We start from the raw sequence: 72089 nt of genomic DNA, 5'->3' as shown, positions 1-72089 counted from the left end.
TATTTCCTGCACGAGTACCCTGGCATCAAATGGTTCAAATGGCTCTGAGCACTACGGGACTTAACATCTGAGGTCATCAGTCTCCTAGAACTTAGAAGTAATTAAACCTAACTAACCTAAGGACATCACGCACATCCATGCCCGAGGCAGGATTCGAGAATGCGATGTAGCAGTCACGCGGTTCCAGACTGAAGCGCCTAGAACTGCTCGGCCACTACGGCTGGCTACCCTGACATCAATATGGGATATCACCACCATGCACACGTACACAGGCCACACAACAGGTTGGCATACACTGAATCAGGTGGTTGAGCAGCTGCTGAGGTGTAGCCTCCCATTCTTGCACCAGTGCCTAGGGTTTGAAGACATGCAGTGATACGTCGCCGAGAGCATCCCAGATGTGCTCGATGGGGTTTAGGTCTGGAGAACAGGCAGGCCGCTCCATTCGCCTGTTATCTTCCATTTCAAGGTACCCCTCCACGATGGCAGCTCGGTGGGGCCATGCATTATCATCCATCAGGAGGAAGGTGGGACCCACTGCACACCTGAAAAGGCGGACATACTGGTGCAAAATGATGTCCCGATACACTTGACATGTTACAGTTCCTCTGTCAAAGACATGCAGGGGTGTAAGTGCACCAATCATAATCCCACCCAACAACATCAAACCACGACCTCCATACAGGTTCCTTTCAAGGACATTAGGGGTTGGTATCTAATTCCTGGTTCACACCAGATGAAAACTCGGTGAGAATCACTGTTCAGACTATACCTGGACTCGTCCGTGAACATAACCTGGGACCACTGTTCCAATGACCATGTACTGTGTTCTTGACACCAGGCTTTACGGGCTCTCCTGTGATCATGAGTCAGTGGAATGCACCTTGCAGGTCTCCGGGCGAACAAACCATGTCTGTTCAGTCGTCTGTAGACACTGTGTCTGGAGACAACTGTTCCAGTGGCTGCAGTAAGGTCCCGAGCAAGGCTACCTGCAGTACTCCGTGGCCGTCTGTAGGCACTGATGGCGAGATATCTGTCTTCTTGTGGTGTTGTACACTGTGGACGTCACGTACTGTAGTGCCTGGACACGTTTCCTGTCTGCTGGAATGGTTGCCATAATCTTGAGATCACACTTTGTGGCACACGGAGGGCCCATGCTACGACCTGCTGTGTTTTACCAGCCTTCAGTCCCCCTAGTATTCTACCCCTCACAACCTGATCAATATGTGTTCTTTGAGCCATTTTCAATGCACAGTCACCATTAGCACGTCTGAAAAAGCCTGCACACTTACTCGCTGCACTGTACTCTGTCGTGCACCAACACACCTCTGCGTATGTGGACTACTGCCAGCGCCACAGTGCGAAGACTGCAGGTCTAAAGCACCACATGATCATACCCCAAGGTGATTTAAACACGCAAACTGTCCACCAGAGTGTTGTTTCACCATGTGTCAGCATTATCCTTAATTTATGAGCATGAGTGTAGAATAAGCAGTTCGAATGGAACTGCTCTCTGATTTACAGTTCCAATTTATTCTATTTCTTAGACATACTTTATTTATTTTAAATCAGGAAAAGTTAGTGAGCAACAAAAATGTTAACAGCCCTTCACACATTATCTTTCCTCATATTTGAAGGATTCTCTATTGAAACATTTTTGAGACTGCAAAATTGGTGGAACTTTTTTACACCTTTGGGCATAAATGGTAGAACTATGTCAAAGCTACAAAATAGCAGACTGCATGATCTACATAACTCACCAGAGACGTATCCTTTAGTACTCTTTAAAATTCTTTGATTCCAAGTTACACACTGAAATTTAATTTCACAACTGGTACATCATTTGCAGTACATGATTTTCAGCATCATTCAAAGATTTCTCAGATCTATTTTATTTCTTACTTTTACACAAATCATTTCTCAACTTATCTGACAATCTTTTTTTTTTCTGTACTTTATTTTCATGTTTTGTTCAGAAACCAAGAAATATAATATAAATATATATGGATTGGTGTTTTATTATTATTTTTACTATGGGTACATTGTTCAAGAGAAAGCGAATGTGGTGTCAACTGAGACTTTTAAAGTTTAATGTTGAACCAGGAATTTTAAAGAGTACTAGAGGATATCTGTCTACTGGATTTGTCTAAATTACCGTGATTGCTTTCAAGCAATTAAATATGTTTCAGAATGAATTTCCACTCTGTGCCAATGTGTGCACTGATTTGAAACTTCATGGCAGATTAAAACTATGTGCCAGACAGGGACTCCAAACTGCAACCTTTGCCTTTTGTGTGCAAGTGCTTTACTGACAAGAGTTTTCCAAGGACGATTCGTGACCTGTTCTCACAGCTTTACTTTTGCCAGTATATCTTTTACCTTTCCAAATATATCCTTTCTTCCAGGAGAGCTATTCCTGCAAGGTAAGAAACAGAACTTCTGTTAAGTTTGGAAAGCAGAAGATGAGGTACTGGCGGAAGTGACGCTGTGAGGACAGTTCACAAGTTGTGCTTGAATAGCTCGTTTGGTTGAGTACTTGCCCGCGAAAGAATAAGGTCCCAGGTTCAAGTCTGCCACAGTTTTAATCTGAAAGAAAATTTCTATTAATATTTTTTTTTTTGGAAAACTAGTCCTCACATTACACAATTTCCCCATCTGTCCATATTTCACTCTTTGTTTTGCTATGAAAATTTGGACAGAAACCAATTGTGTAATTCATAGGGAGTCTTGTTTTTGTTCTGCTCATACATTCGACCAAAGATTAAGTTGGCAACACCATGAGAAACAGTTAACAAACGTTTATTTAGAAACACACGTAATACATACTCTAGTTTTATGAAAAGGCATGGCACTGAAGAAAAAGTTTTGAACAGTGGTCTAACCTGACTCAGTGAACAATGAATAACTAAACTATCTGTAGTTTGGTCTGGACGACTGTCAGTGACAGATTCTAAGTTTGTGCTCAGTTAATAGAGAAATACTGGATCACTCTGCCTTGGGTGTCTGGTGATGACCCATTGGTAGTTGTAACTGGAACTGGGGCCACTTGAAACTTGTCAGTGGAAGAATGTTCATCTGCAAACTATTTCATGGATGATGGTAGTCCCAGGTATCAGCGCGCTCTATGGTGGCAGACATAACTGTAGGTGTAGGGATCAGACTGTTTTTAAGTTGTGACGGCATAATGTGGTTTCTGTTGTGCACGCCATCTATGTGTCAACTGATAACTGAGGCACCATGCTGGAGACTGCCTGGAATGTGATGCACTCTGTGGTTATTGCTGTACTGTAATACACACAATATGGCAGAATGGACAAAATCTTATCAGAGATACTACATACGTCAGTACTTTATGTCTTATTGTGTTTCCCCAAAATTAATTTGAATCATGACAGTATGACAGTCTAAATATGTAGTAAAAATAACTACCCAGTTTTTCTTGTATTTATGCACCTCAATCTGCCCAGCCAGATTCAACTTCTGATCACATCTTTCCCCAAAATACTTCCCTGTAATTGACATGGGAATACTCTTTCAGTGACTTTCAATACAGCATATACCTCTTTTCTACACTCCCAATTAAAAGAAATCCATGTCATCGATGAAAATTCTAACCATTTCGAGGCCTTTAACACAGAATGTTACTTTCCATCCTGATTTGTTAAAACGTTTCTTAATACTCACATATAAACTGTTCATACCTTAATCAGAATAACAAAATGACCGATAGTAGTATACAGAATAGCCACTGTAGCAATGACCAATCCGAGAACGTACTTGGTCATGTTCTCTGCTTTGTTCTCATACTCTTTTGCTACCTCAGTTGTGGAAGGTGTTAGTAGCTGAGAATGGATTTGTTGCAATTCATTTTCATCCAGTGCTTTATTATTCAGTGTATCATGTTTATTTTACACAACAGAATGTCTGAAGCCAGTAGCCACAGAGCAAAGACTGATAACACTATTACAATCCTGCCCGTTAAGGAGTGAGTGTGAATGTTTCCAGTAGGGAACCATACTGCATCTGGAGGGTAATGGCAAATCGAAAAGAATGTTTCCCACACCCTCAAGTGAAAATAATTATGTTTTTGATCCATATCTAGGTGAATGTATTTGCACTTCAATACATACCCACATACATGCGACAGTCAGATGTAAGTGTTCAGTCAAGACAGTCAATGGCATTTCATGCTCCTTCTGTTGAGCGACGCTACTTCCCTTTCGAGCAATTACCACATCTAATGTCTGCACACTTCTGTAGTGTCTCATTACCTTTTCAAACAGAATAAAATCGTTTTTTTCACCGTCATGTGTACGCCTTACTAAATAAACAGTCACAGGTCTTAAATTAAAATTTTAAAAATAGTACGTGTTATGTAGAATACAACATTTTTGGTAGTGCTTGCTATGCTGTATAAACCCATGTTCCCTCTTCTTCTTCTTCTTTCAAAAGGCTAAGCCTTGTTTCTGTAGCCACAGCCACCTCTCTTTTCTAGTCCTCTTCATTTCCCTGTGTGAAAACATCCTAGCTCACTCACCATCCTTTTTAAATAAGATGTTCTTGACTGATCCATTTTCTTCCCTACAATCTTGCCTTGAAAGATGTTTTGTAGAAGAATATCATGCCTAATAAAGTGTCCAATGAGATTTTCTTCGCATTCACCTATAACCTCCAGTAGTTCTTCCTTCTCTCCTATTTCGTGTATACATAGCTCACTTGTTTTCTTGTCAGTCCCACTAGTCCTTTTAATTCTCCTTCAGAACCACATTTACTCAGCTTTGAGGTAAGTTTTCTTGTGCCTTATGCTGATGTCCAGGTTTCGCATCAATATGTCAAGATGCAATACACAAAGCCCTTTACAAATCTTTTCTTAGTATGGAAGTTGATGTGCTTGTGCTATAGAAGGTTCTTACTGGGGTGGGGGTGGGGGGCACTTTTGGTGTGTTGTGTGGTCCAACCACCCCCCCTCCTCTTGACAGATATATTGGTTTCCTTCACAATGTTACGAAGTTAGTGGAATTTGGTTACTTTGAGTTGTTCACTGCCTAGTTTTACAGCTATCTTTCCACCACCTGTCTTGTCTCTAACAATGACTTTTGTCTTCTTGGTATTTATTTCTAGATTTATTACCTCTTGATTTAAGACCTTAACCATTTTATCTAGTTATTTCCCTGAGTCTGCCACTACTGTAATGTCACCGACAAATCTAATTAATTTTGATTCCAGTCATGTTTTCTTTCATTGTTGTTATGGTCTCCTTGACGGACATATTAAATAAGCAAGGTGACAGAGGGCACCTGTGTCTTACTACTCTTCTGATTTTTGCTTCTTTCTTGCTACCATTAACATCCAGTTCAGTACTTTGACTTTTGAATATACTCAAGATTAATCACCTGTCCTTCCTGTCAAGTCCTATTTTGTGCACGGCTTTAAATAACAACATTCAATCAACAATATCAAATGGTTTTTTCTTGGGCAATAAAAAATATATGTGTTTCTGTTTACTTCTAACCTTCTTTCCAAAATCTGACATAGTGCCAATATTGCTCCTTCATTCATTTCCCTGTTCTGAAGCCAAATTGGTTAAGCCAAACTGGTTAAGTTCCAACCTATTTACTTTATAATCCTATCTTTATAACTATGGACAGTAATATTTTTGATGCATGTGACAGAAGGGTTAGTATTCTATAATTTGTACAGTCCTTTGCATTATGCAATCAGATGAGATGAAACCCTCTTCATAACATGTAGATGTCACTGTAAATAACTACTTTCGATGTTGACACTACTGTTTTGTAGATGCTCTGCAGGGATATCACCTATACCCATTACTTTTTTAAATTTTAACCTATTTAGTACAAGGAAGAACAGCTTTTGTTATCGGCAGTCCCTCATTGCTTTCATCAATTATTTCTTCAATGCACTTATCTAAACTCCCAATTTCAGCAACACCTGTACAGGTCTTCAATATACTCTCCCCATTTGCACATCTTCTGCATCAAATGGAAGATGTACGTGACAGATGGAAAGAGTATACTGAAGATCTTTACAGTGGTGCTGAGACTAAAAGTTTGATTTATCTGTGTACACTTGTGTAAAAGTGGATATTTACTAATTGTAAAGTTTCCCTTGCTCCATGAATATTTAAATGTTAGTAACAAGTAGCTATCACCAATAGGCTTTTACTGAACTTTATTCAATTCAGATATGTATGGCTGAAATATAAATTATAACATAAACTACTCAAAGTTTTGCACCACCCTCATGACTTTTTTTTTAATGAGAAGCCTCTTTTTCAATTCTCTCTTGACCACAGGAAATCACTACATAGAAACACATGTGTAATGGAGGTGAAAGTGAATCTACATGCTTAATGTAGTTCAGTAGACTGCACTGTCTCTGCAACTGTGACTGGGACAATGCAGTTTATATACACTGTTCAGCCTGTCTAGATGATTCAAAAGATCATTTCAAATTCATTGTGAGTATATTATTAGCCAACAGCAAATAGGTTAGCATGGCAAGTTTCCCTCTAAATTGGCAAACACCCCGGCAACATCATTTAAATATTCAACCACTATTGTGAGATGCAAAACATTGAAGATTTACCTCACTGTGGTTGCCAATGATCAAAAGCACAAGCTGATGAACACTACCTACAAATTATTGCTTGCAGGTACCCCAATGAAAATGCAACCCAACTGTGCACTGCCTTTTGTACAGCAAATGGCAGAGCAGTGACGACTCAGAGGTTATAATCAGACATATGCCTCTACATGCATAATTACTTATGATTCTTATTAAAAAATTTCTGGGTTACATTACACATTTTTTGTTTCTAGTGTTTTTGGAAATGTTTATGGTGCTTATAATGCCAAATTTACTACCTCTTCATTTAATAAACATTATTTCTAGTGAGCACCTATACATTTCTTAGCAAAAGTTGAGTCAAGAATTCATGTTCTCTTGCAATATATTGCTAACATTATATAATCCAAACCTGGAACTTTAATAATCAAATTAATCAGCTACACGGTTTCTCACACATACTCACTATTTAAAAAAAAAAAAATCATGAAAGCCCAGCAGTAACCATGTTAATTTGACAAAATGTCACCACTTACATTCAAATACAATTTAAAATTGGGCACTCAAGCACAGCGTTCACATTTCACTTCTTTTTTCACAAAGGAAATCTTTTTTAATACCTTATTGCAAGATCAGATGTTCCAAAGTGATTTTTACAATCCAATCTTGCTGTAAACTACAGAAACTGCTAACATCTTTGTTACATATTTCTGTACCAATCAACGTGTTTTAGATTGCTGTTATTTAAACCAGACATTGTTCACTTTGTTCTGGTATATTAATGACATTTCTTCAAAGTAAACAACACACAAATTTTAGTTTGTATATGCAACCCATTTCTTCTGTGTACTTCCCAGTTCAGCAATGCAAGAATTCACTTTATAATTATTCTACCTAAAAATGCTACTTTTGCTCAAAGTATTCACGAATTGTGATTGTTTTCACACAGTCTGTATGCACAGCGATCCAGTTTTAATTCATTTCGCAAGAACTGTGGGCTTTCTTCATTCTGGCTCCAAATATTACAATCATAAATTAACCAATTTCTTCTGTTAGTGCGGAATCTTTTCCTATTTTCATCTAGTTGGTAAATATCTCTCCACATTCCTTTCAAACACCATGTTCGCCATATAATTGAATCTGCCTGCAGCTACTGACTGTCACAGTGTCTGGCAAACGTTTATTTTATACATGGGAGTTCTCGATTAAAATATTAATTCCTTCATCCATTTGCAAATGAAATAACTTACTGGCCCTCCGTTCCCCTTTCCTAAATAAAATAGTCTAATTAAGTTATTTTCATTACTTTGATAAATAAAATATTTATTTGCATTTCTTTTCTGTGTTCTGTCCACAATGGATTTGATCACTATGCTTGTTCTTCTATGGTTAAAGCTAAAGATACCATGTAAAATAATTTCAATGGAGACAGAGTACCTGACTCATACTGCAAAGGTTTGATAAAAGAAATGGCTGTGTATTTGATTAAAAAAGCTATCTTGCCACATGGGTAAAGCCATTACACTAGCTGCAGGGTAATAAACTATTTATTACACAGAAAATATGTATAAACTGAAATCACCTTATAGTACACATTTCCCATCTGCACAAGATCATTGTGAATTGTAGCACACACCAAGAGAATAAGCAAAATATTCTAGGTTACAGCAAATCTGTCGATAACCCATAGAACAGCAATCCAATATGTAGTGCAGTTGAAAGCCAGTAAAGAGCAAGGTCACAAAATTACAGTCCAAGTGAGGTGGAGACTAGCGTAGCAGTATTCGCACCATCTTGCAGTTGACAGATAAGGTTTTATCTTTAGCTTGACAGCTCTTACCAGCTGCCAGAGGATTTGGTGATAGTTGACATCACAGGGTATCGACTTCGCTGTCGGATGACAGAGGTACAGCAAAAACTATATACAACTTTACTCAGAAGGGCCCAAATCTCTTTACTGTGAAAGTTGTATCATAAAGCTTGGTATAAGTATGGATGTATGACAGAGGAAACAACATATTTACTTCTCCACTTCTCCTTGAAAGATGTGAGGAATAGACAATGAGGTGATATTTTTAGTCTACTTGCTGCTGAAACTCAATACAAAGTCAGAAAAGAAGATATGAAAATCACACAAGAAAACAATTAATAGTGCATCAACAAGGATTCAACATAAAACATCTCAACAATGAGTAGTCACCTGAGGATTTATTACACTGCTGATGGTAGATAATTCAGACAAGTTAGGTGTTCACATCATCGGCTTGAAACTCCACACAAAAAGTAATATTTTGACTTTGACATTTAACTGCTTCTTATTATCTCAAAATTTTCTTCCAATAAACCAGCCATTCACAAAACAGCAAAAACAACTACATAAAGAGCATTTCATAAAGTGAAGAAAACCTGTCTGATACTCAATTTCCATGGTTTCTACAGAAATGTGGCACCTTTGGTATTTCACATATGTTTGAATCTGGACTTGCAGATTGTATTAACACATTTTCTTACCACACCCGAAAGAATGAATGTGGCTTTTGAATGCTTAGAAGATAAACTAGCTTATAGATGCAGTCAATACTTCAAAACTTTTAGCCTGGTATCCTCATCAGTATAAGCACAAAGGATAATCCTTCATGTGCTTGTTTTTGTATAAAATACTCTTTTCAGATACAATGCTTTACGAACATACTTAAAACATGTCTGCTTCTTGTTATTCATGTTGCTGCCCTCAGTCCGAAGACTGGTTTGATGCAGCTCTGCATGCTACTCTATCCTGTGCAAGCTTCATCATCTTTGAATAACTACTGTAACCTAAATTCTTTTGAAATTGCTTACTGTATTCATCTCTTTGTATTCCTCCACAATTTTACACCCCCCCCCCCCCCCCCAAACTTCCCTCCAATATTAAATTTGTGATCCCTTGAAGTCTCAGAATGTGTCCTATCAACTGATCCATTCTTTTAGTTAAGTAGTGTCACAAATTTCTTTTATACTCGATTCTATTCGGTACCTCCTCATGAGTTACATGATATCCTATAAAATCTTCTGCAATCTTCTACAGCATCACATTTCAAAACCTTATATTCTCTTCTTGTCAGAACCAGTATCGTTAATCATCCAAATTTCACTTCCATACAATGCTATACACCAGACAAATACCTTCAGAAAAGACTCCCTAACACTTAAAACTATATTCAAAGTTAAAAAAAAATCTCTACTTCAGAAATGCTTTTCTTGCTGCTGCCAGTCAACATTTTATATCCTGTGTACTTGGACATCAGTTATTTTATGCTTAATAGCAAAATTCTACTGCTATTAGTGTCTCAGTTACCAATGTAATTCCCTTAGCATCACCTGATTTAATTTTACTATATTCCTTTACCCTTATTTTGCTTTTATTCGTGTTTATATTACACCCACCTTTCAAGACACTGCCCATTCTGTTCAACTGCACTTCCAAGCCATTTGCTGCTTCTGGCAGTTTTACAATGTCATCAGCAAACCACAAAGTTTTTATTTCTCCTACCTGAAGTTTAAAAATTCCTTCTCCAAATTTTTCTTGGGTTTCCTTTACAGCTTGCTCAATGCATAGATTGAGTAACATCAGGGACAGGCTTCAATCCTGTCTCACTCCGTTCTCAACTGCAGCTTCCCTTTTATGCACCTCGACTGCCGTCTGGTTTCCGTACAAGTTGTAAATAGCTTTTCACTACCTGTATTTTCCCCTGTTACCTATAGAATTTCAAAGAGTGTATTGCAGCCAACATTGTCAAAAGCTTTCTGTAAGTCTACAAATGCTATGAGCGTATGTTTTCCTTTCCTTGGCCTTTCTTCTAAGAGAAATCGCAGGGTCAGCATTGCCGTGCTTTTTCTTACATTTCTCTGGAAATCAAACAGATTTTCCTCGAGATTGGCTTCTATCAGTTTCTCCATTCATCTGTAAAAAATCTGTTTTGGTATTTTGCAATCATGACTTATTAAGCTGACAGTTCAGTAACATGTCTTACTATGACACAGTATATGATATAATGCTACCGATTCAATGGTCTCCCCCCCCCCCCCCTTAAGAGCTGCAGTACTCATACTGAACCAAGTCACTATTTTACTATTTTTGTAGCTTCCAATCATGTCATGCAAAAATGACACAAACTCCATACCCTTGTAAAAAACATGTTCACAACAGAAACTTCATCTTTGTCAATAAAAAACAATTTTTTTTAAAATACATGTTCTATTTCTTTGAATAAATTAACAGCATTCACAAGACGGATGTGTGCGAAAAAAATCTGCAACTGGTGGCATTCTGAGCAATCAACAATTTTTTTTTAAATTTTAGTAAAAAATCCCACAAAATGAACACAGTGGCAACAGCTGTCTGGAATCAAAAATGTTACAAAAAGGAAGATATTTTACTCTCACTGTTGGGCAGTACTGCAAAAACTTTTGCTGAGGATCTTAAATCAATCACAGTGGCAACTGTCTCTACCCAAATCACTTCAGCACAAGAGAGATACCCACAGGGTGACAATATACATTTCAATAGTTGGTTGTGAGAATTCATTTAACTTCGTCCAGAGAACATGATTACTCATCAGAGAAAAAGTGGTCCCGTTTTCTTTCTTAGGCATTTCCATGTGCAATAAATGGAATAATTCCCCAAAATGTCTTCATTTGGTGAAAATTGGTAGTTTTATACCAAAATTATAAAAACAATGTGGACTTAAATTATGGAGGCTGAGATCTCATGGTGTATGGGTGTGTATAAATGAATTCAAACCCACGAGTTCAAGAGGAGGGATCTAACAGGTGAAACATGGGAAGGTGGCATTATGCGTGGATACAGACAACAGTGATACTATGCTCTATGTATGATACCAAATGAGCACTTTGCTCTGTCACTGTGGATGACTAACTGGAAACAGAAGCTATTATATACATAAAATGATCACTCTTCAAAATTACATAAGAACATTGCTAGCTGGATTAGGAATTCATTAAGAAATGAAAAGTTGGCTAAGCACAATTCAGAAAATTAGTTAAATTATTTTTGGGAGTTATGCCTCAAAAGAATAGTTTGGGAGCTCAGCCAAGTGTCAAAGCTTTGAGGTTTGATGCCTACCTGGCATGTGGACTACTACCACTACTACTACCCCCCCCCCCCCCCCCCCCCCAGCTCTTTGAATGACATCAGACATCTTTGGGAAGAACATGTCAAGTAATCTGCAGTGTCATTCAAACACGATTTTGGCTTGATGACAACACAAAAGATCCCAGCTCCACCACAAAAATGTTAATATGATTGGTGTGCTCACCAGATGATTTTAGTTCACTCACTCACCCATTTCAGATCAACTAATTCAGAAAATGATTCCTTCCTTCACACGGATGGCTACATTTTGGCCTCTGAAGAGCTTTCCCTCTGCTCACCCAATGGAAGTCATTCAAATAAATCACATCACCATTACCTGTTTTACACTCTAGCCAAAAACTCCTAGAACTGAGGATGAGTCAGTCACATAATAAAGCTAACAAGCCATACTAAGTAACATTTACATAGTCATTATTCTGGGGCAGTACACAATAGTAATTGACAAAATGTTTCAGTTCTGACAGCTCTTGTGCCATCACAATAAAACCTGCTGTCTTCCGTAACAAAGCAGTGGCACTGTCAGTTATCACAAACTGAAGTCAGTTCCTGTGAGGCTGAAATACTGGAGTTTCTTCTTAAAAAGCACAACAGTATTTGTTGCACTTCAATAAATATAAGTACTGTCAGTTTTTCTGTAACAAACAGTGCGTGGTAAATGCCACTTATAAAGTTAGGTAAACATGCTGCAGTTTTCATATTTGTGCTCTCATCCCAAGCCAGTGAACATATTATTAAATTTCAAACAGGCATTTTGTTTGAATTTCATTCAATGACAATGATAAGGTGTCCTACATGCTATATAACAGCTATCCTAGACACACACAATTTTTAAAATGATTCTTAAGCGAGCACAGGATATTCCAAGCAGTGACAAATTTCTCAATCCAAGCATACCCTCTGTGAGTATTTTCAACTGTTAGCAAAATTTTCACCAGTTCTTTAACTTACCTTGACAAAGACTACGGATCCTACTATTCTCTACACATTGCAGTGGCTTGGTGAGCAAATACCACAACAGAAGGGTTGAGGAACAGTTCCACTGGTTGTCAGGATGGTGTGTAGCTCCTCCCCCTGGGCGATGTGGGTTTGAACCAGGAGGGGAAAGTGGTTGCACCAAGACAGATGGTATTCACGAGATTTCTTTATTGTCAAACAAGCTACAGTGGCTACAAGAACACATATTTGTCCGACAACACAGCCTCGCATCGACGTTCTGTGGGTGTACTCAGGTGCTGAGCTCCTGGGCCTCAATGACACGGGATTGGCATGAAGATGCTGACATCTGCTACACTAGCCCAGCCCAGGGATGGTGCAACATTGCGTGGTAAACAGTTCTGGCTCATGGCCAAGCTACATCAAGAGCTGATGAGGCAGACTGGCACGGGGAGACTACTGCAAAACAGTTGGCAGCCGTCCCTGGCCATGGCAGGTGATGATGTGCAGACATCCGGTGAAGAAACCGGGGTTGGCGGCGACTGGCACTAATGGGAACCCAGTGCCTTGGTGGCTAAGAAAGCTCCAGTTGGACCTTTGGCCCATCTGGTGGCAGCTGGACCCTCTGGAATGTGGTCCAGCCAGAACAACAGTGGAGCAGTAGCGACCTCATGGCAGGAGCTGACACCATTGCAGTCGCTGACTCAATGAGACACTGATTTGATGAACTAGTTGGCCTCTATTTTCCATGTCACAGCAGGTTTGGTGTGTCGCTGCTGCTGCTGCTGCTGTCGCTGCTGCTCATGTCATGTATGCTGTAAGTGGAAGTGTCCCTGGTTTTGGCAACTACTTGGGTACTGTCTAGCAGGCAGGTGGTGGCACTGAGCAGGTACCGTGGCAAAATACTGTGCCAGTGTAGTTCTGCAAGTGGCTTTTTTTTATGGCATTAAGCCCTCGTGCCTAGAGTTGCACCACTGCAACATGTTAGCACCTTAAGGCAGTCAAATTTGGAACTGTATCACTGCAAATTTAGCCCTACGGTTTGGCAGCAATAGATACAAAAATGTAGCAAATGATCCATTTTCTGTACATAAATCACTTAAGTTTTATTTTCTAGTTTCAGATGCTGCAGTGCAAGCCACCAACCACTGACAGGGACAGACAGAGGGGTGTGGGTGTGTGTGTGTGTGTGTGTGTGTGTGTGTGTGACGTATTGCTCAATTTTTTTAAAAAAAATTCTATTGCTTGATTTTACTGATTGTTGTCTTTGCTTCTTATTTTCACACTAAGATGTGCAGAAGAAAAGATTCAGAACTTCGACTTGTGTTGTACCACTCAGCTGAGTGGTATCATTGAGTACACTTGTACATAAAAGCATGGGCACCTTGCACAGGACGACGCCCTCTATTGCAGTCAATCTTTGGAATGCAAGACGCCAGCTGCTGCTTACATCTGGCCACAATTGCCATGCTGAAACCAGTGCTGTTCTGGTTGCAGGTGGCTTGGGAAAAGCATTTGAGCAAACAGGATCCTGTGTGTTGTAAAAATTAATGCCACATGTGCACAAACAGTTTTGCTGAAATGGTTTATGGGTATTGTAGTTAGTATCACAATGCCAAAACTGTAAGGTGCAGTGAAGTGTTGAAATTACAGGCAGTTTTGTGCCATGTTGGAACAGTTGTACTCGCTGGAACGTAGTAGCTTTCCAAGGCTTACTTTTAAGCATGGCATATACATACACCAAATCATGTGTGTGGGTACACTGGTGCCCAAAATTGAGGCAACAAACTGCTATTGCCCCATTCTGTGTCTAATTCAAGATATAATCATACGAACTGTCAACAGATGTCATTACAATCATGTTCTGCAAGGAATACAGTGTTCCAGTCAACGGACAACCATGCCTGTGATGATGCCAGTGCACTTATCAAGTGGGGCAGTGTTTGCAGGGTAGTCCCACATCCACAATCGCTGTGTACACAGTCACAGACGGTGCAGTATGGCTCAGAAAAGACACCTACAGACACTGCCATGGACGGCCATAGGAAGAATGGAAGCAGGAGAGTCGCAAACTGATGTGGCCCAATGGCTTAATGTTAATCTTTCTGTTGTTTCTCGATGATAGTTTAGAGATACCAAAACTGTATCCCGGAGATCAGGACAGGGCAAACCACATGTAACATCAGAAAGAGTGGACCGTTATTTAGCTGCGAATGGCATCGCAGTATCCCCTGGACATTTTGTATCGAGGCAAATGGTATATAGAAGGCTCCGACAATAGTTGTTGGAGACCTGCTGTCTGTGTACCTCTGGCGTGTCTTGACAGAAGGGAACATCTAGAGTGGAGCCATCAACATGCCACCTGCACGGTCAAATGGTGGATCAATGTTCTTTTCACAAATGTGTCCCAATTTGGTCTGGAGAGTGAGTCACATCTGGAGAGCATGCGGAACACTATTTCAGGACCCAAACATTGTGGATAGAGACCGATATCGAGGAGGATCTCTAATGGTGTGGCAGGGATTATGTTGACCACTCAAACACCTCTTCATGAAATTGAACGGCCGAATCAGCAAGATTCAACTGCTGTCACGTAACGTGAGGAGATCTTGGGATCTCATGTGCCATTGTTGCGAGGTGCTGTGGGGCAAGACTTCATACTGATGGATGATAATGATCGACCTCATAGAGCACAGGTGGTTGATTTTTTTTTTTGAAAACTGAAGATATTGCATGCACGACATGGCCTGCTTGCTCTCCCAATTTGAATCTCATAGAGCATGTCTGGGATGCAGTAGGGAGACTGGTTGCAGCATGTCAGAATCCACCAACCACTCTCTACGACTTTCGAGCAGCTCTGCAGGAAGAACAGGCATTACTGCCTCAACATGAGATTGGCGACATAATTCACAGCATGTTCCATCATTGTAAGGCCTATATTGGTGCCAGAGGTAGTCATCAACCTCACACTGAACACATTGACTAGTTGTCAGGATGTGAGTGCAAATCCGTTTAAGTTGGGGGGGGAGGACACATTTTTGTCTACTATTATGCACATTGCAGTTGATTACATTCTATATTCTTTACATTGCTTCTACTTTACTATCACCTGTTTATATTGTTTTGTGGCAAAATAAACACAACCTTGCAAAATTTCCATCTGTTGCTTTAATTTTTGACACCAGTGTATATACTTATTCTGACAAGGCAGCTGGCATGTACCACACACACTCTCCTAAGTAAGATTTCTTCATGTACAGCAAGCCTGGACCAGTGTTCAGTAAGATGGGAGATGTGAACACTGGGCAAAGGAATGCTGGTCTGGAGAGACATGCTTCTGATTGTAGACTGATGGAGATAAAAAATGGACAGTGTCCACAGCACAGGTGAGTGGAACAGTTTTTGTATGAGATTAAGCTACATGCATCAAAGCATCATTGAGCTCTGCTCTGTTGTCTTAGAATTTATGCATGGATAAACAAAATATCTGGCAAGCTGCTATAAGTAAGTTTCTACTTAGTAATAAATATATGCATAGCTCACAGATATGGACTTAGAAATTTTACTGCCAGGTCAATATAACCAAGGTAAAAATAAACTATTTTTAAACAACAAAGATACACACTTTTCCTTTTGCATAGAAACTGCTTATAGCACTTTAAATACCAAAGTTCACACATTTAGTTTGTAACAATGAAAGGGAAGAGGAGAGAAAAAAAAGAAATCTCCAGTAACCTTTCTAAACTGAATTTAATACCAAAGTAGGAATGCTCCTGGCATTAAAACCACAAATCTGAAAATTTCTATTATTATTTTATAAAAACATTTGTTAGACTTGGTGAGGTGATAACACCTTTTCCTGGAACAGAGAGGGGTACACCTTTATACGTAGCAACTCTGTCATCATTTGTTTTCAAATCTACGGCAACTGTTTCAAAAACCTTTTTCTTGGGATTGAGAACAGCATCTGGATTCCTGGGGTACCCATCAACAATCACCTCATCACCTGGTACGCAGGTGCGAGGAGGAACTAAAACCTCTACTTTTTCTGGTGAGCTTGCACACATAACCATTCCTTCGGATAACACTCCTCTCATTTTAGCTGGCTTCAGATTGCAAAGAACAATCACAAGTCGATTCTGCATCTCTTCCAAGGGCACATGCTTCACCAAACCACTGACCTGGAAACAAATTTTATACCTTTTACAAAGTGGTGGAGTCCGTTAATTAAAATTAATTTTTAAAAGTTGAGTTTAAATATAATTCCAATTAAAAAAAAAAAAAAAGGAAAAAAAACACTAGTCATCCATGTATAATTCCTACAAAACCTCAGGTGATATCTTCACAATTAATCAAACAGCTGCTCCCTTTACTTAAGATATGAATAATTTTACACAACAGGATTTTCACTGTTTTATCATCAACCAGGCGTTTGACATCTCACTAACATCGATCTTCAGGATTTCATATTTTTATAACCAGCATATTGAAAACAGAGTATGAAACTAATACATACACAGTTCATCAGCAAAGAAGAAAGATAAAGAAACTGTGGAGATGATTACCAAAACAGTAAAAACATCTGAATGCCAATGGTTAACACAGGGTTGAATCACATTTAGCATGTCATACAAGCTCAGCTCTTCAAACAATAGACGTAATCGAATTACTACCCCACCACATCAGAAATTAAATTTCTGACATTAGTAAGGAAGTATTTGTTCCAACATATTAGCATGCAAGTGTTCTTACATATTGCAAAGTTTCATGAAAACCGATTGAGTCAGAGACAGTGGGTGTGCAGCAGTTAATTAAAGACATGTTCTCGTACCCCGGCAGAAAAATATAATGTACCCTTGAGCGCACACGACCCCCCCCCCCCACACACACACTGTTTTATGTGAGTCAGAACAGGAGATCCACCTTTTTTATCATACAGTGGAGAGGAAGAACACACAAGTAGTAAACTGTTCACCCACTTAACAGTTTAATCAATCCTGCTAGCACTTGTCCGAGCATGTGGACACAGTTCAAAGCTGACAAACAATTATACAGAAACACGGCACAGTAAGTAGTTCAGCCAGCAATTATGGAAGATTAAAATTGACATGGGGTTCTTTTCTATAAATCTAAAGAAAGGAGCTGTAGTTGCCTGATACGTAAACTACTAGAATCATACAGTGGTTAACAAAAGCTGTTTAGGAATGCAGGAGAGGCTCTATGGAGTTTGGAAAGTTGGCAGATGGCATTGGCAGGTTGAAGGTTTGGATACAGTCGCAAAGTGTGCTTGGATAACAGAACTGGTAACAACTTTAACCGTGACAGGCGAAGGATTAAGTTTCTGTCCCAGACCAATTAATGTAGTGTAGGCAATACAGCAATGTGCAAGAGGAACTGAAACTTTTCTTTAGGATTAGATGAAAATAGCCCATGGTTTTAATATACCACTCTCACCAAGTCAAGATTTCATACTGTCACTTGACTGATTGGCTCAATAACAGCACACTGTCAGTTCACACCAAGTTCCCTTCACTGGTTCCATCAGTTACTGCATTTCCTGTATTCTTACATCGTCATGTATCCCAACACAATGCTTACCGTTGTAGATGGACTTTTTCAGTAATTTTGTCTGCTGGGTACATGTACTGAATGAGCTACCCAACACCTGAGACATCTAAGCCTAAGCAGAAGAGGAATTTCATGCCTTGACCTTATCTCACCTGCTTGAGAACATTCTGGTTTGCATTACAGTCAGCATCAAAAACAGTAAATTCATTCTGAGGAGGAATACTGAAATCAGGTCAATTAAAATTATTGTAAAATTATATGCAGCTGCTTAGATCCTTAAATCCATCTGTATGAGTAACATGTTGTTCTTATATGGTCTTATAAAATCTCTCAAACTCTACACTGAAAATTTTGAATTGAATTATGGAACTTCTTGAGTTGAGATGAATTGTGTAATTATCATAAATCACTCAGAAATTCTGCTTTGAAGGACTGTTAGTTGTGGAATAATCATGTGAGAGGAGAGAGTAAAATAGTGAGCTGCTATGGTAGTATTAGTCACCCAGTTGTGCCCATTCTACTACTAAATTTTTGCATGCTTGTTACTGTTCATGGATTCTTGGGCTGTTAGGTATGTTTTCATTTTTTACTGTGAATGCAGTGTGAATGTCAGAACTTGCCACACATCTGTGTTTTCCTCATTCAGCACCAAAGCATAGCAGAGATTTTACTTAGTTTTTGATTTCTTTTTTCTAATTAATAATGACCGTTTTGAACATGTTTTGTTGATCAGCAGCCAGTATTCTGTTTAATTTCTTATACTAATTGTTGATACTAACTAGTGCTTTGGCAATGCAGTTGCATTCCTCAAGTAAACAGTAACCACACCACATAAAGCACCAGTCATGAAAATGATGCATCACTGATATAAGTCTATTAACATAACATTACACTGCTAGTAGTTTGAATTATCTTCTTGTGAGGATCTATCAGATGCTTCGGGCTGTAAAAAATGGACCTGTTTTGCATGGAATAGTAACAAATGATTACAATGGGCTTTCCATGGACTGTGTGAGTGGCAAGAGCTGTAAGCTACAAAACTGTCAATAAAAAGTGAATAAACTATTGTCTTTCTTTCTATATCCTGGTGTGTAGGTTGGGAAACAGCCTTAAAATTCTCAGCCTGTTTACTCTGAAGAAGCTCATGTATACATATTTTGCTCTCACCCTGAACTGTCAATTATTTAGTCAGTGTGAGAATGAGTGAACTCCAAATCAGTATTAGGAACATTCACCAACTTGTTTTGAGGAATGTTTCCTGTGCAACATTCCCTGCCACTTTTCCTGTGTATCGTCTAGCATATGGATGAAGGAATGACTACTACATTTTAATGTGCCATAAATGTCGATGGCATTAGAAATGGAGCAAAAGAAATGAGTAACTGTGGGTTAGAAAACTGGCTACACACTTTTTCAAAATATGGAAAATCTTCACCAGAATGTTTAGACATAACTGAATTCCACCACTCCCATACTCGAGTCCAGTGTTTCCAAATGTACACGCAAAATGTTACTCCAATATTTAAACTTTAGGCTATCTGCTTAAAAATATGAAAAATCAATTGTATGATTCATATTGTTAAATCCGTACCATCATACATTACAGGTGGGATAGAAGGTATAGCCCAAACTGAATTTCTACCATTCAATATTACATCATGACATTCTTCACACACCGAATATATGGAGTATCATACATCAGAAGCAGGCTATTGGTACACAGAAGGTATTTTACAAGTGAAGAATAATTACTTGAAATGCAAGAGTTGGAGGCAAAAAATATCAAAGCTTTAGCAAATGCTGAATGCAAGACAGAAGCAGAATATAGAAACTAATGAACTGAAGCAGGAGAAAATTAAGTGTTCTGTGATTGGATATCTACACATAACTAGATTAAAATCCCCCCCCCCACCAAAAAAAAAAAAAAAGTAGATTAGCGAGTTCACAATAACTACATAATTGCAAATAACAGGTCTTTTCAAAAGTGGAGGAAAATTAGACACAGATAAACAGGACTGGTATTTCAAAAATGGTGATTTAGTTACCCAAGTTTTGAGTATTCCAGCAGTCATGTCGTTTTACATAATTATTGTTCTTTACATTCAGTCAAAATGATCCATTTTTGCAGCTGAAATATTATCCTCTGTGGCAGCAATATGACAAGACTTATGATGTTAATTTTATTTTTAATATTTTTACTCAAGATTACAAATTATTTCAATGTTCTTTCTGTCTGCTCAGTGGTTTCACACTTAAGAAACTGTAATTATTGTGGGACAGGTCTGGTTGGCACAGACCACACTTTCTTAACGTTTCTGTTCACAGAATAAACTAAATAATTATTATGGTATTGCCAGTTTGTTTAAAGATACCCAGAAATAGTACGAGTTCCTCGAAATGCAAGTTTATATTGAGTATATTATGACATTGTGTGTGTGAAGTGTTTTGCATTACTTTTAGAAGAAATTTAACATAGTCTGGATGATAAAATTATATACCTTGTACATCTACTTTTAGTTTTCTCAGAGAAATTACATTGGTGATAAAATATTTCAATTTTCTGCAAAAATATTATCACACAATCTTACAACTGAATATTACTTCATGAGTAGTTAAAAAGTCTTCCGTATCATGTCTCTTGTTGATGGTATCACAAATGTTGCAGGCAAATAAGTATTTTATTCCAGAATGAATTTTGCCAGTTTCTACCAAATGAGCTATTCAAGTGTGACTCAAGACCCACCATCACAGCTTCACTTCCACAGCACCTCTTCTCTAGTCAGAGCACTTACCTGTGAAAGGCAAAGGTCCCAGGTTTGAGTCCCACTTCAGTACACAGTTTTAATCTGCCAGGAAGTCTCAAATCTGCACAAACTCAGCTGCAGAGCGAAAATTTGTTCTGGAAACAAATCCTCTAGCCTAAGGGATAAGTCTTTTCTCTACAATATACTTTCTTCCAGGAGTGCTAGAACTTCAAAGTATGTGGGAGAACTTCTGTGAAGTTTGGAAGGTTGGAGAAGAGGTACTGGCGAGAGTAAATTTGTAAGCATGGGCCATGAGTCTGCTTGTACTATACATTCCAGCTAAACTTTACAGAGTGCCATTCACTCTTTGCATTTGTTTGCAGTATAAAGCAGATGTTGGCAACACATCTCCATATCATGTTGGAGGCAACCAATGGGAGGATAGTATGTGGTAGCTAATTAACTGCTGTTAGCTAGATATATATATTCATACTGCTAACCCATGAAATAATAGTATTTTGTGGACAGCCTCTCCTTGAGATATTGCTGTTTTGCATACTGACATTTCTGTTATTATTAAATACAGTTTATACAAGGTGTTCATAAAGTCTCTCTGCAATGTCGTACGATTGTTAGCCGCAAGTGCCATATGTACTGAAATGAAACTCAGTGAAATACAAGTTATTAATTTATTGAATATTCATTTTTACTTACAAATTTTTTACATAAGTTGAAAGTGTCCCACTGTTGTTGAATACACAATTCAATTAGTCTAACCATGTTTCCAAACACAAGTTTGTTAATCAAATCTTGTACAGTATCGCGATGTGGGAGCGTTGTCTCGGGAAAACTGAATTAAATGTTTGACGAACTGAAACTGTGTATTTACCACCAGCTTTGAACACTTGTTTGACTAAAAACACACATTCTTCAATGGTTAGCATTTTAACAGTGACAAAAATGAAACAAACGAACAAAGGAACTAAACTTAAACGTTCACATCAACACGTAATGACACACACCAATGATACCACTGATGGTGGCTTTGATAAACAAAACAGTGGAATGTTGTGATAATCCACTTGAAGGGAAGTAACCCAAGCAGGTGAACAATCCTATGGCACGCATGGCTAACTATCATCTGGCACTGCAGAGAGACTTTTTGAACACCCCGTACATTCAAATAGTACACTTCCAACTTACATGATGAAATAATGTTAATTATTCCATTTCAAATAAGAATCTTAGTTGTGGTGACAAAAGGATAATAATTACTTGCATTATGTGGGTGGCCTTTTCTTCATATTCTGCTTTTGCCATGTACAGAAGTTTTCTGTTACTGATATATGCAGCACTTTTTGCACTGTATGTATTAAAATATTATTAACAATTTTATTTCAAAGGTGTAACAGGCAGGTCTGTAGAATAACCTGAGCTCTAGGTTATGTTGAAAGATGACTGGTTGCAAGTTGGCGATGCCAACAAATGTTAACTGAAATTTTGGTTGAGGTAACAAACTGATCTATGAAGTAGCCAGATGTCTATTTTGGTTTGGAAGCTGATAGCTTCATTTTCCATTATTTTTTGTTTGTCTATGCCCAGAGTCCTGCAGAGATCAATAGATGGATAGATAGATAGATAGATAGATAGATAGAGAGAGAGAGAGAGAGAGAGAATATCAGTATCTAACTATGCAAAATTGCCTTCACAGTAGGACAATGAGAGCATGCACTGTCCTATAGCTTTAAAGTTCCTTCCTGAAGGTTTTTCTCCAAGTATAGGAGGTGCTGTTTGTGTTGGATGGTATGATTTTGCACTATACATCTACATCTACATCCATACTCCGCAAGCCACCTGACGGTGTGTGGCGGAGGGTACCTTCAGTACCTCTATCGGTTCTCCCTTCTATTCCAGTCTCGTATTGTTCGTGGAAAGAAGGATTGTCGGTATGCCTCTGTGTGGGCTCTAATCTCTCTGATTTTATCCTCATGGTCTCTTCGCGAGATATACGTAGGAGGGAGCAATATACTGCTTGACTCTTCGGTGAAGGTATGTTCTCGAAACTTTGACAAAAGCCCGTACCGAGCTACTGAGCGTCTCTCCTGCAGAGTCTTCCACTGGAGTTTATCTATCATCTCCGTAACGCTTTCGCGATTACTAAATGATCCTGTAATGAAGCGCGCTGCTCTCCGTTGGATCTTCTCTATGTCTTGTATCAACCCTATCTGGTACGGATCCCACACTGCTGAGCAGTATTCAAGCAGTGGGCAATCAAGCTTACTGTAACCTACTTCCTTTGTTTTCGGATTGCATTTCCTTAGGATTCTTCCAATGAATCTCAGTCTGGCATCTGCTTTACCGACAATCAACATTATATGATCATTCCATTTTAAATCACTCCTAATGCGTACTCCCAGATAATTTATGGTATTAACTGCTTCCAGTTGCTGACCTGCTATTTTGTAGCTAAATGATAAAGGATCTATCTTTCTGTGTATTCGCAGCACATTACACTTGTCTACATTGAGATTCAGTTGCCATTCCCTGCACCATGCGTCAATTCGCTGCAGATCCTCCTGCATTTCAGTACAATTTTCCATTGTTACAACCTCTCGATACACCACAGCATCATCTGCAAAAAGCCTCAGTGAACTTCCGATGTCATCCACCAGGTCATTTATGTATATTGTGAATAGCAACGGTCCTATGACACTCACCTGCGGCACACCTGAAATTACTCTTACTTCGGAAGACTTCTCTCCATTGAGAATAACATGCTGCGTCCTGTTATCTAGGAACTCCTCAATCCAATCACACAATTGGTCTGATAGTCCATATGCTCTTACTTTGTTCAATAAACGACTGTGGGGAACTGTATCGAACGCCTTGCGGAAGTCAAGAAACACGGCATCTACCTGTGAACCCGTGTCTATGGCCCTCTGAGTCTCGTGGACGAATAGCGCGAGCTGGGTTTCACATGACCGTCTTTTTCGAAATCCATGCTGATTCCTACAGAGTAGATTTCTGGTCTCCAGAAAAGTCATTATACTCGAAGACAATACGTGTTCCAAAATTCTACAACTGATCGACGTTTGAGATATAGGTCTATAGTTCTGCACATCTGTTCGACGTCCCTTCTTGAAAACGGGGATGACTGCAAAACTAAAGCAATATGTTGCTGAATTCAAACTGGAAATTTTTTCAGGTCTGTGGGAAAGGTTTGCCATTAAATGAAACTGTGGTATGAGAAGAAAGTCTGAATTACCTTCACACGTTTAAACACATATCTTCCTTCGTGTGTACCAGTAAAGCATACATGACGAATGTTAAGAAGGAATGTCATTTTTCCTGTAGTACATCATTTACTTCTGTCACAACACTTTTTGCTTCTGTGACAACAAACCTGCCAACTGATCCATTACATTTCTGGAGTGCAGTTGCATAAACTTTAATTCTTCTAATATTGCAGCTGTATACCTTTTGGTATCTTCAGAGTGAGACGACAGATTGAAACTACAGTGCCCACTTCATACTTTTAAACATGTGGACCAGAGTACTGCATCAGCAGCCAGAGATACAGGAGTCCCAGACACATTGATCAGCGGCGAACGCTATGTATAAACTGAATGTGTGTCTTATATGGTTGATCCGTGCTGGGATATAGATGTATCATTATGAGCTGCACTGTAGTGACGTCTTTGCAAGTTTATTAAAGAAAGTGGCGGATTCGATGATTTGTTCAGGCTAAAATCACTATCCTCCTTAATTTGATGGATCAATTATTGTACTGTAAAAACATGGAAATGCATATTTGCCCATCCTTCCTGCAACTTTTTCACATCAATACTGGTGATGTCACAACATCTTAAAGAAACTTAGTTTTTTGTATCAGGAATGTTAGTACAGTAATCAGCTTTGACGTAATCTTTTATTCTTCTACTTCCGTCACAATATAAACAGGCAAAATCTACTCAAACTATTATTCCTGTCTCCCAGCAACAAAATGAAAATCCTGTATAGCTGAACTGTCTGAGTGTTCTGAACATTGCCTGGTAATGGCTGTTTTTCCTCTACAGCTATCCAGTCCATCAGCACACACAACACTTTAAAACTGAAGATTATTTTTTCTATTTTTAAAAAGGAGGGGATTCTTTAACATCCCCATGGTAAGGTAGCTCTGCCAAAATTCTAGTCCACTCACTGCAAAACACAAGGTTCACCATCGTACATAATACTTCTTGCTGAAGAATACCCAGAGTACAGTTACAGAGGACTGGTGGTACTGACCAGCCAGAATTTCAGGAAACCCAGTTTTGTGAAACACATATAAAGCCTAGACACGCACACTTCCAGGTACTCACCATCTTGCAAGATTCAGGGAGATGTGTAGCTTATTGATTATGGTTGTTACTAAGTCTTTTCTCATAAGACGCACAAACATCATTATGATGAGCATGAATATGAGAAATATCGTAAATACATAGTAAAATTTGGAAAAGTGATTAATTAAATAAAATGCAATAATTTTATGGAAATACACATGGCTGACTGATAACTGCCTTTTGTCAGCAGCACACTTGCTATCACTTGCAATTTGGTATAATGAAATGAATTCAAAACCAGCTTCATCCAGGTTATCTTTCCCCTTGAGGAAAAATGGCATGCAAGTATTGACAGTGTGCTATTAAAAGGAACCTTCATTCATTTCAAATGGAAAGGAGAACCATATGTTGTGCATGCACTTTCGATTTTACCAAATACAGTTCCTCTTACATCTAAAAATTTGTACCCTTTACAGGTTTACAACTATCTTCCAAACAAAATCATGCCTCCCAAGTGCTTGGCTCAGCGAGTGACATAATGCCCCGTACATAATCAACACTATCAAAATCAGGGAGACTACATGGAGCACTTTTTATTTTATTTGTTCCAAAAGAAACTAAGAAAGAAACTTGGTGAGATACTCACAATTGTACGTGGCTTGTCTTCTCCAAGATTGATATCTTCAACATACAAAGAATCAGCATCTGGATGTTTCTTAACATTAACAATTTTTCCAACTCTGAGGTCTAATCTTCCTACATCTACCGATTGTTCTTGTGATTCATCAGCCTTCTTAGTTTTATCTGCTGCAGTTTTTCCACCACCATCTTTTTTCTCATGTGTTTGTTTGTTTTTTGTCATATTTTCTACATTCTTGTCCTTTTTATTTTTTTCTTTCTTACAATTTGCAGGAGCACTACTGCTCTCTGTATCAGCAGCAGAAGACACTAGTTGACTTGCAGTGGCTGTGAGAGCACTTTCAAGTGCCTTAACATTTACTTGTGAAATATTGTGTACTGCATGTACCTACACATAAAAATGACAGACAGTTAACATCTGATCTCTCAGCACTGAATACAAAGTATCATCATACAGTGATTACAGAATTTTGAGAAATTTCACTTTTTATGTAAATTGGTCAGATAACAATAAAGAGTTATGTAAATAATGTAGCATTCTCACTTATAATTAAGAATGTGAAAGATAAAAATATGTTTCTTAACATAAGCAGGGAGACAGTGGAACTATGGTACGTGACATTTTCGTAAGGTTTAAGAAATTTGTATCTGTAGTTGTAGAGGATGATAACAGAAGGTATCTGAAACATTCTTTTTGCAAAGTTGGAATAATGGTTGAAGTTTCTCCAATGCTCAAAATTTTTTAATGGGAAAAACAGCTTCTGTTAGCATAATATTGCTAAAACAAAGTAAACATTGCTAAAAGAAAGTTAAAATGGTAATAAAATTTAGGGTTTTGTTACTTACTACAGGAACAATTTTCATAAAGAAATTCCAAATGGAGTGATAAATCTTAGAAAATGGTTACAAGAAGTTGACAAATCTTTTTCCAAAAAGAGAGTTGAGGAGAGTCTGAGCAATATTGAAGATAAAAAACTGTAACATGATTAAACATTGAGAAATGTTTGTACATGACTAACACTGCAAAGATGACAGTTACCTTAGAACTGCAGAAGTTTGCAACTGACAAAATAATTACTGCCTTGAAGTGTATAATATTCATACCTGCTGTCCTTCACCTCTGTTTATCTTCTCTATTGACTCAAGTTGACTAATAAGTGACGCCACCTCCTGCTTTAAGGACTCATTTTCCGCTTTAAGAGCACACAACGTTTTTGAAATTGTAAGTTGCTGGATCTGGAAAAAAAGGCAAATGAATAAAAACAAAAGAGGTGTAAGGGGCTGAGTAAAATCAAAGCACATATGACAGTGAGCCTTGTTTAGATTAAATGACAAATTTGGCAAACTACTTAAAGATGTCAGAAACAAGTAATGGAGAAATGGTATCAATCTTTAGACAACTTTCATCATGATGTGGTACAGATGTAACAGGTCTTAATCACTATAAAAGTTAATGGGCTTCTTGAATCCTCATGAATGATGACAGTGCCAGGTGGTCAACATGGTTGTCTCCAAGAGGGAGGGGTAAGAGGAGGCATCTGCCCCCTCCTAGAATATGTGTTACAGACTTGTTATTCATTACACAGTTTTTACGGGTTTCTAGACACAACTGTCTCAACTGCAGATTAAGCATTACTGAGTCCAACAGGACACACTGTGGCTTTGTCAACAACTACATAACTTGGGTCTGTTTTGTAGTCAGTGTGTTCACATGATATTATGCTGTTCCCTGGGCACAGTGAAGATTTCAGCAAAGTTCTGTGGTCATGGCAGATGTGACAATTGTGGAAATAGGGCCCCAAATCATTTCTCTGTTGCTTTATCACACAGTCTCTGTCAAAATGTAGTTCCAACATCCAGCACAAATTAATCGTTACTGGAGTATATCTGCACAACATCCACACCTAATTCCTATAAAGACAGACCCTTACCCAGTTGCACAACTTGGTCACAATAGTAGTTTATGGCATTTGTCTGCAACTGTTCACTAAGGTTTGTTCAGCTTACATGATAGGAGATCTGAAGACAACGGCCATACTGTGCTGTAGGAACATTCATCTATACTTCATCCATCAAAATAAATGCATCAATTAAAAGAAGAAAAACAGTTTTCTGCATAGGAAAGAATAAAAAAGTGTGAAGCTTAAATACTGATAAAACAATATCTTCTCCTGGTGTTGGGATCTTCTCAAACTGTATGTGGTGCAAGACAGCAAAAAACGCAACTGTAGAGTAGCAAATTCTGCGGTCTGGTTAGCAAGGCTACACAAAGAAGTGTCAAAAAGGAGAAACAATCAGCTTGGCCCAGTCCTAGGCTGCAAAGAATAAGTTCTATGAAACAATTTGATGACTGTTTCGGAAGGTATCCCATATTTCATCTTGTCATACACTGGCCCTTGGTTAGACTTGTAACTTAACTTTCATAACATACTTTGTTCAATTTTTATTATGCTCATCAGCATTAAACACAAGGCGACATGAAAATAGCATATTAAATTAATTACCATGTTCAGATGTGAAGTTTTGTATGCAGATAAAAGCATTATAGATGGCATCAAAGTTGTTGCTAGTTTTTTAAGCATCCAATAAGATTTCCACATTCAGTTGGACTTTTCCTGCTACAGCTGACTTTTAATGTTAAGTGTCTACCATACATTAGTGATATATTAATAAATTATCTTTTGAGAAAATTTTCTAGCTTTTTTCTCAACTTGTTGGAAGGAAGAAAGTCCAGAATTTAATGTACCATCGACAACATTTTCATTCCAGATGAAACACAAGCTCACATTTGGAAATGATATGAAAGGAAATCCTTATTTAATATCAAAGGAACCATCCTGGCATTTGCTGCAAGTGACTTAGGGAAACCACTGAAAACCTAAATCTGGATGCCCAAATGGGAAACTGGAAGCTTAGTCGCCATCTGGCACAAGCCATCATCAGGAAAAGAGGGAAGTTATTAAAGGATTCCAGTTTACCAGACAAAATGGTGAAAAAGTTAATACCTTGTGCTGCCAGACCTCCAGCCTTTATGGATTGCCGAAGATACATAAGGACAATGACCCTCTTAAGACCATTGTTAGTGGAATCAGCTTGCCTACCTACAAACTAGCAGAACATCTTGCAGGAATGTAGCACCAAAACTGGGACATTGTGAACACCATGGTGTAAACTTGCAGAGATTTGTTGAAACACTAAAGAAAATCAAAATGGGCCGAAACAATGTAATGGTTTTTACAAGTGTGCCAGTACAAGACATGCTGGGTCCTTTGGTCCAACAGTTTCCACACAGAATTGTAAAGTTGTTCGATAATGTTCTAATGATAATGTACTTCTTATACCACAGTGAATATTATTAAATGACAGATTACGCAGCAATGGGATCACCACTGTCTCCAGCAGTAATGAATTTCTTCAAGGAGCACTTTGAAGAGAAGGCTCTGAACTCTATAGTGTTGTGTCCATCTTGTTTCCTAAGGTATGTCAACGACATCTTCCTGATATGGCCTCATGGTGAAAATACACTGCAACAGTTGTCAGTTGCACGAACAGTGTCCATCTCAAAGTTAAATTTATCATTCAGATGGAGGAGCATTGCAAGTTACTCTTCTCGGATGTTTTAGCCGAGTCATTTAGTGTACTGGAAGACGACGCACAGTGATTGATGCTTGAACACCAATAGTTTTTACCTCCCTGTACTCAAGAAAGTGGTCCTGAACACGTTAATACACAGAGCAAAATTTATTTCTCATAACGACCACCTACAGTATGAATTGCAGCACTTGAGATATGTTCAGGGAGAATGGTTGTAGCAAGAGAGATATTGCAAATGCATTTAGGTGCCACTGATGGACAACACCTTGTGAATTGGCAGAAGATGTGTTCCTGCTACATTGTATGGCAAATTAAGACGTGTGCCGCAGACATATGGAACAAGACCAGTGTTCTGGTCTACATCCAAGATAAGAGATACACTGCTCCCTCTTAAAAGACGACATAGCTCTTCGTGTGCGTGGTGTGTATTGTGTCCCTTGTGAGTGGGGCAGCATGCATATAGGACAGATAATTCGCACAGTTGCAGAGTGTTGTACTGAGCACAAGAAACACAGGGAGCTTGACAAGTCATCCATAGCTCAACATTGCCTAGGAAACGGAAAAAACAAAATACAGTTTAAAAACACGACAGTCTTGACTCATGTGTCAACATACTGGGATTCTGTTATAAAAGAGGCAGCCGAGATCAAAATGAACAGCAACAATTTTAATAGAGACCAGAGATCAGTCCAACTCACCTTCACACGTGACATTTCAGCCCCCTCTGATTGGTGGCAGAGGCCGCAATTGTGGCTATTCTGTCTCATCACTGTCTCAATATGTAGTGACTTGTCCTCTTCAAATTGCTGTCTGCTGCAGCAGTTCAAACGTGGTGCTTAACTACAGCAAAGCAAGGAATTACCTCCACCACTGCAAAAATGCTGAAGAACTCAGCGGATGTGATTTCATTTCACGCAGTTTTTTTGGTCAACTCACACTGTGCGTTATGTCCTCACCACAGAGGAAAGATGCAAGTCCACCAAGTCTTTAGCTGTCTCACATCTGAATAAAATCTTCTCGGTTTTCAAGCTGTGTCAATTCAAATACAGCTCTCAAGCTTTCAATAGCTATCTATGCCATCTTTGTCAGGACTAAAACCACTGATAACCGGGGCTGGCACGGTTTCCTGCTTTTATAAGCCATGATTGCAGCATCTAGTACCAATCAGAGAGGGCCGAAATGATGTGTGTGGAAGGTGACTTGGGCAGCTCGTAGCAGCTCCGGCCCGCAGGGAGACCAAGTGACATCATCAGATGGCACGAGGAGCCAGTGCCACATCTGAAACTGCCACTCCCATCTCTCTACAAGCATCCATTGTTGCTTCCTTTCAACATCCAATGCAGACATTTTTTGAAACACTCAAGAAAATGAAAACAGGGTGAAATGACTTAATGGTTAGTCTGGATGTTGTGCCAACTTTTTATGAGGTTGCCAGTACAAGAAATGCTCGAGTTTTTGGCCCAACAGTTTCCACCTGGAATCATCGAGTAGTTCAGTCACGTTCTAATGACAAACATGCAGCTGAGATTAGAATGTGCAGCAACAATTTTAACAGACACTGGGGATACACACTTAGTATGCAAGGGGGTAGGCTTTGGATGGTGGAAGGAAGTAACAATAGATGCTAGACACTTTAGGGAGGCACGAGTGGCACTTTCAAACATGGTGCCAGCCCTTCATCTCACCTGACATTACTCAATCCTGCAGCAAGCCAGAGCTATTATGAGCTGCCCAACTCACCTTCTGCGCATGTGTCATTTCATCTCTCTCCAATTGGTGCTAGACGCCACAATCATGGCTCTACAAGAAGAAAACTTCAAAAGCCGTGGCAGTCTGTGGTTTTACTCCTTATGACGATGGTGGAATAGCCATCAAAAGCTCAAGAATTTGATGTGGCTTGAAAACTGAGAAGATTTCATTCAGAATCATCTATCCTTCATCAAAACATGCTGTATATTAAACATAAAGTACACCAGCTTTAAGATTAATTACAGTCTTTAGAATTGATATTTTCAAGTATTTAACATATTTGAAGTCCTTAATAACAAGAACGCTACAGACCCAAAAATAAAAAATCTCAAGGAGATCCTGTTAGTCACATTTTGTTTAGCTTATGTTTTCACACTGTTAGAGACATCAACTATTTGTAAGTTGTTAAGGCTCATATCTTCATCATGTTAAAGAGACCACCGGTCTATTGGTATGTTATAACATTATGAATTAACCCATCTATACCAGTGAATCTGGTTATGGAGGAAATAACCCCTCATACCACCTGAAATCATTGTTCTGCTGACAGACTTATCTGTAATGTAGTCAAATCCTGATTAGGTCAAAAGGTGACATTTTGGTCATGGTACACCTTTTTGATTATGAAAATTAACACTGAACAGCAAATCCAGGAAAGCTGTGAGAAACAACACAAAAATCTTTGACTATTGTTTCAAAGCATATTATGCACATAAAATATGAAAAAGAAGGGAGTCGAGGGGAGGAGGGCATTACGTAACTCTTACTAGTGTGAGGGGTAACAGCTGTAGAAGGAAACCAATGCTGCACTAAACTAAGCACATTTAAGTAGATGTAGTTTGCAACATTTAGGCAAAGATGAAAAGGCTTGTGCAGGACATATTTGTGCCAAGAGCTGCATCAAATCAGATTTTGGACTAATGACGACAAACTTGAGAGTTCGATACCACTCCTCGGGCTTTGAGCCATGACGTCATTTGTTTTGATAAACTTTTAAGCGTTTGCAGCTCAAATATTATTTAGTGTTGTTTCAGTAACTGGAGAAAACTGTGATTCCAATTTATGTGAACTGTGAATTATATGTATGACTTATATTTATTTTGAATTGCAGGTAACCAAATTTTATTTTTGGAAATGAAATGTCTACTTGGTGTGATAATTTCTTTAAGCAATCAAATGTTATGTTGTCAGTATTATGAAAAGGATAGATTCCTACTCATCATATAGAGAACAAGGCAAGTTGCAGACAGGCAAAACAAAAAACCACTGACACATGTGACCTTTCCACCAGAAGGCCTTCTTCTAAAGTGGCCGAAAGCTCAAATGTATAACAGCAGTGCCTGTTCGCAACTGAACACCTTCTTGATATACTGAGTAGCAACCTAGCCTTTCCACAATATTATCATTATTCAACCCTGGAGTTTTTCATTGTTTGAATGTTATGTTGCGCAACATATGTATCTCTTCTTTTATTTCTGTAGTACAAGGTGTACACAAAGTCCAGGAACACTTTCAATTACTTATTGCACAAGAACTAAACATTGTCCAGATGCCATAAATATTGCATATTGAAGAGAAACTCTGAAAGTTTTTTAACACAAACATCCTATTCCATCCCTTCCTCATTCAATCGTTACAACTGCGAAAAAAAAAAAACGCTGGTCTTTGTTGTCGTCATTGAGCTTCTGCACTAGTTCCAATTTGAATGGTTTCATAGACAGCATCTGTCACATGACTTACCACACTTTCATTGGAGCCATTTCGAGTTCACGGGATGCACGACGCACCAATTTCTTTGGACTCCTTATGAATGTCTTTCGTACATGCTCCACATTCACTTCACTCACACTGGAACGTCCGCTTCTCTTTGTCGGGCACAAGCAACCCATAGCAACGAATTTGTTGTGCCAATGGTAAATGGCCTTCCTTGTTGGTGGCTTCTTGCCATACTTGGTTCTAAACGTACATTGAACAGCTGTAGCACACTTGTTTTTGTCCAACTCCAATTTTTGAATTTAAAGCCTATGAAACTGGTGCCTGTACTCAGACTACAGAGGGATATTGGGGGGGGAGTGAGTTACTGAGAGGGGTAAAACACACTGTTTGGTTTTAAAGGCTCATCTTGATGAGTACTGCTGGCAGACTAGTATTCTGTGAGGGTAGATTTTTATGAAGTTAATAATTTTGTGGGCTGGGGCTTTTGGGTTCCATGATAGTGATTTTTTTGTTTCTTTTTGGGTGGGTAGAGGGATGTTTCAGATGAGGTTGCTATGTATGATATTGTGTTTTTGCTAATTTGTGTATGTGGTCTTACTGTCACTGCATTTTTAAGTCGGATCTTAGACTGTATTTTTTGTTATTGTTTACTATTTGTTCTTTATTTTTGTGTTGTCTACATGTACGATTCTGGACATCCCATTCATGTGGAATGTGGTGTCTGGTAAGTTTGATTCTTGGTTTTGTCAAAGTTGCTTTTGTCATGTAAGTTTTGGTCTCCCTGCATTGGTATCAGTGATTTAAGTTTGCTATATTGGTCAACTGATGCTTATATTGCCTTTTGGTAGTTTTCATGATCTTTCACTATGTATATCAGTCTTGCTATCTGAAGAGGTACGTGTTTTAGGATTTCTGTATTTGTATCGGTCTTTCAAGTTGAGTTAAACAGTTCAACTGGCGTTTTTGATAGCAGTTGCAGTTTGTTTCCTCTTAATGTGCATTTTCTTTCTTTTTTGAAACTAGTATTGTTTTATCTTACCTGTTGTCGTCATATATTTTAGTAGTAATATGATTGTGCAGTTGTTCTGTTCTGTTAGCTACAATATTTATTGATAAGAATTTATCTTATTCTGCATCTGATGATTATATTTTTACACCACAGAAATATTCAAGGTTACTGGTCGCCATTTTGAAATAGTGTGTGTTGTACCTTGGGGATTGGTATGACATCACTGGTCTTAGAACACACTGCCTCATTTGAGAGCACAATGACATTGGTATCACATGAAGCTTTTTCTAAATTTGCAAAATTATATCCATAAAGAAAGGCTTTTGCTGAGGCTGTATTTAGGGAAGCCACATGAGGTTATTAAATTAGAAGAGGGAAACCAAACACACTACTGTCAGATAATGTACCACAGTTTTGTTCAAGAATATGGTAAGACAAACTGCGAACACACACAAATACATCTGTCTGCTTGCCACCCAGCCTATAACTCAGATAAAAGGTGTAAGAGAGATGTAGGCCAATTGTGTTATATTTATTGTAATAAAAATCATAAATCTTTAAGAAATTATGTGGACAAATTTGAGAAAATAATGATTTCACTGAAATATGAAAGCACATGTTCCACTCTGAATGAGATTATGTTGGGCAAAAAGTCTAACGTAAGAAGATTACTAGATTTTCCATCTAAGAATACATATTGTGAGGATGAGAAAAAGTGACGTTAAAAGAGAAAAAGCGTAAAACAATCACAAGAGTGTACATGAAGGCATGATGAGAATTTAAATGTAGAAATATCCAAAGTGTGCGTTATGGTGTTAGGAGTCTTAAGTAGTCATGAGAAGTTGAGCGAAATAAACCTGAAGGGGAAAAAAAAACCAACAACAACAACACTACTAAAACCATTACCAAACAGAGGCTGAATTATCCATAGGATGAACAGAAAACAAGGAAACTAATACATGAATCCATAGCATACTGCCATTACTCCAAAAGGGGTGCAAGCCTGAATTTAAAAAAAAAAAAGTAGTAACACAATATTTAAGACAAAATTACGGGCAAGTCTTCCGGTCCAGATTGTATACCGATTAGGTTCCTTTCAGATTATGCTGATACAATAGCTCCCTACTTAGCAATCATATACAACCGCTCGCTCACCGATAGATCTGTACCTACAGATTGGAAAATTGCTCAGGTCACATCTCAGTGTTTAAGAAGGGTAGTAGGAGTAATCCATCGAACTACAGACCTATATCATTGACGTCGGTTCGCAGTAGGGTTTTGGAGCATATACTGTATTCAAACATTATGAATCACCTCGAAGGGTACGATCTATTGATCAGCATGGTTTCAGACAACATCGTTCTTGTGCAACGCAGCTAGCTCTTTATTCGCACAAAGTAATGGCCGCTATTGACAGGGGATCTCAAGTTGATTCCGTATTTCTAGATTTCTGGAAAGCTTTTGACACCGTTACTCACAAGCGACTTCTAATCAAGCTGCGGGCCTATGGGGTATCGTCTCAGTTGTGCGACTGGATTCGTGATTTCCTGTCAGGAAGGTCGCAGTTCGCAGTCATAGGCGGCAAATCATTAAGTAAAACTGAAGTGATATTGGGTGTTCCCCAGGGAAGCGTCCTGGGACCTCTGTTGTTCCTGATCTATATAAATGACCTGGGTGACAATCTGAGCAGTTCTCTTAGGTTGTTCGCAGATGATGCTGTAATTTACCATCTAGTAACGTCATCCGAAGACCAGTATCAGTTGCAAAGTGATTTAGAAAAGATTGCTGTATGGTATGGCAGGTGGCAGTTGATGCTAAATAACGAAAAGTGTGAGGTGATCCACATGAGTTCCAAAAGAAATCCGTTGGAATTCGATTACTCAATAAATAGTAAAATTCTCAAGGCTGTCAATTCAACTAAGTACCTGGGTGTTTATGATACGCGAGTTGGGATGGAAGTCATTAAAGCAAAGACGTTTTCCATCGCGGCGAGATCTATTTATGAAATTTCGGTCACCAACACTCTCTTCCAAATGCAAAAATATTTTGTTGAGCCCAACCTACATAGGTAGGAATGATCATCAAAATAAAATAAGAGAAATCAAAGCTCGAACAGAGAGGTTTAGGTGTTCGTTTTTCCCGCGCGCTGTTCGGGAGTGGAATGGTAGAGAGACAGTATGATTGTGGTTCGATGAACCCTCTGCCAAGCACTTAAATGTGAATTGCAGAGTAATCATGTAGATGTAGGGTACGGTCGGTTGTGGTACTTTGAGTATAATGAGGTAATCTGGGTGCAAATTACCTTGATAATACTTTATCTAATATTCCAACAAATTCAGATTTAATATATAGGCCTACAATTCACAGGTGGCTATAATGTGGTGTTAATAATTTGTGTCTGTCACAGTGATTCCTGTCTCAGACGTTATGTCTGGTTAAAAATGGAAAGTGACGCAGACCTTCATCAAGCGTGACTTCCTTTTAACAGTACGGTATATGTTACATTGCATTTAGGAACTTTCGGGTAATTGAACATGTATCAATAATTACAGATTTCTGTAGTTGTACATATACGTTTGGATGTAGCTGTATTGCGTTGATGTACTGGTGGATATTGTGTGGTATGACTCCTGTAGTTGATAGTATAATTGGTATAATGTCAACGTTATCCTGATGCCACATGTCCTTGACTTCCTCAGCCAGTTGGATGTATTTTTCAATTTTTTTCTCCTGTTTTCTTCTGTATATTTGTTGTATTGGGTATGGATATTTTGATTAGTTGTGTTAATTTCTTCTTTTTATTGGTGAGTATGATGTCAGGTTTGTTATGTGGCGTTGTTTTATCTGTTATAATGGTTCTGTTCCAGTATAATTTGTATTCATCATTCTCCAGTACATTTTGTGGTGCATACTTGTATGTGGGAACGTGTTGTTTTATTAGTTTATGTTGTATGGCAAGCTGTTGATGTATTATTTTTGCTACATTGTCATGTCTTCTGGGATATTCTGTATTTGCTAGTATTGTACATCCTCTTGTGATGTGATCTACTGTTTCTATTTGTTGTTTGCAAAGTCTGCATTTATCTGTTGTGGTATTGGGATCTCTAATAATATGCTTGCTGTAATATCTGGTGTTTATTGTTTGATCCTGTATTGCAATCATGAATCCTTCCGTCTTACTGTATTATATTACCTTTTCTTAGCCATGTGTTGGATGCGTCTTGATCGATGTGTGGCTGTGTTAGATGATACGGGTGCTTGCCATGTAGTGTTTTCTTTTTCCCATTTACTTTCTTTGTATCAGTTGATGTTATGTGATCTAAAGGGTTGTAGAAGTGGTTATGAAATTGCAATTGTGTAGCTGATGTATTTATGAGAGATTGCTTTGTGTATTTTGCTAGTTTCTGCTCGTTCTAGAAAGAATTTTCTTAAATTGTCTACCTGTCCATAATGTAGGTTTTTTATGTTGATAAATCCCCTTCCTCCTTCCTTTCTGCTTAATGTGAATGTTTCTGTTGCTGAATGTATGTGATGTATTCTATATTTGTGGCATTGTGATCGTGTAAGTGTTTGAGTGCTTCTAGTTCTGTGTTACTCCATTTCACTACTCCAAATGAATAGGTCAATATTGGTATAGCATAAGTATTTATAGCTTTTGTCTTGTTTCTTGCTGCCAATTCTGTTTTCAGTATTTCTGTTAGTCTTTGTTTATATTTTTCTTTTAGTTCTTCTTTAATATTTGTATGATCTATTCCTATTTTTTGCCTGTATCCTAGATATTTATAGGCATCTGTTTTTTCTACTGCTTCTATACAATCGCTGTGGTTATCCAATATGTAATCTTCTTGTTTAGTGTGTTTTCCCTTGACTATGCTATTTTTCTTACATTTGTCTGTTCCGAAAGCCATATTTATATCATTGCTGAATACTTCTGTCATCTTCAGTAATTGGTTGAGTTGTTGATTTGTTGCTGCCAGTAGTTTTAGATCATCCATGTATAGCAAATGTGAGATTTTGTGTTGGTATGTTCCAGTAATATTGTATCCATAATTTGTATTATTTAGCATGTTGGATAGTGGGTTCAGAGCAAGGCAGAACCAGAAAGAACTTAATGAGTCTCCTTGGTATATTCCACGCTTAATCTGTATGGCCTGTGATGTGATATTATTTGAATTTGTTTGGATATTAAGTGTGGTTTTCCAATTTTTCATTACTATGTTTAGGAACTGTATCAATTTAGGATCCACTTTGAATATTTCCAATATCTATAGTAACTATGAGTGGGGTACACTATCAAAAGCTTTTTGGTAATCAATGTATGTGTAGTGTAGCGACCTTTGTTTAGTTTTAGCTTGGTATGTCACCTCTGCATCTATTATCAGTTGCTCTTTACATCCTCGTGCTCCTTTGCAACAGCCTTTTTGTTCTTTAGTTATAATTTTGTTCTGTGTTGTATGTGTCATTAATTTCAGTGTAATCACTGAAGTTAATATTTTGTATATTATTGGTAGGCATGTTATGGGGCGATATTTTGCTGGGTTTGCTGTGTCTGGTTGATCTTGAGGTTTCAGATAAGTTATTCCATGTGTAAGTGTATCAGGGAATGTGTATAGGTCTGCAATGTAACTGTTAAATAATTTAGTTAGATGTGAATGTGTTGAGGTGAACTTCTTTAGCCAGAAATTTGCTATTTTATCTTTTCCAGGGGCTTTCCAATTGCGTGTAGAATTAATTGCTCGGGTGACTCCATGTTGCAAAATTATCACTTCAAGCATTTGGGGTATCATCTTGTATGTGTCTGTTTCTGCTTGTATCCACCGTGCATGTCTGTTATGTTGTACCGTATTTGACCACATGTTGCTCCAGAAGTGTTCCATGTCTGTTAAGTTTGGTAGGTTGTCTATTTTAATGTGTGTGCTATCTATTGTCTGATAAAATTTCTTTCGGTTTGTGTTGAATGTTTGGTTTTGTTTCCTTCTATTTTCACTTTTTTTGTGTCTTCTAAGTTGTTTGGCCAATGCTTGTAATTTCATTTCTTATAAATTGTGTTAGGTGTCCGATGTCTTTTCTCAGTTTTTCTATTCTGTTCTGTAGCCTGTTTTTCCACGCTGGTTTTGTGGGTTTTTTCTGTGTGTTGGTTGGTTCTGATCTCTATCTAGTGTGTATATTTAGTGTAGTGGGTGCTCCTATATAAACCAGTAGTTGTAACTCTTCCATAGTTGTATTTTCATTTATTTTCTTGTGTATGATTGTGCTGATGGTTGTTATTGTTGTTTCGACTTGTGGGTTATTTGGTGGTCTATGCAAGAATGGTCTAATGTCTGTATTTGTGTCTTTGTATTCTATATATGTCAACTGAAATTTTTCTTCTATATCTAACATGTGTGTCACTTCGTGTTCTATTTGTGCTTGTTCTGGTGGCTGTCTTAAGATTTCGTTTTCCTCTGATTGTTTAATTGATGCGTGTTGTTCTTTGTTTGTTTGCTCTGGGATGTTTGAGTCCATTACTGTATTTTCTTCTTCTTCTGATTGAACATTATTTTGTTCCAGTATTTGTTGTACTTGTTGTTTGATGTTTTCTAATTCTGACTGGGGTATTCTGTTATTTTTGATTATTACATGGTTCTGATCAGCTAGTCGTTGTTCTGTTAAAAATTTTAATTCTGGATACCTGGTAATAAATGTTGTGTATACTTGTGATCTGTATCCAGTTGTGTTTGTTCCTAAGTTTGTTGCTTGGTAATAACAGAACATGAGGTGTCTGTTACCTTCATCTGACCATCTCATCCTCTGTCTTTGTTTTCCTTCTAGAGTGGTTGCAGGAAGCATATCCTGCAAAACACCTCTATTTGGATTTAAATCATTTTCCGTGTGGCTAGCAGTGTCGTTACCATTGTGGACGGGCATAGGGTTCAAGCGTCGTCCCCGACCATGACAGCGCTTGTCCGAGGCTTCATTAGTTCTGTCCTGAACCAACTAATCACACTAAAAGGGGGGTTAGCCCTATTAGTGGTTTGTTCTTTTCGTCGCCTTTTACGACTGGCAGAACATACCGGAGGCCTATTCTTTTCCCAGGCCTCCACGGGGTTATTATTATTATTATTATTAGACATATACACTTGTAGTGGAAGAGGCACTGTTGAGAAATCAGCTGTGTTAGAGTAACCGAACTCGAGTATGCACACATTATACATGTTTTAAATGTAATTCTAATAAACTAAGTAATATAGAGCTGTGGGCCAGCAGTTGCAGGAAGTGTTGGGGAGTGAGTACCAGTTCACTAGCATTGTGAAGCCTTGTTGGCTCAAGAGACTGACAGCATAGGGAGTTATGTAGGAATTTTACGAAGGAGGATCAGTTAGTGATAGTGGGTGGAGCAGGGAACCGTCTTGACACGGACAGGGAAAATGATGTAGGTGGTGACCAGATAAAGATAGCTACTCAAACTGGTGGCACTAATGTGCATTTCATGCAATAGTTTCAGCGTCATTATCAGCCTCATCTTAATGTGACTGTTAGGTGCATTAACATGGGGCTGGAGGAGGTGCTGATGGCAGAGGGCATGGGTCACATCTCGGTGGTGCCAGTTGGATCTATCAGTAGATCAGGTTTCACTAGGCATGGCCTGCACCTCAATAGGTATGGGAAGGGGAGGCTGGCAAAGCTTATAAGTGACAGTGCAGTGGGTGGTGGTGGTGGTGGATGATGATGATGATGATGATGATGATGATGATGATGTTTGGTTTGTGGGGCGCTCAACTGCGTGGTTATCAGCGCCCGTACAAGTTCCCAACCTTTGCTCAGTCCAATTCCGCCACTTTCCTGGATGATGATGAAATGATGAGGACAACACAAACACCCAGTCATCTCGAGGCAGGTGAAAATCCCTGACCCCGCCGGGAATCGAACCCGGGACCCCGTGCTCGGGAAGCGAGAACGCTACCGTGAGACCACGAGCGGCGGACTGGTGGTGGTGGTGGTGGTGGTGGTGGTGGTGGTGGTGGTGGGACTCATGGAAAAATTACATGTAGTAGTTGGTGTTAAAGGTGCACCTTTTTTAGATTGTAGTCAGCTGACAGGTATACCTGCTTAAAGGAAGTCCCTCTAAGGGCTCACCTTCAGAGGACGTCACGCTTTCAAGCAGAGAAGGAATTAGCATATTTCATCAAAATATAAGAGGTATTAGGGATAAAGTTTGTGAACTGCTTATAGATGTTGACTCTGAAATTATTGGCATATCGGAGCACCACTTAAATAATTTGACAATTCAGAGGCTTCTTTTACCAGGATACAGATTAGCTGGCTGTTTTTCAAGGAGTTTCTTGTGGGGTGGGGGAGTGGCTATGTGTAGTATTCCACTAGAGTCCATAGACGTATCACGGCACTGCACTGAACAGATATTTGAATACTGTGCATGGGGTCATTCCACGTCAAATCATCCAGAAATTTTAGGAAATGACAACCATTGTCACACAAATCCTCGAAATTTTGGGTTGTGGAAGTTTACCTAGATGTATTCTCATTTTCAAAATGTAAATGTTGCAGATCAATTACTTTTTCACTAATGATAAAAAGAAGTTGTGTAGATTAAGGAATTCAGACTTTCATACAAGAGCTCCTTTATAATTTAAAAATGCGATAGTTCCTACAGTTTCTGCAGTGGAAACTTGATTTTTTTTTTTTTTAGTTGAAGAGGAAGGTTTATATTTTTATAGTCATGCTTCTTGTGGTGAATATCCATCATGTACATCTCAGAAAAAAATTAGGATCATCAGTCAAAGCATTTCCCAAAAACTCATTAAGATATTCATTATATTTTGGTATTGACAACAATATTTATAATACTATAAAAAAAAATGGAACACTATTTCACTGCAGTACCATTCTCTTTGGAACCACTGACTGCACAGCTTGGGAAAAAGAGTCAGAGTACAGACAACATTCACGTAAGTGTTTTATGCCTCCAGTTTCCTTCCCTGATGCTCATCTGTGAAAAAGACAAGTAATTTATTTTACTACAACAAAAATATTTAAAAATGTAGCTCAAATATCAGTGACATCATCATCATGTTATAAATTTTTCTGGAAATAGTAGGCAAGGGAGGTAGACGGGGTCATTCTAAATATCTGTACCAATTTTTGTGAGTTTAACTTCAGTCATTTAGGAGGAAAGTGTATCTGAATAATGAAAATTCAAGTTTCCGGTAAATCGCAAAAGAAGATTTAAAGATTTATTAACTTACTACCACTATGCTCATGTAGAACAGTCCAGCTGCATTCTCCAATTGTCCTCCTGTTTCCTTATCCTGCATACTACTCCTCTTCATTCTTTTCTTTATCCTTGATTCCTTGGTAGCAGCTTCTGCAGCTGTCTCTGCTTCAGTTACCTGCTGTTTATCAATAGCAGTTAGAGCTGAAGCCATATTCCTTCCCATCTGGATGTTCAATTTCTTCATAACATTGATCCTTGAAATTGCACCATCATTGAATGTTGTTATTGCATCCATTACACCGATTTTCAGCACTTTCAGCCCAACAAATACAGTTTTGGGTATTCTCTCCCATATACAAGCTGTTGAAGCTTTCAGGCATTCTGAGAGAGACTATGTATACATTTCCTAAGTAGATTTTTATTTGTCATATCCCTATATATAGGCCTAATTGCCTCAACTGCAGCAAGAGGTGGGAAATGCTTGTGGGTATATTGTATGCCTGTAGCATTGCTCAACCAGTACTTGCACCACAAATCTTCCCCTTTTGGACACAAACCATGCTGTGGGGTTTCATCTGTTGACACAATGTGAAACCATGTAGCCCAAACAGCTTGTCTCATGTTCTCCAAATCTCCTACATTTCTTCTTATTGCTTGTCCATAATATTGAGTCAAATAATCAATTTAACTTTTTGTAAGACGACCTGGACCACCTATGTTTTCCGTCTGGCAGTTTTTTCCACTGAAGTCTTTACATAATTTTCCGAGCCAACCTTCCATTCTTTTTTGTACATGCCCAACACATTCAAGCTTTTCTATCAGAGTGTGTGTCCTTTACAGTCTCCATCCCCAAGGCAGCCTACATACCACACACGACGACTGACCTCTGATCTTCTAAAAATATTTAAAACTCTTTTCGTTTCCATGTTTCCACTTGGGTCATCAAATTTCTTTACACAAATATGGGTACCCATAAATTTACTTTAACAACCCTGGCAGTGCTTTGTTAGACATTCATAATCTAGTATCTTACTAGTTTCAATAAATGTGGCAATTACAACCCCATTCAGAGAAATATGACCTCTCTTCTGCCACTATCCATCTAATGCTGCTACAATGTCTGTATTCTCAGACAAGGCTACTGCTTCTTCTGCTGCTCTTTTCACTGAATGTTCACTTACACCACATAAAGCATTATGTATTAATTTGTTGTATCTGTCAAACCACAGTGGAGGTAAATCCATCACTGCACAAAATGTCTGGACAGCTCTCCTTCCCCTTCCAATACATTACATAAGCAAGCTGAATATTTATACTGTAATATCGACTATCAGTTACTGGTGATGTCATAGTATCACTGTGCATCTTACACAAGTTACAGGCAATCACTAAGCGACTTGAAAGTCCCTTCCTTGCTGAAATATCCTCAGAAACATCAATACTATCTTCACAATTACAGTACTTACATTTCACAGCACTCTTCAAAAGTCTTTACAGCATATTTAGGTTCACAATAACATTTCTGTCATTACTGCTGTTCACAAAACTACTAGGCTTGTTCTTATTACATTCAGCAAGCAAAAGTTTACGCCCAGAAGCTCTGCCTGTAGACACAGTTTTGCAGGCGACTTTTGAAGCAACTGATGTGTATTATTCAGTTGTGTTTGGAACTGGTTGCTGCAAAACTTTTGTTTGGGGGCTAAATTTCTTTACTCTCGGCATTTGTAGCTAATGAAACAATGGGATAGAATGATTTTTTACTTACTTAATTACTTTTTAGGTTACACCAATCATCTTTTGAATTATTTACGACAAATATTGGTTTTATGACTGAAGCAGTATGGAAATTACAAGAAGGCAGTGTTTTATTGGACAGTATCTGCAAGATATATGTGATAATGCCCTGATTTCTGAGAATGAACTGACCAGTGAAGAACAAGAACTTTTATTAGGGTGAAGCAACAGTCATTCATACAGTGATTTAAGTGTTTCATGTGTCTGTGTTAAACACAAAGACAGGTACCTGCTACGCATTTTCTCTCTACATAAGAAAATTTGCTATCATCTCTTCAATTAACATAAACAATCTGTTTCAGGTGGATTGCGTGGAATTAGTTTAAAAACGGCGAAGACCTTCAAAATGACAGGCTTTAGCGTTATTCCTGGGGAGAAAATGTGCCCAACCTGTATCAAACTTACTAATGAAAAATACGCAAGTGACGATTCATCACCAGACTATATAAATGACAGTAATGTGAAGGTGCAAACTCCTGAAAAATCTGTGCTTAATACTAGCTTAACTAGCTTAGGAGTATCTCCTGCAAAGCTGCATCCAGTTGCTCGGCATAGTCTGTAAGCAGCAGCCAAATGAAAATTGGAATTAGCAGCCGGGGCTCTGAAAACTAAAATTTCACAAAGATATCAAGTTGAGCTGGCTGCTGATGCAAGCACCATCCCTGACAGTGATTTAACAGAACTGCAAGAAAAGGCAAAACATCACGATGAACTCATGGACAAAATCAAACAGAAAATTGAATAAGCAAATAATTGTAAAAAAAACTCTTGTGCCACCAACTTGGTCTCAACAGGAAGTCAGTTCCGAATTTTATGTTTCTGAACTTTGGTTCAACAAGCAAGAGCTCTTTTAATGGAGAAGGGTTGAGCAGAAAAGAGGAAAGACATTGCCATATGATATAGTGCAAAAAGTAAAGAGTTTTTTATTTGGATGACGAAAACACAAGAATAATGCCTGGGAAAAAAGACAAAGTGAGCACCAGTAAAAATACCTATTAACAAAAGCATCTTGTTTTAAGTAATTTAACTGAACTGTATTCCCTCTATAAAAAAAGTATTCTGAAGTGTGTGCATTTACCGCCAAAATGTTAAATTGCTTCTAGATTCCATTTCTATTAAAGGAACATACCAAGATCTAATTAAAATAATAACATGTGATATAAATAACTGAGCCTGTATGCTTCGCCTGTGTGAAAAATACCTCACCAGTTCATTGCTTCAAATCCTCTTAGAAAATGAAATAGAAGACTATGATCCTGGTGAGATGATTTAGTACAGTCAATGGGTAACAACTGATAGAGTGACTTTAAGTGTTCAAATCACTCCTCTATCAGAATTCTGTGACACACTAACTAAGAAAACTGAAAAACTTACTCCACAATCTTTTATTTCTCAATCACAATCTCATTTTCTGAAAATGAAGAAGGAGACACTTGATGAAGGATCAGCGTTAATTTCAATTGATTTTAGTGAAAATCTCAATTTTGTTGTTCAAGATTAAGTACAGGGGTACCATTGGAACAATGGCAGCTGCACTCTTCACACTGTCCATATAGATTACAAAAATGATAAACAGTTGCATGCAAAAAGTATTTGTATTGTTTCTGATGATCTAAAACATGATGTTGCTTTGGTGTACCAGACTCAGAAGACTGTATTGAATTTTTTTAAGTGTGAATTTCCAGAAATTCATCTTGCATATATTGAATATTTCACTGATGGTTGTGCTGCACAATATAAAAATTGCAAGAATTTCAGAAATATCTGCTACCATGAACACGACTTCAGCATAAAGTGCAGCAGGTCCTTTTTTGCTACCAGCCATGGCAAATCTCCCTGTGATGGTATTGGTGGCACTGTTAAAAGTCTTGTCACAAAAACAAGTTTGCAAAGAGTTTGTAAAGGTCAAATAGTTACAGCTTCACAGGTATTCGAATTCTGTCGCGAGAACCTGCAAGGCATTTCAGTTCTCTTTGTTTCAAAAGTTCAAATGGCACAAGTCAGACATTATCTTTCTCAGCACTTCACAAGTGGAAAAACAATTCCTGGAACACAATCTATGCATCACATTGTACCAATATCACCAACCAAGACTGGAGCAAAAAGGCTGAGCAGTGATGCAGATTTTAGTATCATGCACGATTTCTCAGATGCACTTCCACCACTAATGCCAGAATGCACTATGAAGCCCAACTGCTATATTGCATGTGCATATGACTCATCTTGGTATTTGGGAATGGTTGAGAATGTGAATTGTGAAGAAGGAGATGTTACAGTAAAGTTCATGCTACCTCATGGACTGTCCCCGTCCTTGTATTGGCCTGATAGTGATGTTTCTTTCTATCATATTCTGTGTGAAGTTGATATCATCACAGCAACAGGCCGCACTTATTTTCTGAGCAAAGAGTCTTCAAAGTTGGTAGAAGAAAAGTGGTTCTCAAGCAAAAAAATATTATCTAAGCATCAAAGTGTCTCGTCACATGGATAGTTCTGAATCAACTTGAATGCAGATTGCAGCACCAGAATTTTATGCAGTGTTGACAATATTGGCTTTTGACAACATGCTTAAATATTATAAACAAAATGCTATGTATTTTTAATTGAGTTAATTTGGTTACGGCAGAGGTAAGAAAATGTTCATATGTCATGTAATGTACAAGTGGCCCTATATTTTATAATGTGTAAATTTGTAAATCGCTTTCTAATTTGTCAGTGTTTTCCAAATGGGGGCAATAGTCCAAAATATTTTATCTAATTTAACAATAAAATTAAATAAAATTAATTTACAAAAATTTAAGTGGACGGTTCTAACATGTTTTCAGAAACTAAATGTCCGAAAGCATATTCAGAAAAAACTGTCAGCATACCATTTTTTGTTTAAAAATTGCAGCCAATATTCAAATTTTTAAAGTTTGCTTTGAAGTAACACACTGTATCAAACTTTCAGTAATTGCTACCAAAAGAATATATATAAAGCAATAAAAATTGGCAAAAGTTCATGATATTACATACCAAAGCAGTACACAAAATCTCAGTTCAGAACTAAATAATGGGTGTCATGGCCTGAATGACTTGACATGGAATGACCCCAGGGGCAGTTGAATTTGGTGGAATTAAACTTCTAATTGTTGTTGTTAATAGGTCCCGTAACTCTGACTTCAGAGCATTTCTGCTCAAGCTAGAGAGGGTTATTGATTCACTTTATAGGAAGTACCAGAAATTAGTTATATGTGGTGACTTCAATATAAATTTTGTATATGATGGTGCAAGAAAAAGGATGTTGGTAGCTCTCCTAAATTCATAGAATCTGATGCAGATTGTGTTTTTTCCAACTAGGGTGCAGGGAACAGTAGCACAGCCATAGACAATACTTTTATTCATTCTTCATTACTAGATGGGCATTCTGTTAGTAAAAGGGTGAATGGTCTTTCAGACTATGATGTACAAATTTTAACACTAAAAGGCTCTAGTACTCAAACAAATGTCACATTTAATTACAAACTATGTAGGACAGGAATAGAGTTTTTTAAACCTTGTCAAGGAACAAGAGTGGCAGGATGTTTATGGTGCTGATAAATATAATGCTTTCCCTAACACATTTCTCATGCTCTTTGAGAGTTGCTTTCTATTAGAATGTTCTAAATGGGTTACTAGCAGTAATACTCAGCCCGGGTGGCTGACTAGTGGGATAAAGATATCATGCAGAACAAAGTAGGAATTATATCAAAATGTTAGAAGTAGTCACAATCAAGCTACAGTAGCTCATTACAAACAGTACAGTAAGGTATATATATGAAGGTAGAATCTGTTCCTGAAAGAACAGATACCATTGATGACCGTGCAGCTTCTCTAGAATGAAATGATAATTAAATCAACACTCTAACTGCAAACAGGCGCTGATATACATCATTGGGGACATGTTGAAAATGTTAGGAAGGCAAAGAGTATGTGGTATGCAAATAGAATAGCTAATTCACAGGATAAAATTAAAACCATATGGTCAGTTGTGAAGGAAGTGTCTGGTCAGTAGCACAAGGTCAATGATACGAAGTCAGCTCGCAGTAAAAATACTTCTGTTACTGATAAATGAGATATATGTACAGTATTTAACAATCATTTTCTGAGCATTGCTGGTGAATTAAATAAAAATTTAATTTCTACAGGGAATCATATAACCTTCTTGGCAAATGCCTTTCTGAGATGATGTCTGACCTCTGTGATACAGACAAGGGGAAGATTGAGTCAATTATTAAATCACTGAAGACTAAGGACTCTCATGGTTATGGTGGAGTGCCTAGCAGAATATTAAAGTACTGTGCTGCACATGTTAGCCCTGTATTTAGCCATATTTGTAATTTTTCCTTTAGGAATGGACAGTTTCCTGAACGATTAAAGTACTCAGCAGTAAAGCCGCTTGACAAAAAGGGAGAAAGGGATAACGTAGACAATTTTAGACCTATCTCTATGCCATCTGTGTTTGCTACAGTTATTGAAAAGGCTGTGTATATGAGGATAATTGATCATTTTATATCACACAATTTGCTATCAAATGTACATTTCGGCTTTAGAAGTTGTTTAACAACTGAAAATGCAAAATTCTCTTTCCTCTGTGAGGTACTGGATGGGTTAAACAAAAGAGTTCGAACGTTAGGCACATTTTCTGATTTAACTAAGATGTTTGATTGTGTTGATCATGAAATACCATTACGGAAGACAGGGAATAGCTCACAATTGGTTCACGTCCTACTTTAGCAACAGACAGCAAAAGGTCATTATTCACAATGTTGAGAATGGCTGTGATGTGGGGTCTGAGTGGGGTACAGTCAAGTGGGGGATGCACCAGTGATCAGTGTTAGGGCCACTCCTGTTCCTTATTTATATAAATGATATGCCCTCTGGTATTACAGGTAACTCTAAAATATTTCTATTTGTTGATGAGACTAGCTTGGTAGTAAAGGATGCGGTGTGCAAGACTGGCCCGGTTTCAAACAGGGCAGTTCATGACATAACGTCATGGCTCGTAGAAAATAAAATAATGCTAAATCACAGTAAGATTAAGTTCTTACAGTTTCTAACACACAATTCAACAAAACCTGACATTTTAATTTCACAGAATGGGCACAGTTCAAATTTGTTGGTGTTCAGATAGACAGTAAACTGTCGTGGAAAGCCCATATTGTTAGAAGACTTGAAGCTGCCATTTTTGCTATTCAAATGGTACCTGAGGTGAGTGATTGTTCGACAAAAAAAAAAAAAAAAATTAGTCAACTTTGCTTATTTTTCATTCTCTTATGTCAAATGGTATTATATTTTGGGGTAACTCTTCCCATTCTAAAAGGATATTTTTGGTTCAGAAGCGGGCAGTTCGGGGAATAAGTGGTGTAAGTTCACAAACCTCTTGTCGACCCCTGTACACGAATCTGGATATTTTGAAACTGGCCTCTCAATATATTTATTCCTTACTGTCATTTCTTTTTAACAATTTTAGTTTATTCCCAAGAATAAGCAGCCTTCACTCAGTTATTAATCAGTAGATATCAAACCTGCATTTGGATCGGACTTCCTTAACTCTTGTGCAGAAAGGTGTGCAGTATACTGCTGCATCCATTTTCAATAAGCTACGGCTTGAATTAAAAAATCTTAGCAATAATCCACGTGCTTTCAAATCGAAACTGAAGAGTTTCCTTATGGATCACTCCTCCTATTCTGTCGAGGAGTTCCTTGAAAAATTAAGCGGATTCTTGTTGTATTGTTGATTGTGTTTGCTTAAACTTACAGATTGACTTTTTTTGGGTTCGTAAACAATTTATTTTTATCTATTACTTTAATGTTATAATTTCATGCACTGACATGTTCCATGACATTGGAGATTTGCTCCTCAATTTGGTCCTATGGAACCTGACTTGTAAATAAATAGTTTGTTAGTAAATTATACTTTATAAATGTGGGTAATTTAGGTAGAACTGAAGGCCTGGGTAGAAAATGAACTTAGTTTTCCTTTCCTGACCATGTCACATGCATATATTACGGAACGGAGATCCACATATGACTCATCTGATCTTGAGAAGGCCAGACCAGAGGTCAGTGTATGCTGCAGCTGAAAAATTCAACATTCCATACGGAACACTAAGGCACTTTCTAAGTCTAACGATAGTAGTGATGAAACTGAAGACAGCCTTGGTTGTACTACAAGAATCAATTGAAATTAAGAAATAAAAGAATCATGGGTTTCAGTATATTACCAAAAGTAACTGTGGTAGCATAGTGAAGGAGTATAGGGGACCTGTAGCAGCATAAGATCCATCCAAGTGAAACCAATATTCAGTGATGGAGTATACGGGACCTGTAGCGGCATAAGATCCATCCAAGTGAAACCAATATTCAGTGACATTTTTATTCAAATGCATAGGGGGGTGGTCATCGTTAATTTTCCTGGAGATAGGTGACGTAGAATGGTTTGATTTGTGACAAATATTTGAAGTGTTCTCTGCACCTGATTTTAAAGGGAGATAATTGTACTTCATGCTATTCAATAAATTTGCATTATCTGTTTGTTCTGTCATTTAACTCACATTGATGATTTTTCAATAAACTTTTTTGGAAATTGAGATATTTGTACTTAGTCTTGGGTTTTATGGACCTACATCTTAACTGTGGCTGTGGTACCTGTAGTGTAACAGGACACTATAAAGTATTTTTTTACTCTAATAGTACACTTTATATGTCCAAATTCCTGTGCTGGTAGTTTATTTCAGGGTTATTTATATGATAAGAAAGGGTCCTCATACTTGAAAATACAGTAGAATCATTCTAGAAGATCACATTCCTAACACATGATGAACAGACACAATTTTGTATTCACATTTGTTGGCTTTGGCAACCCACAACCAAACTGTCATGGTCTAAGCTTTCCTCATACTACTCTGTCCTCTCTGTCAATCTGTTACCACAGCCCCCAGTCCAAAAACTGGGCCACTGGGCTGCCACAAAACATACCTGGGGGTGGGGGTTGAATAAAATTAAACATTAGCTCTGATAAAGATAATTTTACCAACGTGTACAATGAAACCTGATATATATATATATATATATATATATATATATATATATATATATATATATATATATATATATATATATAACGCAAACTTCAAAATGATTAGGATTATAAGTTAATATTATTCAGTTCTTACAGTACAGGAAGGAACGCCATAGGCTAACACTCCACATAGAGTTAAGCATACTTTACCTGCTAATTAAGTTTACACTCGGCGCAACGGCTGACGGGAGTAACCATAAAGGCATTTTGCATTTACAGTCGCTCAAATCAGCCACCTCGCCAAGTGTCAACTTAGTTTGCTTGTATACGCAAGGAAGTGAGATTAGAAATTTCTTTAGTCTCTCTACATACCCTACTACAACTCAACTAAAGAAACATATTTAACACATATGCGATACGTAAAGCTAACTGTAGCGGGACAAACTAAAGGGGGCCCGAGGAATGTTGCGGGTAGGAAACGAAACCTCAAAGATCTCAAATTTACTTCGCACTCAAGAAAGAAATCACGCTGCTTGCTGAAATAACAAAAACAACACCTGACACGATACAGAGAAAATACCGTGACATTCCACCTAAATACCATAAAATGTGCGAAAACAGTAATTTTTTCTATTACAATTGTCGCCTACTGACATGCACTATATCTTATGATGTATTCTTTTACAGATGTTCTATAATTTGGTTTTGGTCGGACATTTAATGGGCGTCAGGACGATCACATTATTACAGCAATCCACACCTACAACTGAAACTACACAAATAATGCTACGTTACTCACCTCTGTCCGTAGAGACTCAATTATTTGCTCTGCTGATCTTGCTCTAACTTCCAGATTTTCGATGACCTCTTTATTTATCGCTTTCATTTTCTCTTTATGTACTTAATGGCATGCATTTACTCATACACACTTTAATTGTAAATGTTTTGGTACAACACCACCAAAGCCCCAAAATAATTCCTCTTCCTCACTTGTTTACCCCCTGTCAAAGATCTCTTGACCATACAGTCTACACTACCTCAAAGGTTGTGTATAGGTATAAAAGAGGCAAAAAAAACTCCTCACAAGTGGAGCAAAGCCTAGACTGCTTTCATAGGGTAAAAATGAGACATTTCCACTCTACGTCCGTTTTTCAGTATACTTTTACAACAGAATTACACCACCCCACGTTTAGGTCCAGAGGCTATTACACCGTACTGCTATACAAACTTCGACTCTACCCAGCACATTTGGCAAAATTTCCGGTAGCTGTTTTGTATTATGAAGTTTCAAGGAGACGGCACATTGAGCATTTATCACCAACATGGCACTCTTATCATTAAATGTCGGTTAATAACGCATAAACCGTATAAACCTTTGAGACACTACGATCACCAGGATCATAGCCGTTAATATCCCATTTCAGGTCTAGTGTAATGAATAAGGGATCGAATGAATAAAAACAGAGAAAATTCTCCGGTGAAGATTCTCAGAGCAAAATAACATTCTCTGAGAAAGCTCTCGATCTCGTCTGAACAAAAAAAAATTGAAGCATATGCTCTGACAAGGCAGTTCCTTCTCGCTATATGCAGTAACACAACTTGAAGAAACATTGATTGCAGAAGAACGTGTTGGGAGAGAAGCAAGCATATTAACAGCTACAACAGACTGAACAAAACAGCAAGGAACAGAGAAAACAGAAATAGAAAGGGTGGCAGCATACTCAGCTACAGAAAATATTGTTCCATCAAGTGGTACAGGTGTCCATTCTGCAGCAACATCTGAACTACCCACAAGGGGAACCCAGCCATCGAGATCAAGACATGAATATGAAGAAGGGAAGAGAGTTCAACGAGCGGTAGCAGTGTCACATGTCGTGGGTAAGCGAAAAACAGTTCCTCCTCTCCGTCTAAATAATTTTTTAGTCGGAGGCAGCAATGAGAAGAAGCCCATAAGGAAAATACTGCAGGAGATTTAATAGCCCCTAACCATAATGGTACATCTGTGAGGAAAGACAGGTTTGATCTTAAAATATGCTATCTCAACATTCAAGGAGTGAGGGATAAGGAACTTATTGTTAATAATCTTGGAATAGGAAATGGGTTTGACATCTTGTGTTTCAGTGAACACTGGGCTACTGAGAATGACCTAACATTTGTTAAATTTGATAATTATAATATAGCCAATAGCTACTGTAGAAAATTGCATTTAAGAGGTGGTGTAGCAATCTATGTTAACATGTCACTTAGATGTTCAATCAATAGATTGGATCTAGATTTCTTGTGTAATGAACTGAACTTAGAAGCTGCTGGTATAGTTTTCGACAGTTTTGAGTTATTGGTAATATCCCTGTACTGATCACCTACACCTGATACGTTAGTGTATTTCTAGAGAAACTGGACCAGCTTTTACATGTACTTGGCAAAACTAGATGGATAAATTATGATATTGTAATAGGTGATGATCTGAATGCAGATTCTGGTGTAACAACACACAAGCGTAGTGGCACTGAACTTCAAAATCTACTAAGACAATCCAACTTACACTATGTCAATAATAGACCCACAAGAGAACAAGCATGTTTTGACAATATTTTTGTAAAATTTAAAACAACAGACAAATCATGTGATGTGTCAGAGTTTCCATTTTCTGATCATAGTTCTCTAACCTTAAATTATGCATGTAGATTACCTCCTGATAAGACTAGTATAACTGAGCGTGTCCCAAAAATTGTGATCACCAGACCTGTCTCAGATGAAAAACTTCAAAGATTTTGTAATCCCTTGGTGACAGAGACTGGTTTGGCCAGTTTTATGGTGACACACCCTATACTTTAAGTAACAATTTGCCAGTAAATATACTATTTGATAGGTTTTTAAAGTATTTTTGGAACACTTTAATGACTGCATTCCAACAAAGAAATTCAAAGTAGGCCTAACTGAGCGAGTCCTGAAAACTAAAGTTCCAAAAAGACAAAATACGTGGTATACAGAACAGCTGACCACTCTGAAAAACCAAGTCATGTTGTTCCACAATGTTTATTGTAGATTGAAGACTAATAAAGCTAAACTAGCCTATGTTACATGTAGGAATAAATATAAAAAAGCGATCATAGAAGCAAAAAAAAAAAAACACACACACACACAATCTCAAAAGTATTGAGAAATCCACCAGCAAGTGCAAGGCTGCTTGGAAGCTAATAAATAGTGTTGCTAAAGATGAAAGAAGTGTTATAATTAATATATCTCCCCAAAAATTCAATGATTATTTTGTTGAAGAATAGGAAGTAGTATTGCTAAACCCAAAATCAGCTCATCACAGTTACTGTCAAAAAATAGTTGTAGATCATCAACAAATACAAGTATCTTCAGTTTCTCTGAGGTCTCGCCAGATTTTGTATTAAGAATAGTGAAACAGTTAAAATCATCAGACAGTGTAGTCATATAAGACTTATACTGTAATATACTGAAGAAAGTCATAGGCAGTATAGTGTACCCCTTAACACTTTGTATAAACAAATGTCTAGCTGAAGGATAATTTCCTAATGAGCTTAAACTGTCTAGGGTAGTTCCAGTTTATAAAAAAGGGGATAAAGACTCTGTGTCAATATACCACCCAATTTCCATAGTCCCACCTTTTCTAAAGTTCTGGAATGCACAATTTACAAACAATTATCTGATTACTTTGATAATATAGGAATTATTAGAGGATCTCAATATGGTTTTAGGAAAAATATGTCAACAATTGATGCAATAGATGCTGTTGTAAAATACATCCATCAAATATTTGAGGATAAAGACTTTGCTCAAGTCACTATTTTGACCTAAGCAAAGCCTTTGACTGTGCAGAAGATACAGTACAACCTGAAAAATTGTACTTCTATGGTGTTAGATGTAATAGCCTTAAACTATTAAGATCATTTTTACAGAACCGTAAGTAAGTTGTTTGTGTTGGCAAAGAATTGTCCAGTGCAGAACAAGTTAAGGTAGGTGGCCCACAGGGATTTGTACTATCCATTTCCTGTTCCTAATAATGATTAACGACCTGCCGTCATTTATGAAATCAAAAACTGTACTATATGCAGATGATACAACTTCTCTGAGCAGCAGTAATGACCTCAATGTGTGCATGACATCCTTCTACTGCAGAAGAATGCTATTAGGGTAATTACAGTCTCGCCATATAAGGCACACTGTAAACCTTTGTTTTCTGAGCAAAAAATTATGACAGTAGTAAACCTATATATATATATATATATATATATATATATATATATATATATATATATATATATATACTATGTCTTAATATACATGAGAAAGAAGCTACCAGAAGCTAAATGCAGAGAAGATATACATTGTTACAACAGTAGGACGAATAGATGTATTTATACTCCATTCCACAGACTCTCAAAATCACTGAACAGTTATGAACGAATGGGGCAAAAATTATTTAATAAACTTCCACTCACTATGCAAGATTTACCAGAGCAACCATTCAAACAAGTACTGTATTACTGATTAGTTGCCCACCCACTCCATGACAAAGGATTTCATCAATTGTAATATTATACTGTAATAACAAACCGATTACTCTTTTGCAACAGAAATTATATAGTATTACAAGTATGACTTTGTGGGATTTCACCAATCGTAATACTACACTATAATAACAAACCTATTGTTCTTTTACCACATGAATTATATTGTAATATATGTATGACTTTGTCAATTGTAATATTATACTCTAATAACAAATCTATTGCTCCTTTGCAACAGGAATTATATTGTGTTATAAGTATGACTTTGTAGGATTTCATCAGTTGTAATATTACACTGTAATGAAAAAACCTATTGTTCTATTGCAACATGATTTATATTATAATATATGTATGACTTTGTCTATTGCCTCAGTGGTCTAATGACAGTAAAATTATTCAATTCTATTCTATTCCTCCTTGAGAAAGTTCTCAGTGTGTGTCATCTGCATTGTCCATCACAGAACACACGTTCTGTTTCATTCCTTTGAATTCGCTAAAAGAGGCAAACTATTCAGTATATAAATATGGAACTGGCATCAGCGTGTTCTGGAAGAATTGCACTCAGTCTCGATTTTACTTTTATATGCGGCAGCAAATTATTAAGACCGTAACGGACAGCTTACGAAAATGCATTTTCTTGCGATTTTACCGAATTTTCGACTTGCGGGAAGCTCTATGTTATTCAAGTTAAGTGAACACATTGTGCGAACGAAATCTTAAGATTACATGACATTTTCACCTACTCTGAACCGGAACTCTGTCAGAGTTTTCTAATACCAAATAATATTGGTTAAATATGACGCATAATAGTCCGCTCACGCATCAAATACGTAAGCGGTCGCCTATGCGATATGTAATGAGAAACAGATCGCTAGGTTTGTGATAAACCAGTTATTAATTTTTCTTATCCTCCTACTTGTTTTTAAAATACGTGAACGATTTATGCTGTGAGAAAACATGATGATGAACATCTGAAAACGTCAGTGCCACAGTTGTCTGATGTATACCTAAGTCCTCTTGTACATCAGTCTAAAACCTCGGGTCTACTAAATAGCAACAAACATGTTTTTATTTCCACTTCGTTTGGAAGTCTCCCCCTCTTCTTTCATGATTTTTGGGAAGAAATTTCGCCAGCAAAGTAATGTCTTTATTGTGAAACCAGCATAAAATTCTACAGTTCTCCTCGTCATTATTTCTTCAGGATATGCATATCTTTTCTTGCCTTCCACCCAACATAAATTGTCTCATTTTGACTAAAACTCCTCACTAACGCTTAACCTCAACAGAACTAACTCAGCTCGAAGTAGGCTACGCAGCACACGCCAAAAAACGGAGAATGTCCTCTGCTTGTGAGACACTCCTCTAGTTTTATTCAATAGAAATGGAGAATGTTCTTTGGTTAGTGTCCTAATTCGCACAAATATTTTTTTCTACATCTTAGGGTTCTTAACACGTTCTTTAACTTTCTTATGAATTTTATACAAATGTGTTCTGGAATGTTCTATATTATTTATATTTTCGTCTGAATAGAAAACAAAGGATGAAATAAATACTTGGTTGTTTGTACCGAATATGTTAGTTACCTGTTCCATGGATCATTTTGCACGATGTATCAGAATGATCTGGGACAGCCATTTTAAAATTTTACATTCCCATGGTACATTAATTTGTACATATGGTTACATTCTGAACAGTTCTACGTTTTATGTATAGATGCGAGTTAGTAATTTGTCCCCAACACCTTTACACATCACAGTAATAGAAACTCTTCTACAGAATAGAAGGAGTTGTCAAGGAGAAACTTTCTCAATTTGTTTTCAAATTTGGTTTGTTGATAGTCATACATTTTTTATCACTGGGTAAGTGATTAAGACTTTCTGTTGCAACATTGTGCACTGCTGTTTGTGCCAAAGGCAACCTTAATGTTCAGTATTGAATGTCAATTTTCCTTCTGATATTGTAATTATGTACATCATTGTTCCTTTTGAAATGTAGTGGATTATTTACAAGAAATTCCATGAGGGAATAAATACACAGTGAAGCAGTAGTCTGAAAGCCCAACTCTGTAACAGATATCTACAAGATGATAGTGGGTGAGCACCACATATTATTCTTACAGCACGTTGTTGTGCCATGAAGACTTACTTTCTTAAAGATGAGTTACCCAGAACATTATTACATATGACATTATTGAATGAAAATACACAAAATATGTCAACTCAGTGCTTTGTCTATCCCCAAAATTTGCAATGATTCTATGTGCAAATGTAGCTAAACGAAGTTGGCGATTTCAGAGTGTGTAGTTAGGGAGGAACTTCAGAGGATAACTTAAATTGCTCTGAGTCAGACGAGGAGGCAATAACATTTGCGTTCTTCCTTGTCACGAATATTTTGCTGTTTACAAAGAGTGTTTTGCAATCCAGCAAGAAAAGTGCCACAAGTCCAAAAACGGCGTCTTTAGTTTATGCTACAGAGGTAGCCAAGTCAATTAGGCGTCGAAAACCAGTCCTAAGAATCGATATGTCTCCACTACAGTGAGTGGATCGTCATGAAGGTAAAGTTCTGGTTCCGGATGAACGGTACGACGCTGACAGAAGTGCATGACACACGACTTAGCGGCTGAAAACTGAAAGCCGTGGTCGAGAGCCCATGACTGCACCTTGTAGATGGCACCCTGTAGGCGCCGCTCAACAACACCTGTGCTGATGGAGCAGTATGAAATGTAGAAGTCGTCTGCATATGCAGAGGGTGAGAAGGACGGCCCTACTGCTGCTGCTAGACTGTTAATGGTCACTAAAAATAGTGATACACACAATACAGAGCCGTGCAGGACTCCATTCTCATGGATATGGGGGGAACTATGGGAGGCACCAACATGGACACGGAAAGCACGGAACGACAGCATGTTCAGGATAAAAATCTGGAGCGGGCCTCAGAGACTACACCCGTATAATGTGGCAAGGATGTGATGTCGCCAGATGGAGTCACACGCTTTGTGTAGATAAAAAAATATGGCAACAAGGTGTTGGCGTCTGGAAAAGGCTGTTCGGATGGCAGACTCGAGGGACACAAGATTATCAGTGGCAGAGCGCCCATGGCGGAAGCCGCCCTGACATGGAGCCAGTAGGCCACGTGACTCCAGGACCCAACCCAACTGCCGACACACCATACGTGCCAGCAGCTTACAAAGAACGTTGGTGAGGCTGATGGGCCGATAGATATCCACATCAAGCTGGCTTTTGCTGGGTTTGAGCACCAGAACGACGGTGCTCTCCTGCCATTGCAATGGAAAAACGCCATCACACCAGATCCGGTTCAAGATGACGATGAGATGCCGCTTGTAGTCAGCCAAGAGATGTTTAATCATCTGACTGTGGATCAGATGCAGCCCAGGAGCTGTGTCGGGGCAATGTGCAAGTGCGCTGAGGAACTCCCACCTGTAAATGCAGAGTTATAGGGTTCACTGTGGCGTGTAGTGAACGAGAGGACTTTCCTTTCTATTCGCTGTTTGTGGGTGCGAAAGGTTGAGGGTAGTTCTCTGACGCAGAGTCGTGCGCACAGTGCTCAGCAAAGGGCTCAGTAATGTGTTTGAGTCGGTACATAGCACACCATTGATGTTAATGCCAGGGACACCTGTTGGGGTCTGGTACCCAAAAAGACGTCTGATCTTCGTCCAGACTTGGGAAGGTGACATATGGCACCCAATGGTGGACATGTACCTCTACCAACACTCCTGTTTCCATTGCTTAATAAGCTGATGTACACGGGCATGGAGCTATTTAAAGGCTATCAGATGTTCTAGAGATGGGTTTCGCTGTAGAGCTCGCCGACGTTCTGTAATCGCCTCAGCGACTTCCGGCGACCACCAAGGGACTGTCTTTCGTCCAGGGCACCCTAAAGAGAAAAGGTATCGTGTTTTCTGCTGAAGAAACGATTGTGGTAGTCACGTGCTCCGTCATCACATCGATGTTACCATGTGGGGCAGAGTCAATGGTGACATCAGGCGTGAAAGTTTCCCAGTCCGCCTTGTTTAAAACCCATGTGTGACAACCCCAGTATGTAAAAGCTAGAGGTCGAAATGAGACAGTTAAGTTTCGACATCCTTCCCTCAGCCAGTAAGCACAGTGTCACCCCAGAAGGGGTTATGGCCTTAAAATCTCCCAAAAGTAGGAAAGGTTTAGGGAGTTCATCAATCAGTGCAGCTAATACATGCAGGGGTACTGCACCATCTGGAGGTATATATGCATTGCAGACAGTTATTTCCTGTGTCTTCCATATTCTGACAGCCACAGCTTCAAGAGGGGTTTGAAGGAGCACAGGTTCACTACACAGTAAGTTTAGGACATAAACGCAAACTCTACCTGTAATATCTCTTATAGCCACGGAGGGCAGGGGTCCGCATTGCTGCGAACCAGCTTTCCTGGAGGGATATGCAGAAAGCAGGTGTAAGACACATTTGCTGTAGCTCAGCCAGGTGGTGGAAAAAAACCGCCGCAGTTCCACTGGAGGATGACATCATCGTGAGACTGGGAAGGCATGGACCATTCAATGAGGCAGTTAACGCCTCAGGGTCACCTGCTGCCACTGACTTTTTGCCTGTGCAGTCTATATCAATCGTGTCTGAGGGTCCGGCGAGATGCAGGTCCTCAGCGGACACTAGAATCTCCACCCCATCCTCAGACACAGAATTTGTGAGTAGCGGTGTTGTGGGTGCCATTGCAAGTTCCTTGTTCTTAGGGGTCTTCTTTTTCGATTTCTCGCGCTATTCCTCGAGTTTCCCTCACTGGGAGGACTTCAATGAATCAGACTCCAGGACTGAGGATGAGCGTGAAGCCCTATGACCAGCTACGTTTGGTCTCTTCAGCCACTGGCGGGTGTCATCTTTCCCACTAGAAACCTGGGAAGGGAGTGACACAAGACACCACTGCTAGTGAGAGGAGCCGAAGAAGCCTTATGCTTCTCTGGCTCAGAAGTGGGGACTGAAATCCCTGATGGATAGGAGGGGTGTTTGCTCCCAAAGTATTTGGTTCAGGAGCAACAGGGAGGGAAGTGCCCCCACCATCAAGGGGTTAGGTGTAGTCTCCCAGTTCTGAGAAGCGACAGGAATTAGAGGAACCGATGGGGAGAGAACTGTTCTCATAGAGGCAGTGTATGAGGAGATCATAGTCACAGGATGTGGGTGCTCAAATTTCCTCTTAACCTCAGCGTACGTCAGTCGATCGAGGGTATTGTATTCAATGACTTTCCTCTCTTTCTGAAAATCCTGCAGTCTGGTGAGCAAGGTGAATGATACTCTGCACAGCTGACATAGATGGGAGGTGAGGCACATGGAGTACTGGGATGCGATGAATGTCCACAATCTCGACAGGTTAGGCTGGAAGTACAGCGGGAAGACATATGGCTGAACTTCCAGCGCTTAAAGAGGGATATATGGCATGATGTCACAGTGGTAGACCATCACCTTAACCTTCTTGGGCAATGTGTCACCTTCGAAGGCCAAGATGGAGGCACCGGTGGCAACCTGGTTATCCCTTGGACCCCAATGGACGCACTGGACGAAATGAACACCTCGCCACTCTGAATTGGAGTGCAGCTCGTCGTCAGACTGTAAAAGAAGGTCCCTGTGGAATATAATACCCTGGACTATATTTTAGCTCTTATGAGGCGCGGTGGAACAGAAACAGCCCCTAACTTTCCACAAGCGATTAATGCCCGTGACTGGGCAGGGGATGCTGTTTTTATCAAAACTGACCCAGAGCGCATTTTGGACAAGCCCTCCACCTCCCCAAACTTGTCCTCCAAATCCTCCACAAAAAAATGAGGCTTCATGGACATGAAAGATTCCCCATGAACTCTCATACATACGAGGTAATGGGGCGAAAAGCTTCACTGCCATTCTTAGCCTGGCGTTCCTCCCGTGGTGTGGCCAGGGAGAGGAACGACTTGGGATCATGTTTATTAGCATTAAAGTTAGACTTTGCCCGCTTAGAGACTGCTGGCGGCGAACCACCAGCAAGAGATGACGTACTACGCTTCATGGCCTGTCATCTGCCCTGATGCCACCCACTCTGACCAGAGGCCCTCCCCACAGGCGCCACACAGCCACAGCAAAGGCCACCTGACTGCCGACACTACTCTTGTCTGTGCTCTTTTAGAATACTGCTGCGCGGTGTGGGATCCTTATCAGATACGACTGACGGAGTACATTGAAAAAGTTCAAAGAAAGGCAGTACGTTTTGTATTATCGCGAAATATGGGAGAGAGTGTCACAGAAATGATACAGGATTTGGGCTGGAAATCATTAAAAGAAAGGCGTTTTTCGTTGCGACGGAATCTTCTCACGAAATTCCAACCACCTGGCAGGATGGCCATTGCCAGGAGCCCCGATGCCCCAGGGTAACGGGCATCTACTCCTTGGCATACGTGGGGAGTTAAGGGCGCAGCCATCAGCAGAGCGATCCCTGTGTTGTCAGGGGGCTACAACGAACAGGGTACTTGGCGGCCCCACCACAACGGACTGACTACCGTGCTGGACATGAGGTACAAAGAAGTCCATGGTCATCGTTGGCAGAGAAAGTGACACTGCATAGTACATGGTGAGTAGATAGGAAATGTATGTTCTGCCCCAGTTATCGAAATCGACCACTTTTTACCAATTTTTATGCTATTTTAAGGCCGTTTTATATCAAAATTGACTTTTTGATCATTTTTTGATGTTAACTACATCTGAAAATAGGGAAATGCCAAAAAGTGTCCCAAATAAGTTATAGGCCTATGAAATGATTAATCTAACACAAATATATACAATGAAAGAATATATACAATACAACATATACTATTGTAATATACATACAATATATTAATGAATAATATCTATAACAATATATACAATATGATATATGTACAATAAACAAATATAAAATATATACAATATAAAAATATATACAATATCTATAATATACAATATCTATGATATACAACTATGTAATCTGAATTAACATATACTATAATGTCCAAGTGGTAATGTATTTATTCCATCACCCATAATATGCCTTTTATCATCATGTGGACTTAATGCTATCTTATTTAGTTCAACTGTATATATTTCATGTTTAATGGTTCTAATTAAATTCATAGTTCTATATTGCTCATTCTTATTGAATAAGCAATCTTTATAGTCATCAAACGTTATTCTATTATTTACAACACATTTCTTAACACCTTTAGATTTTTTAGTTTCTTTTTCATTTACTTTATATGCATACATTTTAGATCTCAATCCAATAAATTCTTTCATAATTTTACCATTACATTCATCTTTCATTTTACCTAATACTTTTTTGTTCATTTGTGGTATATTGTACACATTATTTGTTGCATAATCACTTGTATCAAAATGTTCAATCATATTTTTCATATCTTCATAAAAGTCATCTGTTTTTATATTGTATATATAACTATCTGTATCTTGATAACATAATTCAATATTTGTATCATATTTATGTTTCATTACATTGTAATGGAAATTATACATTAATTCTTTTGATAAATCTAATATACTCATACCAATATAAATTGGTTTATTAAATTTAATTTCAGTTTTATTCATATGAATAGCTACTAGATTTTCATTAAATATTGTTCTATGTTTAAAATGAGGTTTAGCTATTAATTTATCACATTTTCTACCATCTGATACTAATTTTATGTTAACTCTGTTACGTATATTTTCCATTGTTTTTCCAAACACACTATTATTCATTAGTTTATAGAAATCTTTTTCAAATTCATTTTTTGCTTTTTTCCTCATTTCTGTATTAAAAGCAATATATTTGTTCAACCAATCACTTTGATTAAATTTTAAAACACGATGTATCTTTTTTAATTTCATTCCTAATGATAGATATTGTTTTAAATTTCTATAGTGTACAACATATTTTGTTTTATCATATAATGTAGTTAATAGTTTACCCATGTTTTCTGGTGCTAATGGTACATCTTTATGTTTATCATGTAATTCAATTGGATATTCTAAATCTACTTCTAATATATATCCAGTATCAGAATCATCTTTCATATTCATTATAAATTTATTCCAATAGTTTATATAAAATTCAGGATAATTTAACCATTCAAAACCTCCATAAGGTAGATATTGTGACATAGCATAACCATATAGATTATTTGCATCTAAATACATTAGATAATTTGATTCTTTATTTTTATCATAATCATTTAGATATTTATTATTTGCTTTAACATATCTTTTACAACATTGTGATATACCACCTCTTATTCCATTTTCAACCATTAAAATCATATCATAATCATGTAATAATTCAAGTGGTTGTTTAGTCATTTTTAACATTGCATCCCATGATAAACCAGGTTCTGTATAATACCATGCTGGATCTAAATCATATGATTTCATACATGTATGTCTAAAGTTTTCAAATACATCAGCTAATAATAACACATCTGTTTTTAGATATAAATCATGATATTCACCTAGATTTTTAATATTGAATTTATTCCACACTAATTGTGCATGTTTATAATCATCATTAGTTATATTACATTCATTTAGTTTATTATAGAATTCATTTTTAGATGGTAATTGTGTTTCATTAAATTTATTCCAATCATCCATATAATCATATGGATAAACACCTTTTCTAATAACTAAATCTATTTCATCATCATTAAAGAATTGTTTAATATTAAGCATTTTATCTTTTGATAAATTCGATGATAATTTATCTAATGAAGATGCCATAAATCTAAATGTATCAATAAACCTCATTTTTAACTTATTTGTTTGTTTACCAAAACTAATATATTTTTCTTCATTATTCGGTATCAAATCAATATCTTTATTATCGTAACCAAGTTCTTTAATAAATAAATGTGAATCATAACCAGTTAGATTGTGTAAGAATATTGGTACAAATGTTGGTTGTTGAAGTTTAAGATTACATTCATTACACAATGGTGCTATATAATTACCAGTTAAATGATCATGATGATGTACTTTTTTATTATCTGGTGTATATACTGATTTACATAATGTACAATTTTTAGATTCATTATGTATTTTTATTTGTTCCTCTGTTAACTTATTCATTGGTTCAATTTGTGAATATATTTCACCAATTTCATCAACTTCATTTTTTATCATTTCTATGAATGTTTTAGCTGCATTTTGTCCTCTATAAACAACTGGATCTTTATAATGACCATGAATATATTTCACATAGTAACAAAATCCAGATGGTTCATGTTTTTGATATTTCAGTGTGTATGATTTATTTTGGTTTGGTGTACATTTATCCATTTTCAATAATAAGCTTTCAAAATCAGCATATATAACAAATGGAACATACATTGTATGATTATAGTTTTTGAATGTTATATATTCACCTCTTTGAGGTATAATAATTTTAGATGATTCATGTTTTGAACAATCGATTTTATGTATACTTAATTTATCTTCTGAACTGTAATGCTGTAAACACATTTTACATATATAAATATTTTCAGTATGTTTTGTAAATTGCGATCTAACTAATCGAGATAAGTTTTTAATCCAACAATAATGTGATTGATTATTATTTTTCATGTATAATAAATCAACATGTTCACATTTTTCATCTATAGTTGTCTTTAATGGATATATTTCATATTTTTCATTATATGCATATACATTAATAGTTATATTGAGTTTATTTGCATATTTAGGTATGTTATCAATTTTAACTGGATATTCTATTGGACCAATTTTAGATTCTAATTCATCAATATAATTTTCATAATTACTAGTTCGATCAGGATTTTTACATTTTGTACGATCAACTGGATATAATGCTGATGCTATAGACCATAGAAAGCATTTTTGATCATTATTTTTAACATTTACACATGCTTTCTTATTTCGTATTTTAAGTGGTAATTCCATATAAGATGAACCACGTAATGGTGTATATTTGTTAATGCCTAACTGTAATCCAATTATTCTATTTAACATCCATCCTGATCCTCTATCTTGAAAATCATACATACGTTTTAATATTTCACGTTTACCTTTTGTATAAAATTTATTTAAATCTTTTTCATTTGTGATTGTATAGTTGTATGTTGAGAATCTAAATTCTTTTATTTCATTAGTAGTATTCAATTTGAATTCACAGTACAATATTAGATTAACTTTTAATCCATTGTATATTTTAAGATTATCTTTTATTAACTGACATACAATAGGTTTTGCTGATGACATAATGTGTTGTGGATCTTTAATTTTTAAGTTGTTTTCAATATTGTGTGTTTGTAACCTATTTTGGAATGCTTTTTCAATTGAATGATAAACATGAATTTTTCGTTCATTTGGATGTTCAAATATATCTGTAGCAAATGGAAATTGTGTTTGAGTATTTTGAATCAACTGTAACAAATCACTTTTACATAATTTAGAATATCCACTTATATTTAAATGTTTAGCTATAGTTTTAAGTTCACTAATATTCATTGTTGATGGATCTTTATCTTCTATATTAGCAATAGATACATGTTTAGGTGTTCTTTTTCTTTTATTAGATTCCTTAACAATATCAATTGTATGTGGAAATAATAAATCCATTAATTCACTTTTACGCATTTTAGAGTAACCTTTAATCTTTATGCTTTTAGCTATTGCTCTAAGTTCATTCATCTTCATCTCCATTATGATAGCTCTATTTATTAAGGAAGAAAACTATTATTTTTGTTGTCTATTTACTTATGTAATTATTATTCAGAATATTTGGTAACTGTATTTTTACAAATAGATACAGATATATCTATTTATTAGGGATAAAAAGTAAACTAATTGTTGTCTGTATGTGATGTCTCTTTTGTGTTTTTTTGCATTACATAACTGATATTTATTAGAAACAGAAACACAAACACAAACATTTAATATAAACGTTTATGTTCAACGTTTATGTTCGACGTTTATGTTCATGTTGATAGATGTTGAGATTTTTCTGTTTTTGTGTTTCTGTTTGTGTTTGTGTTTCTGTTTGTGTTTGTGTTTACGTTTTTATATCTTCTAATTGATGGTAACACATCACTGGTTACCCATTTTTTAAACTTTTTAGCTTCATCTTTTTTGGATGATAAAATTAAAGAATATAATCCACATTCATTAATTTAAATTGTATTTTTTTCATTATACGATAGACCCTCCAAATTGGAGGGCCTTATATTTTCTAATATTAGTTTATCTTCATCATCAAAATGTTTTAATGCTTTATCAGTTTTCTTATATTCTAAGATTTCAGCAACATCTTTACCTTTAAAAAATAGATTATTGTTTTTGTCTAAAATAACATGTACTTGTTTATCATTATAGGATAGTTTGTTGTTTATGATGTCTACAATTGATTCCATTTATGTACTTATTATATATTTTGCTAAAATATTTAATAGATTTTTATATATCTTTATTTTAGATTTTAAAGACTAATGTATATATTTTTAATGAGTATATAAATTTATCTTATTATTATATGTATGTACTTATTATATATTTAACTAAAACGTTTATTATTATATATTATACTAAAATGTTTAATAGATTTTTATATATTTTTATTTTAGATTTGAAATACTAATGAATATATCTTTAATTATTATATATATTTATCTTATTATTATATGTATGTACTTATTATATATTATTCTAAAATGTTTATTATTATATTTGATTGATTTTTATATTTCTTATTTTTTGTATTTATTATTATTTTTATTATGTATTTAGTTTTCATTATATATTTATATGTATATTCTTTTAATATTACTTCTACACATAGGACATGTATCATTTTCTCTTAACCATATATCAACACATTTTTTATGAAACACATGTTTGCATTTAGTTTTCACAAATAGTCCATCATCAGCAATTAAACATATAGAACATTCAGTATCATCAGATTTTTCTAATATTTCATAAGGTGACATTTGTTTTTGTATGAATGAGTCAGATAGGTTTTGTTTTAGTAAAATATATTCCCAATGAACTTTATCTTGAAATTCTATTATAAATTCTTCAGATAACATTTGTTCAGATGATATACTTCGCCAATCTACTTTATCTTGAAATTCTCTAATGAATGGTTCAGATAAATGTTGATGATGTGATATTCTACCCCAGTGTACGTTGTCTTGAAATTCTCTTATTATATCTTCTGACAGTGTTTGATAACTTGACACTTGATCCCAATCTAATTTATCATGAAATAATGTTATAGCATCATCAGATAAATTTTGTTTAATTGATATCCTAAACCAATCTAATTTATCATGAAATGTTGTAATGAATTCAATGGATAAACCACGATGACTTGAAATTCTATCCCATTGATAGTCAGTAAATGGGTTTTTGTTTTTAATATAATCAACAATCATATCAGCGTATGTTTCATTGCTTTCATGCAGTTGATGTAACAGTTTAAAATCCATTTTTTTAAATATACCATGAATCAATTCAATTAGTTGTTGTTCTCTAGCATTTGGTTGATTCACTTGTATATTATTAATGAGATCAATTAGTTGTTTTTTCATTTTAGAATAACCTTTTATTCCTAATAGTTTAGCTTTAACTTTTAATTCTTTTAGGTTTAGGTTATCCGATTATGAGATATATTTTTTTAAAGAGAAAATAGATATATCCATATTTATTAAAATATAGTAATTGAATATTATTATGTATAATAATAAGTAGTAAATATTAAATAAATAATTATAGTATATATAAAAAAATAATTCAAATATATTATTTTATATATTATATCAGTAAAATATATTAATTGAATAATTAATATATCTAAAATAATTAAAATATATCAATTGAATAAATATTAAAGATAGTAAAAATATTATTTCAATAATAAGTAATTAAAATATAATTATATAGTTATTATATCTAGTTATAAAATATATAAATTGAATAATTAGTATAGCTATTAAAAAGGATAAATTCATTAAATTAATAATTAATATATCTATTAAAATAATAATCATATGTTAATTGAATAGTTAGTATTTCAATTATAAATTAGTAAAACACATAAATTAATAAATTTTATTTCTGTAAAAATATATTAACCATATTAATAGAATAATTAGTATATCAATACAAGTAAGAAAAATATATTAAATGTATAATTATTTTATCTACAAAAACGATAAATCTCTATCAAATAAAATATATTAGTTGAATAATTATTATTTCTATAAAAATGATAAATCTGTATCAAGTAAAATATATTACTTGAATAAATATTATATCTAGTAAAATATATTATTGGAATAAATATATATGTATATGTATATACTAAAATATATTAGTTGAATAATTCCTATATACAGTTAAATAAGTTAATTGAATAAAAAAATAGATATAATTGGTTGTAATATTGTATATAAAGGAATGATTGACAGATCAGATAAAAACGTACATGTATTAGAATTTAGACAACAATAGAGTTTTTAAGTGTAATAAATGGATACAACTAAGAAATGTTGTAGATGTAAAGAAGATAAAAATATTAATGAATTTCATTTTGATAAATTTGTAAAAGATGGACATCGTAGAGTATGTAACCAGTGTGCATGTTATTATACTAAAAGATATTATGAAGCAAACAAAGATAAATTATTTGAAAAGGTAGCATGTGAATGTGGTCGAATTGTAGCTAGATGTAAACTTAAACAGCATGAAAAATCATTAATTCTTTCTGATCTTATAAAAGAAAAAGAATCTATAAATATCTACTAATTCATTATATAACCATATGTTGTATAGAGTATAATATTCTGAATAATAATTATATAAGTAAATAGATACATCTAACTATATCTAGTTATCAAAATAAGGCTAATAAATATCAGTTATGTAATATAAAAAAACACAAAAGAGACAACACATACAGACAACAATTAGTTTACTTTTTATCCCTAATAAATAGATATATCTGTATCTATTTGTAAAAATACAGTTACCAAATATTCTGAATAATAATTACATAAGTAAATAGACAACAAAAATAATAGTTTTCTTCCTTAATAAATAGAGCTATCATAATGGAGATGAAGATGAATGAACTTAGAGCAATAGCTAAAAGCATAAAGATTAAAGGTTACTCTAAAATGCGTAAAAGTGAATTAATGGATTTATTATTTCCACATACAATTGATATTGCTAAGGAATCTAATAAAAGAAAAAGAACACCTAAAAATGTATCTATTGCTAATATAGAAGATAAAGATCCATCAACAATGAATATTAGTGAACTTAAAACTATAGCTAAACATTTAAATATAAGTGGATATTCTAAATTATGTAAAAGTGATTTGTTACAGTTGATTCAAAATACTCAAACACAATTTCCATTTGCTACAGATATATTTGAACATCCAAATGAACGAAAAATTCATGTTTATCATTCAATTGAAAAAGCATTCCAAAATAGGTTACAAACACACAATATTGAAAACAACTTAAAAATTAAAGATCCACAACACATTATGTCATCAGCAAAACCTATTGTATGTCAGTTAATAAAAGATAATCTTAAAATATACAATGGATTAAAAGTTAATCTAATATTGTACTGTGAATTCAAAGTGAATACTACTAATGAAATAAAAGAATTTAGATTCTCAACATACAACTATACAATCACAAATGAAAAAGATTTAAATAAATTTTATACAAAAGGTAAACGTGAAATGTTAAAACGTATGTATGATTTTCAAGATAGAGGATCAGGATGGATGTTAAATAGAATAATTGGATTACAGTTAGGCATTAACAAATATACACCATTACGTGGTTCATCTTATATGGAATTACCACTTAAAATACGAAATAAGAAAGCATGTGTAAATGTTAAAAATAATGATCAAAAATGCTTTCTATGGTCTATAGCATCAGCATTATATCCAGTTGATCGTACAAAATGTAAAAATCCTGATCGAACTAGTAATTATGAAAATTATATTGATGAATTAGAATCTAAAATTGGTCCAATAGAATATCCAGTTAAAATTGATAACATACCTAAATATGCAAATAAACTCAATATAACTATTAATGTATATGCATATAATGAAAAATATGAAATATATCCATTAAAGACAACTATAGATGAAAAATGTGAACATGTTGATTTATTATACATGAAAAATAATAATCAATCACATTATTGTTGGATTAAAAACTTATCTCGATTAGTTAGATCGCAATTTACAAAACATACTGAAAATATTTATATATGTAAAATGTGTTTACAGCATTACAGTTCAGAAGATAAATTAAGTATACATAAAATCGATTGTTCAAAACATGAATCATCTAAAATTATTATACCTCAAAGAGGTGAATATATAACATTCAAAAACTATAATCATACAATGTATGTTCCATTTGTTATATATGCTGATTTTGAAAGCTTATTATTGAAAATGGATAAATGTACACCAAACCAAAATAAATCATACACACTGAAATATCAAAAACATGAACCATCTGGATTTTGTTACTATGTGAAATATATTCATGGTCATTATAAAGATCCAGTTGTTTATAGAGGACAAAATGCAGCTAAAACATTCATAGAAATGATAAAAAATGAAGTTGATGAAATTGGTGAAATATATTCACAAATTGAACCAATGAATAAGTTAACAGAGGAACAAATAAAAATACATAATGAATCTAAAAATTGTACATTATGTAAATCAGTATATACACCAGATAATAAAAAAGTACATCATCATGATCATTTAACTGGTAATTATATAGCACCATTGTGTAATGAATGTAATCTTAAACTTCAACAACCAACATTTGTACCAATATTCTTACACAATCTAACTGGTTATGATTCACATTTATTTATTAAAGAACTTGGTTACGATAATAAAGATATTGATTTGATACCGAATAATGAAGAAAAATATATTAGTTTTGGTAAACAAACAAATAAGTTAAAAATGAGGTTTATTGATACATTTAGATTTATGGCATCTTCATTAGATAAATTATCATCGAATTTATCAAAAGATAAAATGCTTAATATTAAACAATTCTTTAATGATGATGAAATAGATTTAGTTATTAGAAAAGGTGTTTATCCATATGATTATATGGATGATTGGAATAAATTTAATGAAACACAATTACCATCTAAAAATGAATTCTATAATAAACTAAATGAATGTAATATAACTAATGATGATTATAAACATGCACAATTAGTGTGGAATAAATTCAATATTAAAAATCTAGGTGAATATCATGATTTATATCTAAAAACAGATGTGTTATTATTAGCTGATGTATTTGAAAACTTTAGACATACATGTATGAAATCATATGATTTAGATCCAGCATGGTATTATACAGCACCTGGTTTATCATGGGATGCAATGTTAAAAATGACTAAAC

At 36.4% G+C, this 72089-nt stretch overlaps 1 protein-coding gene across 2 annotated transcripts; it reads right to left on the bottom strand.

The window, feature by feature from the left end:
- Window positions 1-16404: 16404 nt before the first annotated feature.
- Window positions 16405-52084, bottom strand: LOC126183701 (aminoacyl tRNA synthase complex-interacting multifunctional protein 1). 2 transcript variants are annotated; one of them, XM_049925884.1, is made up of 5 exons: window positions 51859-52006; window positions 41896-42001; window positions 27051-27182; window positions 25954-26334; window positions 16405-16854 (listed from the first exon to the last, which is right to left on the bottom strand). In XM_049925884.1, the coding sequence occupies exons 2-5, from the start codon at window positions 41896-41898 to the stop codon at window positions 16483-16485; spliced, it is 888 nt and encodes a 295-aa protein (XP_049781841.1). In that variant the 5' UTR covers window positions 41899-42001; window positions 51859-52006; the 3' UTR covers window positions 16405-16482. The 2 variants fall into 2 exon arrangements, with proteins under 2 accessions (XP_049781841.1, XP_049781840.1); XM_049925883.1 differs by lacking the exon at window positions 41896-42001 and having other exon boundaries at window positions 51859-52084.
- Between the last annotated feature and the right edge of the window lie 20005 nt (window positions 52085-72089).

The sequence above is a fragment of the Schistocerca cancellata genome, chromosome 4 (genome assembly GCF_023864275.1).
Source record: "Schistocerca cancellata isolate TAMUIC-IGC-003103 chromosome 4, iqSchCanc2.1, whole genome shotgun sequence".
Taxonomy (NCBI): Eukaryota; Metazoa; Arthropoda; class Insecta; order Orthoptera; family Acrididae; genus Schistocerca; species Schistocerca cancellata.
The sequence above is the reverse complement of the archived record's forward strand: the minus strand, read 5'-3'. Positions and strand labels throughout refer to the sequence as shown.

Coding starts and splice junctions, on each gene's coding strand:
- LOC126183701 (XM_049925883.1), bottom strand. CDS start 51,945: ATGAAAGCGATAAATAAAGAGGTCATCGAAAATCTGGAAGTTAGAGCA. Junction 26,335..27,050: donor ACAGAGGTGAAGGACAGCAG/GTATGAATATTA, acceptor TTTTATGTGTAG/GTACATGCAGTACACAATAT. Junction 16,855..25,953: donor AAGACAAGCCACGTACAATT/GTGAGTATCTCA, acceptor ATTTGTTTCCAG/GTCAGTGGTTTGGTGAAGCA.